This window comes from Nicotiana tabacum, chromosome 22 (genome assembly GCF_000715075.1).
Source record: "Nicotiana tabacum cultivar K326 chromosome 22, ASM71507v2, whole genome shotgun sequence".
Classification (NCBI taxonomy): domain Eukaryota; kingdom Viridiplantae; phylum Streptophyta; class Magnoliopsida; order Solanales; family Solanaceae; genus Nicotiana; species Nicotiana tabacum.
This window is the reverse complement of record NC_134101.1, coordinates 155551060-155623148: the sequence shown is the minus strand read 5'-3', so window position 1 is coordinate 155623148 and position 72089 is coordinate 155551060. Positions and strand designations below refer to the sequence as shown.

The 72089-nt window shown below is 36.8% G+C and overlaps 4 protein-coding genes across 7 annotated transcripts; 2 read left to right on the top strand and 2 right to left on the bottom strand.

The window, feature by feature from the left end:
* Positions 1 to 4793: 4793 nt before the first annotated feature.
* Positions 4794 to 8260, top strand: LOC142176123 (uncharacterized). The gene is made up of 6 exons (XM_075243195.1): positions 4794 to 4975; positions 5060 to 5376; positions 5468 to 5793; positions 5931 to 6109; positions 7157 to 7292; positions 8180 to 8260. Exons 1-6 carry the CDS (start codon positions 4794 to 4796, stop codon positions 8258 to 8260), a joined length of 1221 nt encoding a protein of 406 aa, XP_075099296.1.
* Positions 8261 to 18640: 10380 nt separating this feature from the next.
* LOC107779756 (putative transmembrane GTPase FZO-like, chloroplastic) lies at positions 18641 to 37033 on the bottom strand. Of its 3 annotated transcripts, none has more exons than XR_012705113.1 (11): positions 36349 to 37031; positions 35051 to 35610; positions 34875 to 34943; positions 34307 to 34504; positions 32539 to 32670; positions 30390 to 30476; positions 29828 to 30268; positions 29546 to 29713; positions 21355 to 21585; positions 20240 to 20486; positions 18641 to 19147 (listed from the first exon to the last, which is right to left on the bottom strand). XR_012705113.1 is itself a non-coding variant. In XM_075244346.1 (11 exons), exons 2-11 carry the CDS (start codon positions 35579 to 35581, stop codon positions 18865 to 18867), a joined length of 2256 nt encoding a protein of 751 aa, XP_075100447.1. In that variant the 5' UTR covers positions 35582 to 35610; positions 36331 to 37033; the 3' UTR covers positions 18641 to 18864. The 3 variants fall into 3 exon arrangements, 2 of the variants coding, with proteins under 2 accessions (XP_075100447.1, XP_075100446.1); XM_075244346.1 differs by having other exon boundaries at positions 20240 to 20355; positions 36331 to 37033; XM_075244345.1 differs by having other exon boundaries at positions 20240 to 20355; positions 36349 to 37032.
* A 4820-nt stretch (positions 37034 to 41853) lies between these two features.
* LOC107779757 (chloroplast stem-loop binding protein of 41 kDa a, chloroplastic) lies at positions 41854 to 45124 on the top strand. The gene is made up of 6 exons (XM_016600241.2): positions 41854 to 42338; positions 42893 to 43014; positions 43661 to 43763; positions 43835 to 43973; positions 44334 to 44611; positions 44772 to 45124. Exons 1-6 carry the CDS (start codon positions 41955 to 41957, stop codon positions 44952 to 44954), a joined length of 1209 nt encoding a protein of 402 aa, XP_016455727.1. The 5' UTR covers positions 41854 to 41954; the 3' UTR covers positions 44955 to 45124.
* A 459-nt stretch (positions 45125 to 45583) lies between these two features.
* LOC107779758 (RAN GTPase-activating protein 2) lies at positions 45584 to 50362 on the bottom strand. 2 transcript variants are annotated; one of them, XM_075244388.1, is made up of 3 exons: positions 50088 to 50341; positions 49013 to 49580; positions 45584 to 47421 (listed from the first exon to the last, which is right to left on the bottom strand). In XM_075244388.1, exon 3 carries the CDS (start codon positions 47409 to 47411, stop codon positions 45807 to 45809), a length of 1605 nt encoding a protein of 534 aa, XP_075100489.1. In that variant the 5' UTR covers positions 47412 to 47421; positions 49013 to 49580; positions 50088 to 50341; the 3' UTR covers positions 45584 to 45806. The 2 variants fall into 2 exon arrangements, with proteins under 2 accessions (XP_075100489.1, XP_016455729.1); XM_016600243.2 differs by lacking the exon at positions 49013 to 49580 and having other exon boundaries at positions 50088 to 50362.
* Between the last annotated feature and the right edge of the window lie 21727 nt (positions 50363 to 72089).

Genomic DNA, 72089 nt, shown 5'->3' with positions numbered 1-72089 from the left:
TTACAAGATTGTCATAAGTTTTTACTTGTTTACAGCTATGACAAAAAGATAAAACTTATAACTATATTGATCATATTACAATAGTTTATTTGGTAAAGAATTCTACCAGATTGGCAGAGCTTAACTCAAACTACTTATTTATTTAACTTTACACAAGCTAAGACAACACGATGACTTTAAAGTATATGCATTCTACCAATATAGGCATAATTTCGCTCTGTTATAATCAACTTATTTACATGAATGGCGTGAGAACATAAGCTTATATCCATAGGACATATATGTCATTTGGCAAGCCTAATAAACATGCGAGGGCTATTTTGGCAACCAAGTTAAAACAGGAGATATTCTTTAAAGATCAAGCAAACGCGGGGCCACGCCACGCAAACTTTTGGCTAATAAAGAAATCTACACAATAACTAATATAATTTAACCTATTATAACAGGTTGTCTTTTTTTTTAGGTAACTAATTCAACTTAATAATGTAATTACCTATAATTATCTTTTGAATAACATACTTTTTTTATTATAGTAACACTCTCTACCTTCTTTAGGTAAGAGGTAAGATCTGCATACATTTTACTCTTCTCATACCTCACTAGTGAAATTATACTGAATTTGTTGCAAGAATCAAGATGTCCTTAATTGTCATAAATATTCATAGCATAAGTATCGCTAAAAGCTTATTTAAGTCACCGACCAAATGATGTCCTCTTAGCACTAACTGCAGAATTAAAGATTGCAAACGTGCCCTCTTTGAGCGGTAAAGAGTCCAACACTTGGTTACTTTTTGAATGTCAGCTCACCGTTGGTCAATATAATCTTTTCTTTGAGCTCATTATACAAAATGTAAAAATGTATGGACAGCTTGTGGAAAGCCAACACTATAAAAAACATTGTTTCGTTTGATTTGTTTAAACTTTAACGTAAGAAACTCATTTAGAGAGGTGCAGTAAAGTATTCTGTCCCACTAATGCTTTATCTGATTGGTTCATTAATATTTAATACTCTTAACCAGTAAGAATCAGGCAACCTTGTATTTCCCAATCAGTGTTTTCTTTTTCTTGACCTTTTGTCCGCTACTGTATCTACATGGTCAGCTTGTCTTTTTTCTACCAATTAGCCATGCCATCCTTTCCAGATTTCCACTTTGAAGTGCTTTTTATGCTAATTATGAGTTCGTCACTGTGCTTTAGTATATATTTTAGTTCGAGTAGCACAGAATAACTTGTATAATTAATCTCGACACTTGATGTGCAAAAGGAATAGTATCATCGCAATATATGTTTGATCACAATAAATGTAACACAAAGCAATAAATTGTTCCAATCCTAGCGAACTCGCTAATTATACTTTTTTAGCAATACTTAACAAGATAAAAGGAAGGCCGATATGTGCCGCACTCGTAACAATTAGGGGTGTACATAGGCCGGGTTGGTTCGAATTTTACAATTACCAAATCAAATTAATTATGTCGGGTTATTAAATTTAAAGACCAAACCAAACCAATAAAACTCGGGTTTTTCAATCTCGGTTTTTTGGGTTTTTCGGGGAGGGTTTTCCCGGTAAAGTATTTTCCAAGAAAATAATACAAAATATGAGATGTGTCATGGCATTATCCTAAAATATTCAACAATAAAGACAATAAAATTATGTAATATAAATATTGCTAATTAAAAAGCCATAATAAAAATAAACATAATCTAAAAGTACTAAGTCATGCTAAAATAAATAGATTAATAAGTGAGTATTAACTACATGACTAAACGCTAAAGAAAAATAAAAATAGGTTATGCATTTTTATCTAAATTATTGCAAAACAAAAAATAGATATTAAATACATTCTCGTTCGTAATATTGAATTGAATGTCTTTTGTTAGCATTAGTATTGATTTGATTTTGGTTTGGGCTTTTGTTAGCATTATTTAATTGGGGGATTTGCAGTCGTACCATATTTTTATGTCACCCTTTAACCTATACCCTATTTTTAAAAACTATTGATCTCGCAACCAACTAAAAAAAAATCCGTAATAATATGACCATTATACCCCTTCCAAAACATATAAAAGTTGCATCAAGAATACCCAGATTCAAATTCCAGATCTCCTCCGTATCTCCTCCGTCAGTCCGTCTCTCCTGAGATCGCCTCTCGCAACCAGATTCAAATTCAAATACATTGTAAGTATTCAAATTCATCTCCTGAATTCAAAATAGTTTTTGAATTATATGTTTTCTGATTGATTGATAGAAGTTGTTTGACGAACTTCACTGATATGCTGAATTTGCATTCTAAAGTTGTTTGACGATGAATTCTAACATTCTAATCCGACACATATGCTGAAACAAACTGAAGTTATTTAGTTCATATCTAAAAAATTCAACAAAACGAGCTGGCAAATAACACAACGAAGAAAAAATTATATTAAAATATTATATGAGTGTTTTAATATTTAAAACACCTATGCACAAAAAACTTCGGCATAGGTGCTGAAGTTTTTTTGTTAATATTTAAAAGCTAAAGTTTTCATATTACACTGGGTAAAAAAAAAATAAAACATCAATTAAAATTTCATATTGCACAAAAAACTTCGGCATAGGAGCTGAAGTTTTTTTAGTTAATATTTAAAAACTTCAGCTGGACGAGCTGAAGTTTTCCTCCTACACTGGTTAGAAAATAAAACATAAATTAAAATTTCATATTGCACAAAAAACTTCGGCACAGGTGCTGAAGTTTTTTAGTTAATCTGTAAAAACTTCGGCTAATGGAGCTGAAGTATTCCTCCTGCACTATGTATTTTATTATCATTTTTTGGAAAAACTTCATACCAAAAAAATAAAACATCAATTAAAATTTCATAATGCACAAAAAACTTCGGCATAAGTGCTGAAGTTTTTTAGTTAATATTTAAAAACTTCAGCAGGAGGAGCTGAAGTTTTCCTCCTACACTGGGTAAAAAATAAAAACATAAATTAAAATTTCATATTGCACAAAAAACTTCGACATAGGTGCTTAAGTTTTTTAGTTAATATTTAAAAACTTCAGCAGGAGGAGCTGAAGTTTTCCTCCTACACTATATATTTTATTATCATTTTTTGGAAAAACTTCATACCAAAAAATGCTTATGTTTTCAGGAATATGTAAAACATTTTTCATATAATTTTTTGTATGCTGAAGTTTTTTTAGTTCATCTGCTAAAAATGCTTAATATTTTGTCGTGCAATATGTAATTTTCGGATAAGTTTTTTGTTAATTGTTCTATTATTTTCTAAGTTTAAAAAGAATTTTTAGTTCATGCTTAAAGTTTTCATCAAGCACTGTATATTTTATTATTATATTTTGAAATAACTTCAGCCCAATGTGCTGAAGTTATTTAGTTTATTTCTAAATCTTCAGCATTTAATGAGCTAAAGTTGTTGTCCCTGCATTCATGAATCCCTGTCATACAGCTTTTTCAAAAACACTTCAGCTGATATGCTGAAGTTATTAAGCTTATTTCTAAAAACTTTTGCACTTAATAAGCTGAAGTATTTTGTGCAGCATTCATTAATTATGTCATACATCTTTTTCCAAAAAAATTCAGCAGAAGATGCCTAAGTGATTTAGTTCATTTGTAAAAATTTCAGCACAAACAATCTAAAAATTCTTCTGTTCACTTTCTTAATACTTGCCACTAAACATGAATCTGCAGGATGAGTTCGATTTGCGTTGTTATAACTTTCAATGGGAGTTGGAAAGTGATTTCAAATACTTGGATCATGATACAAAACTTGTTCTACTTAATAAGCACATATCATTTAATACTTTCCTGAAGAAAATTAGTGAAGTTGCAAATATTGATTCAACCAGATATGCACTAAAAGTATGATTTGATATCAAACTAAATACAAGTAAAGGAATGCTTGTAACTTCAGATGAAGAACTCAGTACCTGTATACATTTGCTTACAACTGATTCACCCTACAAGAATTGCCATTTCATAATCGAAAAAATGCAACCTTCAGAATCTGCAACATTCAAACATTCTCTTGCATATGAGATAGATTCAGAACCTTTTGTTGATTATCAACATGAAGTAGGACTGTCAATAATGGAAGTAGACAACGAGCTACAACCTTCTAACATTACAGCTGCTTCAGAATATATAATGTTGCAACAATTACCCCCTCCTTCAATAAATTCAAACCAGTTTGTCGTTGACCAACAAGAAGAAGGACAGCTAATAATGCAAATTGACAAGCAACACACAATCCAATAAACCTTTTTGTTACCTTCTGCAATGATAAGCAACAACGAAGATGAAGTAAACATGGAGCTTATACCGATAACATCAGATAGAATTGAAGAAATTGCTGAAAATTCTTGTGCTTCTCAGAAATCAAGAAAAAGGGTGAGGAGAAAGCTGAAAAAATCTCCACCATGTAAAATACTTAGGCACGATGTGTTGACTGAGGAAGTAAGAGTTGGATTAATTTTTGAGAACAAACAAAACATGACTAAATTTTTCTGCAGCTTGGAGATAAACTAAAAAGTTGAATTCACTGATGTTAGATCATGTTCAAAGAGATACGAGCTGAAATGCATCGTGGACAGATGTGGTTGGAATGTACATGCTACCAGAATAAAAAATTCCACACTATTCAGGGTGATAAAATATCATAACATCCATGAATGCTCGGTTGATGCAAGAAAATCATATCAGAAGCATGCTACATCAAATTTTATAAGTGAACAAATTATAGAACATGTTCAAACAAAAAGATAGAGGTTACACCAGCCTTTGTAGAAAATGAAATGAAAAAGAAAATTGGAATTGACATTGGTTATCACAAGGCACGACGTGCTATTCAAAAAGTTGTTACTTGCATAAGGGGAACACCTGAAGAGAACTATCAGATTCTTCCTTCATACTTATACATGATGGTGTGCAAAAACCCAGGAACGTACACAAGCATAAAAAGAGATGCACAGAATAGGTAACCATCAGCCTGAAGTTTCAAATGTTCCTATTTGAAAAACTTCACACCTTATGATTTGTTTTTTTGTGTTTCACTATACAGATTTGCTTACATGTTCTTTGCTCCTGCGGCATCAGTAGCTGGTTGGTCCTACTGTAGACTCGTTATTGCAGTAGATGCAACGTTTTTAAAGTCCAAATATTGTGGTGTTCTATTTGTTGTTGTATCAAAAGATACAAACAATCAAATCTTTCCTCTATGTTTTGGTGTAGCAGAATCAGAAAACAATGAGGCATACATTTGGTTCTTCGGGGAAATGAGAAAAACAATTCAAGTCCGTCGTGAATTGGTTTTCTTGTTAGATAGAAACCAGTCAATTGCAAATGGGATTAGAAAAGTTTTTCCAGAAGCTCAACATGGTATCTGCCTCTATCATTTTGAGAAAAAATTAAAGCAAAGCCACGGTAATAAATCTTTTTCAAAGTGCTGCAAGGTCATACAAACGTGAAGATTTTAATCAGTTAATGTCCCAACTCAAAAGTATTGACAAGAAAACATACAATTACATAATGGAAGAGCCTCCAGAGAGATGGGCTCGATCGTGGTTCCCACGGCGACGTTATGATATGCTAACAACAAACATGGCAGAATCAATGAATTCCATTTTACTAAAAGGGAGAGAAATGCCTATTTTAAGAATATTAGATTTCATCCAAGAAAGGTTAGGAGAGTGGTTTTACGAACGGAGAAAAAAGGCAAATGAAACTTTTCACAGAGTATCAATATGGGCAGAAGAAGAGATGACTAAGAAGATGGACTTGGCTTGTAAAATATTTGTGAGTATATTTATTAACTTCAGTTTTTTATATCTGTTGCAGTGATTTACTGCTTACATTTAAAAAAAATCATACTTTTTCTTTTTGAAGCAACAATACACTAATATAGTTTGTCTTAATTTTTTATTCCTTCTTAGGTGTTCAACCTTGATTCAATGTTGTTCAGAATAAATAGTGAAGGAATCGAATTCATTGCGGACTTAAAGAAGAGAACTTGTGACTGCCTGGAATTCCAACTTGATGAATTTCCCTCTCCACATGCAATTGCTGCTATTAATAAGAGATATCTGCAGAAATCTGATTACTGCTCAAATTGGTATTCAAAGAAAACATGGTTGAAAACATATGAAGGACATGTGAATACCGTGGGAGATCAAAAATCATGGGATATGCCACAAAATGTACAATCTGAGATCACAAAACCTCCCGATGTAGAGATTTTACAAGGAAGAAGATAAAAGAAGAGGCATATACCTGTGACTAAATCAGTACCATTTAAGTCTACCAAATGCAGTCGATGTAAAAAAGTTGGGCATAATAGAACAACTTGCTTGTGTTCTCCAGCACCTCATCCATATTCAAAGAAACACACTGAAAACTACTCCAACCTTCAATAATCCTTGGTCTGAATTTAGACTTTCATTATTGTATGACATATTTGAAATGTGATTTTTTTCATAGGAATAAAAAAAAGAAGCTCTTGGACTATTTTATATACTGCTAAAGTACAAATCACTCATTTTTGTTGCGCATGCTTATAGGTTTGGTTGCATTTTTAAAAAGTACGCAGTGACTTCTGCGAGAAAAAACCCCAGGTTACAGTATGTGAAATACATATCCTTAACACGAACACATACACATATACGCACACTCACACACACACACATACGCGATAACACACAAAAGAAAGACATGTACAAACAAAATCTTCAGCATCTCTAAGTTGAAGTTATAGAAAATGAACTTAATAACTTCAGCATATTCATTAATGAATAAGCTTAATGAAAAAAAGCACAGCATAAAAACATAAAAAAAGAATTACAAAAACTAAACATAAAAACCAACTAAGAAATATAAAGCAAATACCAACAAATAACAAGGATAATGCAATAGAAAGCTAAGAAAAAAGAGGATGAGAATTACATTGATACAAAAAGAGATGAGAATAACACACAAAGTACAAACAAAAACATCAGCTCTCTGGGCTGAAGTTATAAAAACTTCAGCTCTCTATGCTGAAGTAAACAAAAAAAACACAACATTAAAACATAAAAAAAGGATTACAAACACTAACAATCATCACCACCATCATTATCATCATCACAGTACTCCTCAATTTCTCTAAATATCTCATCATCATCAGTATCGGAGATAACTATAGGGTAGTCGGGAAAAAGACCACTGAATCCAAGGAGATCAATCTTCAACTTGTCGAAATCATCACGCAACTGACTTTGTTCAACGATTACTCTGTCTATAAGAGAAAGAAGAGTCTTCAGGTTGTTTTGCAGCTTGGAATAGTCGTTCCAGCTGGGAAACTGAAAACTATCAAACTACTGCACAACCTTGTCGAACGAGGTTGAATAACCTCCACAACTACGTTCCAAGTTAAGCCTGTTCTAGAATGATTCATTAGCAAAGAATTGTGGCATGTTTCTCTCCCAATCAGCCTTTATTTGATCCCATAAAAGCATAAGATCGGTTTGTTATTATACCACTCACACTTCAAAGTCTCCCACTTCTGCATGATTTCATCAAAATTAGGCTTCCTACTTCCGCTTCCACCAGACATTCTTTCTTTAACTAAAGCTAAAAGACTAAGGATGAATATAAATTTAAAGAAATATGATGGAAGTCTATGAATGACTGAAATTTTCAAGTGAAGAGATTGTTAATATAGACAAAGAATTCACCTAATCAATTTAATATCTATAAATGTAAAAGTAACTTTTCAGGTGTTTTTACTGTTTTACGTTCAAAGAAATTGAATGAAACAAGATAAGTAGGTGGTAAAACAAGTATGTGGTAAATGCAAAAAGAAATGTAACTTCAGCCCTAATAAGCCCACAGTTTTTCTATAGTAAAAAAATTACTTCAGCTTGAAAAATAACTTTTTGGATCATTTACTATATAGTCAAACAAATTTAAATGAAAGATGAAGTAGGTGACAAAAGACAAAAAGTAGATAGTAAATGAAAAAAAGATAAGTATCAACTTAAAAAAATACCAAAACATGCTGAAGTTTTTGTCATAAGCTTTTTCAAAAACTTCAGTCAATTGTGCTGAGGTTATTTAGTTCATTTATAAAACTTCAGCACATAATAAGCTGAAGTTTTTCATCGTGCATTCAATAGTTTTGTTATAAATGCTTTTTCAAAAACTTCAGCTCAATGTGCTGAAGTTTGTTAGTTCATTTCTGAAAACTTCAGCACTTGATGAGCTGAAGTTTTTCTCCTGGACTCGATAGTTTTTGTCATAAAGCTTTTTCAAATAACTTCAGCTCCATGTGTTGAAGTTATTTAGTTCATTTCTAAAACCTTCAGCACTTAATAAGCTGAAGTTTTTGTCCTGGACTCGATATTTTTTGTCGTAAAGATTTTTCAAATAACTTACGCAGAAAAAGCTTAAGTTTTTGTCCTACATTTGACACTTTTGTTGTGACTTTTAACCAAAACTTCAGCTTAATAAGCAGAAGTTATTTACTTCATACTGAAGTTTAGCATATTTGAATCAATCCAAGTATACTAAAAACTAATTAATGCGAATAGAACAAAAATTAAAAAGACATCACATAAATCACACAAAATAATGTATATTCATACAATCCAATTTTGTTTTCGCTTACATCCTAGAAAAAAAAATTAGTTTTTTGTTTAAAAGTTATTCTCTATTCAAAAAAATTGACAGAGTGTCTTCATATTCTCCATAGTCATGTCCTAGTTGCTCTTATTGGGTTTCTTAACAAAATTCCATGAACCTTCACTATATCTTCAACTGATTCACAAAAGCGGCAATACGAGCACCTTTCTTTACCACCTTGTACGGACCTCTGAATTACATTTACCATATTAATGCATTTTCCACATATGTGCATCTGGGAGGACTCACTAAGTGTGAAAAAGGCGTTCATGCAAATTCGTTGCAGCACCATGAGCTATAAGACAGTCACTCTCCATTTCACCAAATTTAATTCCACCAAAGCATTTTCTATCACACACAGATTGACAAAGTTTAGTACTATAATTTTTTTAGCAACTCCCGTCTTCTTTCATAAGAAAAAAAACAAGAAAATATTGGCAAAGACATGCTTACTGGTGTGCAGCTGGGAATTCGTGGGAAGCAAAGATAATGAAGGAGAAGTCCAAAAACTTCATATGTGACAGAGAGTGGCCACATCAAATACTCGAGCCCCAGGACAATTTTACTAAAAGTTAGATTTATCAACTAGTAAGAAGAGCAAATTTTCCAGAAGCTCGAGTGTTTGATCTGGACACTTTCCTTCACATATGAAGTATTTAGACTTTTCCTTCATTATCTTTGCTTCCCATGAACTCCTGCTACACCCAATAAGCATGTCTCTGCCAACATTTTCTTGTTTTTCTTTGAATATAAATTTAAAGAAATATGATAGAAGTCTATGGATGACAATGAAAATTTTCAAGTGAAGAGATCATTAATATAGCCAAAGAGTTGTACCTAATCAATTTAATATCTATAAATGCTGAAGAGATTGTTAACTGCTTTTTGTTCAGAGAAATTGAATGTAACAAGATAAGTAGTTGGCAAAACAAGTAAAAGGAAAATGTTGATAAACTTCAGCTCTTGATAAGCTGAAGTTCTTGTGTTGGATTCAATAGATTTTGTATTTCGAAATGCTGATAAACTTCAGCCCAATGTGCTGAAGTTTTTTAGTGTATTTCTAAAAACTTCAGCTCTTGATAAGCTGAAATTCTTGTGTTGGATTCAATAATTTTTGTATTTCTAAATGCTGATAAACTTCAGCCCAATGTGCTGAAGTTTTTTAGTGTATTTCTAAAAACTTCAGCTCTTGATAAGCTGAAGTTTATGTATTGGATTCAATAGTTTTTGTCGTAAAGCTTTTTCAAAAAACTTCAGCCCAATGTGCTGAAGTTATTTAGTGTATTTCTAAAAACTTCAGCTCTTAATAAGTTGAAGTTTTTGTGTTGGATTCAATAGTTTTTTCGTATAGCTTTTTCAAAAAAACTTCAGCTCAACGTGCTGAAAATTTTTAGTGTATTTCTAAAAACTTCAGCATTTGATAAGCTGAAATTTTTGTCCTTTAGTCGACACTTTTGTTATGACTTTTAACCAAAACTTCAGCTTAAAAAGCAGAAGTCATTTACTTCATGCTTAAGTTTTTTCAACAAAAATGTACTTAAAATTCATAATAAAAGACACAAACATATTTGTATGAACAAAAGTGAAATAAAAAAATACTTAATGTATATTCACAAAATACAAATTATGTGCAACCAATCCTCTAATCAAAAAATTCACACATAGTCTCTTCAAAATCTCCATAATCATGTCCTTGTTGTTCTTCTGGAGTTTCATAGCCGCTATCTTTTTTCCACTTTCCATGAGCTCAAAGATTGGCAGTCAATTCTCTCCTGAAGGTCAATGACTAACTTTGATCGAAATTGAAGACATCTTCTTTATTCAACCCTATATCAATTAACTTAAGAGCAAATACACCACAATCAACACTACAAAAAGAACATGAAAAATAGTTAACACAAGGGCAAAAAATAATAAACATAAGATGCATGGTAAAACATAATGCGAAACACGTACTTGTTAGTCTGCTGCGGTGAGGTCATCCACTTAATTTGAAATTTTTCCACAGGATTATCCCCATAAAATTTATTGTGTGCCCCAAATTCAAAGCATTTGAGACAGTGTGGGATCAACCGGGCATAATTTCTGACATGTTCAGCCGCACGCTCATATGTTACACTGCCCATGGAATCATACACATATATAATTTTATCTTTAAAGTCCAGAATTCCAAAAAAGTAGTGCGTAGATCTCTGGTCTATTATTGGCTTAAGTCGAAATGGAAAGAATACTTTTCTGGCAGATGCCCATGAGATACCACAGGAAAAGTCGAGGCCTTTTACGTAGTTGGCCACCTTTTCATTCGTTGATTCTTCCTCAAACCAACTAAAGTCCGTAAGTGGCTGAATAACTGCTTCTTCTTCTTCTTCTTGAGCCTGTTGTTTGGATATCCTCTTTCACTTTGATTTGCTCTTTTTTTGATTCTCCATTCTCTTTTGCTTCCTTTTTCTAATTTTATCCATCTGTTCTTCTGAAGGATGAATACCAGTCAGCTTAGTCATATACTGATCAAAAATTAAATTTGTTATTGCAAATCTTGATTTTGGATAAGCTGGAAGGTGATAGCAATATTTTTTGCGCAAGTAATATATGCCCACATCCATATGCTGCAAAATGAACAACAACAAATGATAACATGTGAAAAAACTACAAACAGCATGACAAAAACTTAAGCATATTCAGTTTGAAGTGTTAGAAATAATCTAAAAAACTTCAGCATGTTTGATTTAAAAGTTTTGAAAAAAACTAGAGAATGCATGTCAAAAACTTCAGCACGGTTAGGCTGAAGTTTTAGCAAGTAAGCTAAAAAACTTCAGCATTTTAGTATGAATAAAGCTGAAGTTTTCCAAATTACAATACTATAAAAATAAGCTGATGTTTTGGGAAATACAGTTGAAAACCAAGTCAAAAAACAAACTTAATAACTTACTTCATTCGCAAGATCAGAGTTAGGATCCATAAGCTCGATAAAGAATGATTTTCGAATATCAATTCCAGCTAATCTAAATGGATTGGAATCATATTCACTGGCATCCACCTCCAACCACTCTGTAAATCTTTGCATCAATCCACTGTCTTGATTAACATAATGGAAGGCACACCTTCGTATATTCTTTCCTACTTTCCAATCTTGCCCCCTTTCCTTTCGTTTATGAACTACGTAAGGAGATCTCAACCAAATACTCTCCATACGAATCCTTTTCCCTTTTTTCTGGTTTTCCCTTTGCTTGCTCTTCCTGTTGTTCCATCACAGCTAACTGTTGTTGTTCACCAGCAGGGGGAGAAACCACAGCCATAGTGGCAGATACTTGACCAACTCCCTACTATTCACGACGTTCTTGTCTCTCTTCACGAACAACAACAACAGCAGAATTACCTTTTGAATCAGTCCCTTGTGTACTACCAAGTGAAAATGAACATAAATTGAAGTTGGGGATATCACTGGTGTCACACATAGGAGAACTGGAAATCTTCCTTCTCTTAGGATTTGGAAGAAGTTGCGATGCATCAGATGATATCTGCAAAAGTAAGGAAAATATAAACATAAATAAAACTGATACAAAACATACAGTGGGCAAAAAAATAGCTTATAATCGAATTGCAGAAAATAACTACCTGGTCTAAGTGTTGAGACATAGATGGTGTTTGCATTCCAACAGATCCATTTCCTTTACCTTCAGATATGCATGTATCTTCATGCGAAAAAAATAAAAAAAAATATAAATAATACTGACTAAATTTTATAAAATAATACCAACACACTTCACACCTGCCTGTGAGCCAACAGGTGTGAATAAATGTATTTCTCCTTTTTGATATAACTGCATAAACTCACAAAAAAAATTTTGAGCTGCCTCGAGTCTTTCTGAAAAATCATTCAAAAACATAACAAAGAAAATAAAATATGTAAAGTTTCAAACTGTAAAAAATATACTTCGATCAAATGTAATAAATTCATGATCTATAGAATACCTTGATGTTTGTCTTCCGTTGTGGTTTCCCCAGGCTGCATGCCTTTCTCGATATTAGCATTTCCAGCTTCATTCAATTGTGCACCAACGTCGAGGAGCATTGGAGTATTCTGTGGAAGGTTTTTCTCAACTCTACCTTCATTTAATTCAGCATCATCAGAGATTTTTTGAGTTGTGTCAATTGAAGCACAACTAGTTTCAACTTTCACTGCATATTCATAAAGAGGGGGAATAGATCAACTAATTTTTCTATATATATAACATAGTAAAATTTATACCTGTAGTGAAAATTTCACTACAGGACATTATCAAAAAGATCATTTAAAACTTCAATCTCTAAGAAGGTTGAAGTTCGACAGTTACAAAAACAAAAACTTCAACTCTAGCTAGAGCTGAAGTTCGTCAGTTACAAAACAAAAACTTCAGCTGAAGTTTTGTTTCATGTTTTGTGTTTTTTTGTTATATATTTTTATGAACTATTATAAACTTCACACTTTATACTTGTAGTAACAATTTCCTGCGTATCACCACCTAAAATTTCCTTGCAATAGCTAGTGCTCCATAAAACAAATTTCCCTGTCCAATATCGCTTTCCAAAGAACAACTCGATGCATATTTTTCAGTACCAACAACTTGATCATCTGCACCTTGTTGTTGAACATGTTCATCGCATCCACCAGTCATTTCCTTACGTGTAGCATTATCATCTGTGACTTTACGCGATGGATCATGAGTAGCATGTTCTTCAACTTGATTATTTGCACATTGCTTGCTTCCAACATTCTCAGTTGCTAACTGTTCTTCATCATTTCCATTTCTGCTCAATATATCAGCACTGGAACGTTCCTCTTCAACTTGTTTCTGAACATGTTGATCACCTTCAAAAGATGCTTCCTCACGTGTAGCATTTACATCTGCGCTTTATCTGATGCATCATCAACAACATTAATATCTGATGGATGTTCGTAACAGTCGATCACCCTATCATATTCTTGATGGTTACTCAAATTAAAATTGTCATCGTCCATTTCATTTGATTTGTTGACAATCTTAAACAATTGTTCAAACTTCTCATCGAAATATTCCTAGAAAAAAAATTACTAACAATGATTAATTTGAACAACATCAGCAGAAATTAAAAGGCTTCTCTATAAATTAGCTTACCTTCACTTTTACAAAAACGGCATCAACAATAGCAGATCGCTCATCCTTTTTAAACTTATCGAAAACTTCGTTCACGGTCGTGCTTCTTTCTTTTTCTGCATGCCTTTGAACCTCCGTCGTTAACCTCTAGAATAGATACACAACAAAAATTCAGATATAGAAGAAAACTTCAGCTCAAAAACATGTTGTACTTTTACAAAAACAAAACCAAAAAACTTCAGATCAAAACTTACAGAACATATTGTCTCAAGTAATTCATTGTCATCAAAGTTAGATGTAGAATGGGTAGAACGACTCTGGGTACGAGATGATTCACCAATAAAAGGAGTTCGATTCGGTTCTTTTGATCGACTCCGACTACGTGGTGATTCACCAATGACAGGAGTTCGATTCGCTTCTTTTGATCGACTCAGAGTACGTGCTGATTCACCAGTTGAAGGAACTGCATTAACTACCTTTGAACGAATTCGGCTGCATGGTAATTGTCCAATTAAAGGCATTGAATTCAATTCCTCTTCTGTAGGAATTATATCCAATACCCTAAAGTCGCGATATCTCTGTTTAATACAAAAAAGTATATTATTAGGAGAAAAAAACTAATACATCAACATACTAACACAAAGACAAAAAAAAGTAACTTACTTCATGAGTACTGAACATATGATAAAGTTCAAGAAATTTAAGCTCTCCCACACATACATAACGTAACATCCTAGGAACCTGAGGGGTATCATGGTACTCATCCTCTCTTATATACTTCTTCCGAACATTTGGGAAGCGCTCATAGAACCAAGAACATAACGGATATGGAAATCCACCAAGTCTATACTCAGTTGTATGTAATTTGTTCTGCTTGTCCAATGCATGTTTCAGTGAATAAATGAGTTTCTTATAAGCCACATTACCCCAAGGATATTCAGCACAAACCTTATCATCTTGAACAATAGATGCATACTCCTCCATCACAGATGACTCGGTATGTTTCCAAACAAAATAGACTCTACAACAAGAATTTTCATAAGCTTAACAGCATCATCATCACTCTCGCATACGTGTACATGATTCACAGCATTCTTTGGAATTTCATTGCGAGTCATAAAACTTCGAATATCCTTCAAAGTCATACTCTTGGACTTACCAAAATACCGCTTCAGAATATTGCTCTCTCGATTAATTGGTTTTTCAACATAATGTGTTGTGATCCACAAACCACACATAATGTGAAAGTCTTCAAGGGTGAAGGAAACATCATGACCAAAAATCTTGAAACTAATGGAGTCTCGATCATTGGTGAATATTCGAGAAAGACACAGACAATGAACCAACTTCATGTTGCATTGGAAATTCTCCATAGCCATAATGTATCGAAATGTACCATTATTAAGCTTATCCCGTTGTGTAGGAGTCAAGAAAGTTGCAATTAATTTCTTCAAATCATGGTTCCCCTTCCAGTAACCCTTAGAGTTAAGCCAATCTTCAAACTTAAAATATCTTTGCCCTGGTCTTGTAGGTGGAGGAGCAGGGACATAAGGACCTGGGGGTATTATAGGTTGTCTAGGTGCTTTAGGTGCTTTGCCTACTTTAGCTGCATTAGGATCTTTAGGTGCTTTAAGAGCCATCTGTTCAAAAAAAGTAAAAGATACAAAAAATAACATCAGGACATTATCAAAAAGATCAGTTAAAACTTCAATACCTAAGAAGGCTGAAGTTCGATAGTTACAAAGACAAAAACTTCAGCCCTAGAGCTGAAGTTCGACAGTTATAAAATAAAAACTTCAGCTCTAGAGCTGAAGTTCGACAGTTATAAAACAAGAACTTCAGCTCTAGTAACAAACACAAAAACTTCAGCTCCTAAAGCTGAACTTCACTAGTTACAAACACAAAACATTCAGCAAAAAAACATGTTGTAGTTTTTACAAAAAACAAAACACATATTCAAATCCAAAAATAATGCCAAAACATGAAAAAAACTTCAGCTCCTATCTAAGGTATCATTGAACTATTATAAAACAAATAATAGTTCAGCTCCTAAATAGTATCATCTATTTAACTCTCAAAATTTTTAAAAATTTGGACGTCTAATCACAGAAGAATTTATAGAATTTTCATCAACAATATACACTCGTTCAAAAAACCTAAAAACACAATCGTAAAGTAAAACTAATGCACTTATCAAACTAAACGCTAAAAAAATATTTTATCATAAATACATGACTATCAAAACCAAAACCAGAAATTAAATCGTAAAATAAAACCCAGAAAGTTAATGCAATGTACCTGTGATTAAATCGTAATGTGGGAACAACGACGACTAGCAGTTGAAAAATCAAAACAACAACACGAATACCAATGTGATTTCAGAGAAGAACAAATCAAAAAACGCGAATAATGGGAGAGAGAGACAGAGACAGTAGAGGACTAGTGTATACTTGGAGAGAAAGTAGTCTTTTAATAAAGAAGGGCAAAATAGTCTTTTCAAATGGCTTTTAACAAAAAAACGGGTACGGGTGCAAACAGAGAGACAAAGCGGCTACAGGTTAAAAAGGGGCGCCCAAATAGGGCGCCCCGTGCAATTTTTACTATTTAATTTACTAATATTAATGGCTATAAAACTTATTGGAGCATTCAAAAGTTCTAAGTCCAACCTTGAAATAATAAATTAAAAGATAAAATTATGAAAAATTTTAAAAAATATTTATAAATTACATCACAATAAGTATATTTATATATTAAATATATCTAAAATTTCTATATATGTAATGTCGGGTTGGTTTGGTTTCAGTTTGACTTTCTTTAGTTAAAACCAAACCAATTATGGTCGAGTTTTTTTTTCCAACACCAAACCATAGTCGAGTTTTTTTTCTCGGTTTGACTCAGATTATCGGGTTGGTGCGGTTTGTCGGTTTCTTTTATACACCCCTAGTAACAATACAATTAAACTAGTCTAAATTCATAATAATACAGTGTGGAGGAGACTGTTGACCATTGTACTGTTTGGTGACAATCATATGCAATTCCTCATTCTTTTTTTTCTTTTTCTTTTTTAAGTTTAAACAGAAACTCCGTCCCTTAGCTATTTCTTCTCCGCTTGAGTCAAAAAGAGGACCACCAAATGGCATAATCATTAAAGAAAATCACGCCCTCTTATGTTTTTCAATTAAAAGATGTTTCCATTTCAATCATCGTCTTGATTATAAATCTCCTAGTAATCTTATCATAAGAACTTTTCTATTCCACAACTCGCACGAGATATGCAAATATCTGCCTTACTATTTTTATTCTATTCGTGAACAAGAGTAACAATGAAATTCCTAAATATAAAAAATTGCCAAAAATAGACGAGCAAAGGCTTACCAAAATGGTTCTATCTTATAGACGCTTAGTAGTCGTGGTTTCCCTATATATATACACACACACTAATCGTCAAAAAAAAAAAAAAAAAGAAGAAGAAAATCACAGTTGAATGAACCGTGTTTATCATTATGGCTTACTCGGTTTAAGCGTTTCATAAGAGAAAAAGAAAGATGGAACGAAACACAACAAACTATTTTTAAATAGAAAAAGAATGGAAAAGGTTATATTCTTCTCTATTTCCTGCTAACTGCTAAGTAAATCTATTGAGAAGATCACGGGAAAAAAACTATTGAGAAGAAAAAAATACCACCGCCTTGGAGAAGCGCATAAAAAAAAGGCAAAAGTAGCTAAAAATAATGGTGACCCTCCAAATTTTCTTCTTATATACAAACTACGACATTACAACAGCTTAGGCTGCTGGTAAGATTATCTCTCCCTACTCTAAAAAGCTGGGCCAATCTACAACACTACTCACTAATTCGCCACCAATACCAATATCCGTCCTTTTGACCTTTTCCCTTTAGTTTTGATGGTTTTATAAAGAAAATTGTTCCACAAATCATATTGGCCGACCAGGTAAAAGTCCAACCTAGTTGCAGCACCCCGCCTTTTCTCTCAAGCAACACATGCATGAACATTTGGATCTTGATTAAAACTTAAAATAAGACACACTTTTCTAAAGGCCTCATATATAAAGATCAAGGAACCCATTCATGGCTGACGCCTGTCGATACTCCACGGTTTGCCCTTCCTTACCTTTTATCTCTGAGTTTTAATTACATGCACAGCCAACTTAAACCAATTCTACTTCAACCAAAAAAAAAACAATTCTACACCATCAAATCACTTATAAGATTATCATTATAAATCTCCATAATAAGCATTAATTAATAAACTGATAAAACTAGTAACTATTCTGTTATCATTATGCTATAATGCTAGCGGAAACAATCTTTACACCATCAACTTAAATCCTTTCTCTCTTATACGCTTTGTTCACACTAGCTAGTAAGGACTATAATCAATCAAGCCAACGACAATACAGATAATATTAACATTTGGTTAAAAGCTAAAGCTTACCTTTATGAAATAATTTCTAAACGCCAGCTCAACTGGGTGAAATGATTATGAGTGTCTTTGATCATTGTATATTATTTTGATCTCCATCATATTTTCTCCGGAGTTTTATTTGTATATATGGTTTTGAATAAATGTATAGAGTATGTCATTGCTTCCATTTTAGGATAGACGACAGTGATCACAAATGTTATGCTTCTACCAGGTATAGAAATGGTATAAAGACCCTACACCAGGCAAAATATAGTAGTGAATAAAAACCTTCTAGTCCAATAAGCGAGCAACTATATCAGAGTTCTGAAGTTAATCCTAATCAAAGATGATTTTTTTCCTGATGACATGTTTTTTGAAATGGAAAAAAAAACATGTCATCAGGTTATACAAACTGGTCCTGATGACATGTTAAACCAACAGGTCCCTAATATTCTTCAGATATCAACTGCTTATCATGAAATTCTATTCAATTACAGATTATTGCTTCAGTTGAATAAAATCGCTTATACATAACTAATTTTTTGGGAAATGGTAATTGTGCTTTAATTACAATCTTGGCATGCAATAGTGAACGCTATATATAGATATTACAACAGCCTATGTGGAAGAATTATGAGCTCCAAAAAAGAAAAGGAAAGAGTACTCTCGCCTGTTATGAGACATGGAGATTTTGGATATCAATTCGCAATGCTTTCAGTTTCTTCTCAATCTTTGTCAATTCTTCTGCAGTCGCCAAAACTTTATCCAGTCTATGTTGCGCTCTATCTTGATATGGCTTGCCAATGACCTTTACAAAGTCCTCCACAGTCCTTGTTGTCTCCAAGAGATCCTTCTGCATAGCATCTTCAAGTTCACGTGCAAGTCCATCAGCAGTCCTCTTTACTTTATCTACCACCTGCTGCCTCCGGGATGAGAAGTTGGAGACTGCTAATAAACTATTAAAGACAGCTTTAGTTAGGATACTATCCATGACGTAGAAATCAAACAAATGCTGAAAGAAGGAAACAAATTCCTTTCAAATAAAGATAATGTGCAACACTTCTCCAGACATGCAAGAACTCAATGAGAAAATAATTACTCCTAGAAAGATATTCATCAGGGAATAATTAGTTCACACAACCAGTGGAGAAACTAGTAGATACCTCTCTTTTCTTCTCTGTTCTTTTCCTCTCTTTTTTCCCTTTTTCGGAGAGAAAGAAGCTTATAATACCACTTATTACGTTCTGACCGATTCTGAGGAAATCTTACATCTCATTAGCACTTAAGCTTTATCAATGATTCCCCATCTAAACGCCAATCAGACACATACGAGAACGACAATGAAATACTTTCAATTGGAACAAAAGGAACAACTATATATATTTGCTCAGATCCTACAGTATGGCATTATTTTACGCTCAAGTTAGTCCACTCGTTTAACATTGAAATGTCAGGAGACAGGAATCATTAACCTCAACGAGCCAGCAGTTAATGTCCAATTACAACATATTGAAACAAAACGTGAAGCTCTAACTGACTTAAAAAATGGACAGCCCGGTGCACTATGCTCCCGCTATGCACGGGGTCCGGGGAAGGGCCGGTCCACAAGGGTCTATCGTACGCAGCCTTACCCTGCATTTTTGCCCGAGATTGTTTCCACGGCTCGAACCCGTGACTTCCTGGTCGCATGGCAGCAACTTTACCAGTTACGCCAACGCTTCCCTTCCTCTTAAGGGACTTAATGTTAGTTAAATCAACCAAACACAGAATAAGCTCTGATTAGACAACCTAAGATTTTCAATGGGTTATTGATCTTTGTGCCAAACAAAGCACATTACCTCTCAAATAATAGAATGCAAATCAGAGCTATTAATAACATTATGAATTGATTCATCCTAAGAAAGTATGAGTTGTTACCCAACCAATACAAGCAGGGTGACCACAGTCAAGAAGTTTTAGGAAATTCTAATAAATGAAAATAAAGATGCAACACTTAGAGAAAATTAAAGAACATATTAGCAAAATTTAAATTAAAAAATGAGGATTACCCGCCAGCGGAACAAAGGCCAAGAGCAAGGAGATCCTCTAATGTGGTTGGAAGAACAGATGTTAGAAGTGATGCTGATAAACCAGCTGCTCCAAGACCACCAAAAGTACCCAAGAACTGAAAAGGGAATGAGCTCCTCATACATTTGTTTTGAGTAAATCATTTCTTAAATAACACATGTATCCTTCAAAAATACGGACACCTATGCAAGTCATATTGCACACCCCACAAATGGCTTTGCCAAATACCTAGCAAGCAAAAGATGAACTTTTTGTGACTGATTTCCTCTCCTAACTATCTCGAATCTGTCTAGGAAGTGAAAAGAACGTCAAACTCTCTTAGAAGGTATGCAATATTATCTATCACCTAACTGGATATAGAATGGTGAAATGTGGTTTTATTGGGGAATAAAATAGATAGAGGAGCTTAAAATAATAGGGTAGGATTAGTGTCAATCACTGCTTCCCAAAAGAGCATCTGTTTTGGTCTTCCCAATGCACAAGAACCTTCATATTTTTTTGCTATTGTTCAAAAAGTTCTAGTCCAACAACAAATATTAGCATTGAACTAAAAAAACTTCACCTGTATGAGTGAATGTAGAAAAGGCATCTTTCTTTGACACTAAGAAAAGAAATACAACAATATAACAGAATTCTCCCACCCTTGTCTGTGAGGGAGAACAGGAAAGCTCCACAGACCTCTGTCTAAATCTATTACCGTGAATGAAGTATGTCTACACATTTTACCTGATCCTCCACTCCCAAAAAGGAAAGATTCCACATCTTTCAAAGGTTAAAATAAAGAATGAGTAGGCAAAAGAAGCGTCTTGACAGAATGATGGTCACCGAAGCCAATATGCAATAACTTGCGAATCATACCTAATTTTCTAATGACGCCAGAATGCTATTAATATATGATAGAGATTTCTTTTTCTTTTTTTTTTTTTTTTTGGGGGGGGTTGGAGGAGTGGGGCAGGGGAATGAAGCAAAGAAAAGGATAGAGTCTAAAGTCATGCAAAGTGGGATAGCTGACTTTAAACTCATGCAAAATCGGCAATGTGGTCCAAACTCCAGCAGAAGGCATAAACCAGTTCTTAACATTAGCAGAAAAACGTACCACTTCACGAATTTCTCTCTCGAACAATTTTGAAGCAGCTGCAGCACTGAAATCCTCTATCACTCTTCTGCTAACTTCAGATTTTCTCTCCAACACGCCGATTGCGTCGAGCTCAACCTGGTCAGACGGATTAACAAATGAAGTCCATTTTTTCTCAAAAGACTGCTTATAGAATTGTCCTTCCTGGTCCCTCTTTGATTGTAACCACTTAGTGTACTCACCGAGAAGGTTCTGCATCCAAAGATAATTTCATTGAGAATACAAAAATTAGCTCTATTGCAACACAAACCCCTATCAGCAGAAACATACAACAAATCACTAGTCCTGGTTCTAATAAACAATATAATTAACAAATATATACACACAAGTTAAAGCTACAGATATCGAAGAAAATATCTTTCGATGAAATTGTCTGCATTAGGATAAGACTATCATATGGCAGAAGGAAAGGGTGAAGAAAAAGAAGACCACAAAGCTGTGTTCGGTTTTCCTAAAGATGCAGTATCAAGAAGGTTGAAGAATATGATCCAAAATTCGTCTCTTAATTGATAAAATTAATTGATTGTCTTACATTCATCAAGTGAAGTCACAATTCTCATTTTTTTCAATTTTTTTTCCCGAATTGAAGACCAATCTAACTTGTGTTCCTTCCTTTGGTTTCTAATTACATCTAATATAATTATTTTGTTTCGGCAAACCAACTACAATTTCCCAAATAAGTAATCAAGCATAATCATGTTTTATTGGAGAAACCAACCCTTGAAAAACGATAACTTCTCTATGCTATAATTTGACTGGTACAAGGATAATTTCACATGGTTGCTTAGCACTCATCAATTGCTTTACTTTCTAAGCGAGAAGGTGTTAGATAATGAATGTAGGCATAATCTGAATGTAGATATAATCTTATGTAATATACATAGCTAGCATAATTGATAAAATTAATTGATTGTCTTACATTCATCAAGTGAAGTCACAATTCTCATTTTTTTCAATTTTTTTTCCCGAATTGAAGACCAATCTAACTTGTGTTCCTTCCTTTGGTTTCTAATTACATCTAATATAATTATTTTGTTTCGGCAAACCAACTACAATTTCCCAAATAAGTAATCAAGCATAATCAGGTTTTATTGGAGAAACCAACCCTTGAAAAACGATAACTTCTCTATGCTATAATTTGACTTGTACAAGGATAATTTCACATGGTTGCTTAGCACTCATCAATTGCTTTACTTTCTAAGCGAGAAGGTGTTAGATAATGAATGTAGGCATAATCTGAATGTAGACATAATCTTATGTAATATACATAGCTAGCATAATTATAGGGATTCACAACAGATTTATAGGATTTTCTTTTTGATTCTTTCCATAGTTAGGGCTCTATGTACTTGTATATATACTTGTTACTTCTTGAATACAACATAAGAGAGATTTCCCTATTGTCTCTGTACTTTATATGGTATTAGAGCAGGTCTACTGCTCGTCGGAGTTGAGTCGAATTCGCTGTCGGAAATTTTGGCCGGAAGCTAATCTTAGGTCTTTTTGACATTTTCAGTTGACTTGTGGTGGTTCTCTGATCATAGAACCACATTTTGGCAAAGAACAACCTCAGACCAGATCTTATTCTCACTTTGTTTGGTCAGGTTTGAGTTTGGGTTATTGGTTATTCGATTTCTTTAATTCTGTGGTATTTTTCTTGGAGGTTGCCTGTGTGAGAAGCTTGCATCTTTATTTTTGACTCACTGTGGCGATCGATTAGTGACTTGATATTGTCTGTTGGGTCTTTCCTTATCAGAAACTTTGTTGGTCTCTGATTTTGTTTGAGTTGGGGACAAATTCGTCCGGTTCTCTGATTTGGTTGAGTGGATTATTAAAGTTGAATCATGTTCAATAGATTGTTGATTTCGTATCTACCAGGATCTGTTTAGGTATCTTTTAGCTTCGGGGACCTCTGTTAGTTTAATCGGTTTGTTATTGAAAGGGAAAAATGATGGTAAAGAATAATAATGCAACAACTCCTAGTCTAACAATCTTGGTTTCGGATGAGTTTCTAAAATTCCTTTAATATCACAATTTAGTTAAGGAATCTTCTACAGTTACTGTCTTTGCTGGGTCAGATAAAACATGTCTTATCACCTCTTTCAATAAATGCGTGATCGATTCAGGTGCCACAAATCACATGACAGGTAATCCAAATATTTTTTCTAGCTTTTGCTCACATAAGGCACCCTCTCCGGTTACTGTAGCTGATGGATCAACTTGTAGCAGTGTTGGACAGGGTTATTAAAAGTGAGCGCTTCTCTCTTAAAGCGCTGAAGCGAGGCGAGGCGCAAGGTCTGCGCTTTTCTAACCTAAAGCGAGGCATCTGGAAAAAAAGCGAGCGCTTCAGCAAAAAAGCGAGAAGCGAGAGGAAAAAAAGCGAGAAAAGCTCGCTTAAGCGAGGTCTAGTGGTTGCCTAGGGTTTTTTCTAAAAAGATTTGCAAATACACTTATGCACCTTTCTTCCAAAACATTTCTCGCAACTGCTACAAGCCAAAACATCCTATGACATCTCTTCTTCAGTTCTTTTCTTATTATCTCAAGGTAAGTTTCTCATTCTCTTCTACTCTCGACTCCTCTCGTTTCTCATCTTCTCTTTCTCTTCTTCTTTTCTAATTCTTTTCAGTTCTTCTTTTCTCTATTCTACCCTGTTTTCTAGTTATGCTACTGCTTTATTTTTTTCTAGAAACTGTTGTTCACTGGTTCTGCCCTGTTCTACCATTTTTTTTTTTTGTGACTGTTGTAAATTCTATCTCATTATCCAATGACATCAAGCCAAAATAAAGATCCAGCTTGGGCGTATGGAGTTGCAATTGGCAGTAGCACAAAAGTCCAATGTTATTTTAAGAATTGAAACATTTGCTTAATATGTTATTTTTATTGAGTTCTTGGTCATTTATTTATGCCTAATTTAATATTCTTTATTTATGTATTAAATTGCGCTTCACGTGAAAAAAAAAAAGCGCTTCGCTCTCCGCTTCTCGCTTCCAAGACACTGGTGTTGGATCTGGGATTGTTAAACCAACTTCCTCTATTACCCTGTCATATGTATTTAAGTCTACCAAACTTGGCCTTTAACTTGATTTCTATTAGTAAAATTACCAAATACCTTAATTGTTGTGTTGCATTCTTTCTCGATCATTGTTTGTTTCTAGATCTTAAGACGATGCATGTTATTGGTAAAGGATATATATCTGGTGATCTCTACATCCTTGATGAATGGGAGCCACGGTCTGTTGCATGCTCTAGTACCGTGTCTCCTTTTAAAGCACATTGTCGACTTGGACATCCCTCTTTGCCTTTGTTAAAGAAGTTTTGTCCTCAGTTTCAGAATATTTCATCATTAGATTGTGAGTCATGTCGATTTGCAAAACACCATCGCATCTCGTTAAGTCCCAGGGTTAATAAGCGAGCTGAGTCAGCTTCTGAGTTAGTCCATTTTGATGTTTGGGGACCATGTCCGGTTGTTTCTAAAACTGAGCATAAGTATTTTTTCACTTTTATAGATGATTTTTCTCGAATGACTTGGATTTACTTTATGAAGAGCCGCTCTGAAGTGTTTACTCATTTTTCTGCCCTTTGTGCTGAAGTCAAAACTCAATTCAATGCTTCAGTACGTACTGTAAGGAGTGATAACGCTAAAGAATACATGTCAGGGTAATTTTTCTCGAATGACTTGGATTTACTTTATGAAGAGCCGCTCTGAAGTGTTTACTCATTTTTCTGCCTTTTGTGCTGAAGTCAAAACTCAATTCAATGCTTCAGTACGTACTCTAAGGAGTGATAACGCTAAAGAATACATGTTAGAGTTATTTCAGGAGACAACATGGTATATTACATCAGTCTTCATGTGTTGATGCGCCCTCTCAAAATGAAGTTGCTGAGAGGAAGAATAGGCATCTACTTGAGACAGCTCGAGCACTTTTGTTCCAAATGAAGGTTCCTAAACAGTTCTGGGCTGATGCAGTTCTACGGCTTGTTTTCTGATTAATCGCATGCCATCTAGTGTACTCGATGGTAATGTGCCTTATAGTGTTCTTTTTCCGAACAAGTCATTATTTCCGGTGGAACCTAAGGTGTTTGGAAGCACATGTTATGTTCGAGATGTTCGACTATCTCTTACCAAGTTGGATCCCAAGGCTGTGAAGTGTGTTTTCCTGGGCTATTCTCACCTTCAGAAGGGGTATCGATGTTATTCTACTGAGCTTGGCAAATATTTAGTGTCAACTGATGTGGTATTTCCAAAGACTACACCATTCTTCTATGCACCTCCCATTTCTACAAGCAAGGGGGAGGAAGATGAGTGGCTATTATATCAGGTTACCCGTACTTTGACAGAGCAATCAGATAATACTCTTTGATCTCCCATTTCTTCTATTGAGCACCAATTGACTACTACGCCTTCAGTACCTGCTCGAACTGTGTTAGCAAGACCTCCAATTGTTCAAGTTTATTCGCGGAGGCGAGAGACAAATGATACATGTCCCCCACCAGTTCCTGCATCATCTAATCCTCCTTTGCATGATCCTCCAGATAACCTTGACCTTCCTATTGCTCTTCGCAAAGGTACACGTACTTGCAAATCGACATATTCTGTTGCTAACTTTGTTTCCTATGACCACTTATCCTCTACGTCTAGATCTATGATTGTTTCTCTAAACTCCATCTCCGTACCCAAAATAGTGAAGGAGGCTTTGAATCATCCCGAATGGTCTAATGCAATGCTTGAGGAAATACATGCTTTAAAGGATAACCACACATGGGATTTGGTAGATTTACCAAAGGGAAAGAAACAACTGGGATGCAAGTGGGTCTTTACAGTTAAAGTTAATCCAGATGGTTCTGTGGTTAAGGCCAGACTTGTGGCGAAAGGGTATGCTCAAACTTATGGGGTGGATTATTCTGACACCTTCTCCCCGGTTGCCAAACTCACTTCTGTCCGCTTATTTATTTCTCTAGCTGCGTCCGAGAATTGGCCTTTACATCAGCTGGATATCAAGAATGTGTTCCTTCATGGTGATCTTCAGGAGGAAGTGTATATGGAGCAACCACCCAGTTTTGTTGCTAAGCGGGAGCATGGGAAAGTCTGTCATTTGAAGAAGTCCTTGTATGGCTTGAAGCAGAGTCCATGAGCATGGTTTGGCAAGTTGAGTGAGGTAGTTCAGGAGTTTGGGTTGAAAATGAGTAAGTGCGATCACTCAGGCCTCATTAGATTTTTTTTAAGATTAAGACGTCTGAATCTGAATACACATCTGAATATATTAAGATGTGTATTAAGATCTTAATAGAAATAATTAAGACTGTTTGATTTTTAACATCTGAATGTATAAAATTTATCTTCATTTGAAAATTAATAAATATAAAATTCAAATGAAATACTAACTAATCTAAAATTCTATCAATAAAATATATAGTTTTTAAAAATATGATAGTTGGTGGTGGTGATGGCTAACGGGTGAATGCCGACTAGAGGTGGTGGTTGGTGGTATTTTTGGTTGATGATGGTGGTACATGCTAGTAGCTAGTAGTGATTGGTAGTGGTGACGATTATGATTGAGGATGATGGTGGTAGGTGGTGGTAGTAGTTGTGATTGAGGAAGGTGGTGGGTGGGTGGTGGTAGGTTATAATGATGGGAAGTGTCGGCTGTGGTTGTTGATGGTGATGGTGTGGTCAGTTGTGGTAGTTAAGGCGGATGAGTGTTGATTGTGGGGGAGAATGATGGTGGTCGGAGTGGTGGGAATAGTAGGTGGTGATGGTCGATGATGGAGTTTATGATTAAGGATGATGGTGGCATGGTGGTGGTGGAGGTGGCTGGGGGTGGTGGTGTCATGGTGCTAGTTGATAATGGTAGGCGGTGGCGGCAGTTAATAATGAATATGTGATAGCATCTTAATGAAATTAAGTCTCTGTTATAGATCTTAATCTTACAGACCTATTCAGACCCATTAAGTGGTTGTGAAGTAAAAAAAACACACTTAATGATTAAGATCTGAATAATTAAGATTCAGGCTTTAAAAACAAACGCACTTAATATCTTAGATCTGAATGATTAAGATTCAGACCTCCATTAAGTGCAAACAAATGAGGCCTCAGTCTTTTATCGGAAATCAGTAGCTGCCACTATTCTCCTTGTTGTATATGTTGATGATATTGTTATCACAGAAAGTGACTGCGGGGATTTCTTCCCTCAAGTCTTTTCTGCATACTAGGTTTCATACAAAGGACTTGGGTCAGTTGAAATACTTTTTGGGAGTAGAAGTAAATAGAAGCAAGAAGGGAATTCTTGTCTCAAGGAAAGTACATTCTTGACTTGCTTGCAGAAACTGGAAAGTTGGCAGCTAAACCTTGCAGTACTCCAATAGTTCCTAATGTGCATCTTATGAAAGATGATGGTGATCCTTTTGACAATCCAGAGAGATACAGGAGGTTAGTTGGGAAATTAAACTACCTTACTGTGATTCGTCTAGATATTGCTTTAAGTGTTATTAGCTAGTTCATGTCTGCACCAACGGTCAAACATTGGACAGCTTTGGAACAGATTTTGTGTTACTTGAAAGGAGCTCCTGGACTTGGCATATTATATAGCAATCATAATCATACTCGTATTGAGTGTTTTGCAGATGCTGACTGGGCTAGATCGAAAATTGATAGAAGATCTACTACAGGTTATTGTGTCTTTGTTGGAGGAAACCTGGTATCATGGAGGAGTAAGAAGCAAAGTGTTGTATCCCGATTCAGTGCAGAATCCGAGTATAGAGCTATGTCACAGTCTACAAGTGAGATTATGTGGATACATCATCTGTTGACTGAAATTGGGTTAGAGCATCCAATACCAGCAAAACTCTAGTGTGACAATCAAGCTGCCCTCCATATTGCATCAAATCTGGTGTATCATGAAAGAACTAAGCATATTGAGGTTGACTGCCATTTTATTCGTGAGAAGATTCAGGAACACTTGATCTCCATTGGCTACGTGAAGACAGGAGAGCAACCAGTTGATTTGTTCACAAAGGCGTTGAATGGTATTCGAGTTAATTACCTTTGTAACAAGCTGGGCATGATTAATATCTATGCTCCAGCTTGAGGGGGAGTGTTAGATAATGAATGTAGACATAATCTTATGTAATATACATAGCTAGCATAATTATAGGGATTCACAGCAAATTTATAAAATTTCCTTTTTGATTCTTTCCATAGTTAGGGTTTTATGTACTTGTATATATACTTTTTGATTTTGCACCGGGTGTCCGAGTCTCTTCGAGCCCCGACTAATCTCGGGGGTGCACAAGCCCTCGGCAAGGAGTTTCCCGCTAGTGTACCACGGTTAATTCAGGTTTTACCCAGTCCGATGGCCCTCAGAAATTGTTTGCACCCAGTGGGTTTCGAACTTGAGACCTTGAAAGGGAGCAAACCCCAAGGCTCAAGTCAATTGCCACCAGGCCAACCCCTGAGGGTTGTACTTGTATATATACTTGTTACTTCTTGAATACAACATAAGAGAGATTTCGCTATTGTCTCTGTACTTTACAGAAGGCAAGTTTGTAGTGTTGGGCCCATTCAAGACGTTTCTTTTCTTTCACACTCACACAGATAATCACGGTGAATATCAATTGGAGGTCAATTTTTCCAAGTTACGTGCAGAGAAAAATATCTTCTTCATCGAATAACCTGCAAAAATCAAGTTCTGGAAATATCCACCTTCACACGGTGGCAACAGAAGGGAAAATAATAAACTAATGCTGAATATTTCAATCATGCTTCCAACGTACTAATAGCTGAGGAGGATGACCAAGTTAAACTCCAAAAATGTAACTTTGGCTTTTTGATAACTGTTGAATACAAAATTAAGTAAATAAAAGTGTGTCCTCTCTAAATTAAGCTTTTAGATGACCTGGTCACACACTTCAATATCACAGCAGTCAGAGGTCCTGAGTTCGAGTCTCACCACCACCCATTATCAAAAAGAATTTCCACATGCTTGACCCATGAAAAAAAAAATCAAGCCCGCACGTGAAGAGGCATATTGAAGACAAAATTAAGTAAATAAAGCGTGCTTTTAGATGAGATGGTCACATACTACAACAATAACAAAGAAGAAAACAGATAATTGAGTTAACTCTAATTAAGAACAGTAAGGAGTGATGCACTCACTTGTCCTTCAAGAACCGCAGGACCGAGTATGTCATTTTGGACACTAGTGGTGGCTGGCATTTGAGTAGATTTCTCTCCTCTGAATACATATGAAGTGACAAGATCAACATTTGACAATTGTAGTGTTGATTCTACAAGCCGGACGACACGTGCTTGAGTAGAGTTTATCTGCATTTTAGTGCACGTAGCGAATATTAGTACAAAGGTATACAAGGGCATACGCCATGTGTTAGTTAAAAATTATAATAATACGGTGATAGTCACAATGACATCAGCACATACCATAGATAGAACTTGTCTCTTCCACAAAATGCTATCAATTTCCAGCTTCTTTGTGCATTCTTTTACACTATTGACAAGATCCTCAACAAAGAGCAGGTCCTGTTTGGCTTGCTGGCATTCTTGTCTCACAAGTCCTTGACAAGCTGAAACTAGTTGTTCTGCAATGGCAATTGGAGTTCCAAGCTTCAGCTTCATCCTCTCGATTCCAGTACTTGTTGATGCATCCAAGAAGCCATACAAGTACTTCTCAAGTTCATAGAAGCCTTTGGTTTTCCAATGAAAATTATCATTTGAACTTCGATTGCTTTGACTGTGAGCATCATCAAAAGTAGAAAGCTTCGCTTCAAGAGCAAGTCGTGCAGAAACTGGATATAGTGTTACACAATCTGTGTTCAGCAATTTCTGTGTATTTTCTTTGATAAATCCAATGGCCACCTCCAACTACAGCATGAAATAATAATAATACAAGACTAATCAAAATGGCCCAGCTCATATATCCACAGATAATAAGAAATTATTTCCTCACTCAACATTATCACAACAGCAAGAGTTTATGACCAACCTCGCCCTTATTCTGGTATATGTCAGACTTATTCAGCACAAACACGACCTTTTTACTCCACTGCTGAGTGTAACGCAGAAAATTAACCTGATAAGCACCATAAGTGCATGTGAGGTTAACTTTTGGCAAAAGAAGAAGAACCTAAAATCAACATGACAAGAGCATACTGTATACCAAAAGAAAGACATGCAAGAGAGATGACAAAAAGCACATGAAATTGAACTGTCTTTTTTATATCAGCAAGCCCGAGATATTAAACCTTCAGAAGTTATGATCTCATTAAGGCTCCTTCAACACCTAACGGTCCACCTTTATGACTTTTTGGGGGGGGAGGGGGGAGGATAAGAAGGAAAGGATCACCTTTGGACAAAGAATTGTACTTAATCCACCATTTTGCTTCCTTACTTAGCTACCGAAAGATCTTAAGGAGTAATTTCAGAACTATATACTATTACTTTGACGAGTTTGATATTTATGAGACAAAGTGGGTCTCACAAACTTTTATGTTAGTACAATATCAGAGGTAATATGTGGTGAAAGAAAAAGGTCTCCATCCAAGTTAAGTAGACATCAGTTTATGATAATCAAAGCTCAGGAAAGACTATCTCTATGTTTAACATGCAAAAGAAACTCGATCTGTTTGGAAGAGAGTATTACCCAATCTTTAATTTCTAGCACGCAGAAATGTAGCAACAACAGGACATCCAGATGATCCCTCAAAGAACTAGCCAGACTACTGAAAATTCATTTAGCTTCAGTAAAAAATTTCTGTGTTAGAGTTTCCTTAATAGTAAGGACTAATCGGTGCTTGGAGTATGACTGGAGAAAAGAATTCCCAAAGACTACATGCTAATTCATGACTGTCTCATAAAGAATACTACGCAAAAGCTTTATAATTAAAATTACTTTTTAGGGCCTGAAACAGAAAATGACAGTGGCCGGCATAAGCCTCACAGGTTTGAAACAGAAAGTGACAGTGGCCGGCATAAGCCTCACAGGTCTGAAACAGAAATATGACAGTGGCCGGCATTATCACTAAAAGGTGTGAGGTGTGCAACTAACGGTTCCTAGTTATCAGTACTTACTATAAATTCTAGTGATTGGTAAAAGCTAAAAGCAAAAGAGCATCAGGAACATCACATGCTCTTTTACAGTCATTAAATAAAGCAGGTGGCAAGAATTAAACCATAAAAGACAGTACACAAATCCTTATGAATACTACAGCACCTAACACATTTGAAATATAGACTGAGAATCAAATCCGAGATTTTTCAGTGATGGGAGGTATTGTTGTTGCAACGAAGCTCTAGTGACGTCCAAAAGATATACGGTAGACCGGTCCTTAGCTTCCTCAAGCACCAAAACCCTTCCAATAAATGAACAACTTCCTTGTCCTAATCCAATCTAGCTACAACATTTAAGCATGAAATGAAGATTGCTTAAAGGTAGCTGGCCAGTGGTACCACAAAAGAAATACTTCCCGTACTCCTTCGCAACTGGAGGTGCTCTTTCCACCCTCGCCCCAACTATGACACTAAGTGTTGTCAGATCGGCTGAGACAAAAAAGGTTGTCCCTTTGTTTCATAGTGCACCGAAAGCACAATGCTCGTAATAAGTTTATATTTAGGCACTAAGATGCAAAGAGACATGTTCCAATTATCGCCACAGTTTCTTGCCTTACTTTAACGCAAAACGTTTTTTAATTGATAAGCTATTTTCTAGGAGTCTTTTAGTCCAAGATAGTAGAAAATATATAAAACTTTTACTACTTTTTTATATTTGATTTATTATATATAATCTTGGACATATATGACCTCAAATAGAGTGACATGGACAATGAGGATCATATAGCCGATACCTACTTGCTTGGGATTGAGGCGTGGATGTTGTTGTATAAGTTATTTTGACACATAACCTTATCTGACAATTGAAATGGTAAAATTTCACTTGTACTGTAGATTGATTGAGATGAGAGCACAAAATTGGGTAATCTTGTCGTGAAAAATTGAAACCATATGCAATCCCACCTTAAACTCATGAACCCAAATGTCCTCATTCTTGCGGGACACAGGCCTAGGACAGACAAGGTCCCAGATTCTATAACCTTAAAAATGCTGAACTGGTACTCATAAAAGTAACAAAACAGTACCTCACTTTCAGTTAATGGTCGATCAGCAGACATGACAAACAGAAGCAGATCAGCACGAGGCACAAATTCCTCCGTCAGCTTTTGTTGCCTTTGAAGAATCACATTGGTCCCTGGAGTATCAACAATAATCATCTGCCAGAACAGACGAATAAAAAATTAGAGCAGGGAAATTAAGAACCCAAATCAAGTATTGAGGCAGCTTATACGTGTAATCAAATATTAGATTAGCCAAATACAAAAGCAGATAATTTAACTTTCTTTCAAAGAGTTCTCTACGGAATGGTGACCAGGCATGTGGAGAGTTACTCCAACCCATTTGAAGTCCAATTCTAAAGTTCAATCTAGATCACAACTAACCCATATTGGTTACAAAATAGAGCGTTTAAATGCAGTCAGTTTAGGAAGCATCTAATATTTCGCATAAAGAACAAGATTCAGCAAAATATGTGCCGAATACTGGCATCAAAGTAAATGTGCAATAAGCCTTCGAAACTAAAACTAGTAACAATTGGTGTGAAAAGCATATGTGCAATAAATTTTTGAACCTTAAACAAACATTTGCAGATCACAGTATGTAATAAATCGGAGAAAGTGTGCCAACCAAAATCTGCAGGGGGATTTAATGTCATTGATATTCAAGTAAGGAATAAAGCTGCTATCTGCAAGTTGTTATGGAATTTATGCAAGAAAAAGGATAAAGTATGGGTTCAAAGGGTCCAGAGCTGTTACATTGAAGGCAAGAAGAAGATACTGAAGGCAATGAAATATGTTGAAGAGGCTGGCATTAGTATGGATGAATTGCAGGAAACTGAGTCCTTATCTGTTAGTTCCATGTATCAGAAATTAAGAGGCAGCTTCCCTGAAGTCCATTGGAGGAAGTACTGAAATAATTTAGGTTCTCCCAAATGGTTGCTTATCTTAAATGTAGTTGCTCAAGGAAATCTTTATACAAAGGACAGGTTGCATAGATGGGGGGGTAATAGAGGACCGGAAGTATACCTTGTGCAAAGAGGCAAATGAAAGCATAGCTCATTTGTTTTTTGAGTCTGCTTATTCTGCTGGGATCTGGAGTAGTTTACCCAGATGACAAGGGGTATCAAGGAATATTCAGAGTTTGCAGGATGAATTGCTCTGGGCTGCATCACATATGAACGGAAAGAAGCCACTAGCTGAAGTCTGTAGAATGTCCTTAGTTGGATGTATTTTTTATCTATGGCAAGAAAGGAATTGCAGGCAATTTCAAGGGTAGCAGAGGGAACTGAAGGTGCTAACAAAAAAAGTGATTCAAGAGGTGTTTTGTAGGGGACAGCTGAAGCATAAACTGACAGGAAGATTAGATCAATTAAATATTTATCCTTAGCTAGTTGAGTAGCAGATAGGAGTTTTGATGAATACTGGAGCTTGGGGCTTTCAACTCCAGGTTTTCTTTCTTGATTGGGTTTTCTGTAAAGACTGTAAAATTTCTATTTACCAAAAAAAAAATGTAACAAATGATCTTACAAAAGGTTAAAAGTTGCATATTAAACCAACAGAAAACGAAGTATCCAACTTTAAAATGTGTCCCAAATCAGGCCAAGAGAGATAGTCAATAAGTGAGAAACACAAAACGGTAAGTCAATAGTGCCCTGTGATATGCCGGCATTATTGACATATTCATCAACATTATTACTTGCACATACAATTATCCAACATGACCGAGATATCTATTTAAATTCCTTGATGAAATGTTAAATTGGAAGTAGTAGCAATTTCAAACAAGAAAACTCACATCGTTAAGAACTGAAGCCGGCAAGTAGCAAACATACTGACCATCTGGATGCTTTTCACAACGCTGTGACTCATCGACATCCGACTCAGCATAGCGCAAAAAGGTGATCTCATTTGTTGTAGGAACAACGCCATCTTTCAAGTACTTTTTCCCGAGAAGAGCATTGATGAAAGTAGATTTTCCAGAATTGAATTCTCCCTGGTTTATCAAGAAATTAAGAATTCATAAGAAAGAACTGGATGAAGTATTAATAATAATGTTTATGCTGAATATGGTATTTTATATGGTCTTGAGAAAATAGTAATATGAAGAGAGAGACGACAGACAGAAAGAGACAGAGATAAGACTTAAGAGGTAACAAATGCAAGAAGTGGAAAAAAGAAATAGTGCAAAAAAGACGTAAAAAGAAACTTGTATAATCAGAATTTTCGTGTCTACAAGATCTTAGTTTTATGCATAGCTTAACATTTAGACTGGACCAGAGAAGGAAATACTCATTTGAAATTCAGAGCTAATACCCATGCATATCCCTGGAACCAGAATTTGCTGAAGTTCAGCGCACAATTACCACTATAACCAGTAAAAATGGTTCATCAAGTTGAGAAACAGCATCACTGAGAAGTGAGACCTCCTCCATCTGCCATTCCAGTAGTAGCCCAGGTTAGTCTAAACAAGCAAACCACTGACAGAAGAATTCTTATCTGTAGCACAATTCAGCAGCTAAACTTTGACAAAGAAGATCACCATTGGAGCTGCTTTTTCAATAACATGAATGGCCTCGCGCAAAACCAGTTTTTCTTTTTCTAGCAACTGCTGTTCCCTATCATGTAAACTGGTAAAGCCAGCCATCGCTTTCCTACCAGGAAAGCCATTCCCCAAGTCCAAAACATTAAGCTGACTGTTACTTTGAACTTTTTCCTCTGTTTTGTTCTTCAATGCATATGCACTGTAAAACAGTTTGCCAAAATCATCATCACTCACAGACTTCAAATCTTCCATCGAAATAACTACTCCACTAACCCCTGATTCAAGTAAATTTAATGCTTCACTGAACAACTTGCGATCCCCAAGTGAACCAACCATGACAAAAACAGGAATTTTCACATGCTCAAATACTGAGCTCACCAGCTCCTCATGTTGGCTATTGCCACCAACGTCATATATAAGGAAATCAGCTCCTTCAGAATTAGAAGCATCCACTGCAGCAGTAGGTGTTTGTACAATTCTTGCTACCAAAGGAAGAACTACTAACTCCTCAGATTTTGAATCCATCATTGTGTTTCTGGCCACGATAGCAGGAAGATCTGTTACAAAGGAGAATAGGTTATCAACTGCAACGAATTTACATAGCAGGCCACTCACTTTAGAAAACAAATCTTGCATCTAAAAGCTAAACCACAAATCTTGTTAAAGTTTGCATTCAACCAAAGCCAAATGAGTGAACCTAAAACTGAGCGTCAGTGGTGGCTAATTGTAAGTTGGTTAGGATTATTACCATAGTTAGCGAAGTTTGAACTTATTATTCATACACAGTCAGTATCAAGATGAACCACCGTAGACACTAATAATAAACATTTGTTTCATTGAGTATGTAATAATCAACATATTACACCTATCAACATCTCATGACCGGACAGATATATATTATATAGGAACCAGCTTCATATGAATAATCCTATTGCAACTAGTACTCGTAATTTTTTAATAAGTAAAAGTTACTGGTACTAGTGGCTAAGAAAATTACTAGCAACTTTACGTAACAATTATCTGAGATTACAACTTTATGTAACAAAACATACTAACATGAACGTCTTAGGGTATCACTCAATCAATCACCTACACCTCAATCCCAAACTAGTAGTTTTCGCTATAATGGTGAAGTGGCGATAAATTAAGATCATCACCTATTAAGATGGCCAAGTAGTTTTACATTTTGCACATTATTCATTTTAAATTATAAGACAAACCATCATAGCCCAAATTCAACATGTAAGGTGAAGCACATAACACAAAACGGTGAGTACCATGTTACAGAACATAACCTTGATCAGAGAGCAGAACTCCACTGGCACTAATCGCGGCGGCAATATCGACACGTCCATCGATCAACAAGTAAGCCCTGCCTTTAATTACAGATTTCAACAAACACGCAGCCTCGTACAACTTCCCGCCGCTTGCTCCACCGCCACTGAGCACCACAATGTCAACCCGACCCGAAACCGCCCGGTCTATCTCATTAATAACGGTTTCATCTTCCAACACGTCTTCGCAGCTCAGCTTTAGCACTAGGCTGGGCACTTTGATTTCCGGCCGCTTATATCCACCGGGGAAAAGCGTTCTAGGAGTTTGTTCGGGTCGGTTTAGATTGTTTATCACGAGCTTGACATTGTCACCAGGGGAGGAGTAGACGGAGTAGTTATTTCGGCGACGCCGGAAGTGCAAACACTGGCGGCGCATGGGATGGGAAAAGAGAGGGCATGGCGAGGAACGGACGGTGGAGTATGGCGTTTGTAGATATACCATAGAGAATAACGAATTTTTGCGTGCACGAAGCTTTGTTTTTGTAACAGCGACGACGGAATTGACGGCGGAGCACGGCGGTCAAAGAGAAGGAGGGACGACGGAGAGGCCTTATCTTATCTATATTGTGCTGAGAGTAAAGTGTGAACCAGTGGAGCAGCTTCAAGTAAAGCGCCAATTCTAAAACTAAGTGTTATATGAAATATAAGTCAAAGTAGCAATATGGAACAAGGAAATAAAAGCAATTTAGTAAAACATGAACAAGAAATGGAGATAGAGAGAAGGAAGAGATTTTTTTCTTTAATTATGTGTATTTTCCTATCTATTACAAGGCCTTTATATAGGCATGAAAAGTGAATGAAAATATGTCATTGAACATAGAAAATATGTCATTAAGCATTTGATACGAACATCATGGAGAAAGATTAGACATCCACCGTAACATGATATTTATCATAACAGTAACCAACTTCTTTTGCTCAGATTTATAACTAGTATACGTACTTGTTAAAAAATATATTAGCATGATAATATTGCTCTTAATTATTAGCTCATTTGAATTCTATGAAAGTATGGTATATTACTAAATTTACTACATAAATACAGAAATATGGTCAAGAATGCTTAATTTAAAAGGGAGTCATCTCAAACTCAAAAATAATATGGTTTCTAATCGTGCATTTTAGGAACCTTTTTACCAAGTCCTAAACCGTGATGTTGTGGCTTAAAGGCTCGAGTATTGATTCCCGTTTTTCCCATTTTACAAGGGTGGCTTCAATCGATGTCCTTATATTTGATATTTTTGAGAATTCAGATACAGTCTCTTATATTTGAAGAACAATTTATTTGTCTAATTCCTTTAAAACTTTTGATGAGGTTCCATAGTCTGGAAACAAATAATTATGATTTTATGCTCTATCACTTTTTCTATTAAGAAACATAAGTTCATGGTACTGCAAAATCAAAGTCTTATAAACTGAAGTTATCATTTAGTATTATATTGTGGAAAGTGAAATGATCTCACGTCAATCATCCATTCAAAACTACTCTTGCATTGCTCTTCTAGCAGTATCTTCTTCTACTTTCATGTGCCTCTCACATCTTCTCTTCCTATAATCAACTTCTGGCTTTTTCTGCATTAATTCAATTGTCTTTTCTGCTGATATTCTATCACACTTGTGTCCTTTCTGCTTTGTTCTCATCTCCTTGGAAAAATATTTTAATATTTTCAAGTCTTTTGTCTAAGTGATGTATGTGCATCTTTTAGTAGGTTCAAAACTGAAAGTACAACAATAACAAATGGGCTTTAATCCCAAGCATAAGGAACCAAAAGCTTTTAGCTTAATGGAATAAAGAAAAAAATAGGTAAGAAACTTTACTTTCCAATTTATCAATTTCACAAAAGTGCTAGTCTAAAATAACCTCACATCTAGCAACTAAGTAGGCAAAATTGCCAAAAAGCTAAAGCAGAACCATTAAAGGACTTTTCAAATTTACATTTTTCACAGGTGGAGGTATTTCTATAGCAAATTACATAATTAGGACTGTTTGATTGTTCAAGTAAAGTGACATTATGAACTGCTAGATCAGAGATTAGTCAAGACTTCATACCTTCTCTCCGTTGTCATTACCAACAACCCTGATTTCTACACCTACAACGACAACATCAGGAGCAAGAGGAATCTCTTCATAGCTAAAGAATTGTATGGCACCAAAATCGTAGCGAAAGAAGCCAAAATCATGAACCTAGAAAATGAATATCATAGTTGTTTGTAAACAAATAAATAAAGAATATGAAGTTGAAACATTATTTTGAAAGTTTCATCATCCTTAATTTAAACATGAAAAGAGCAACATGCTGAAGCAAAAAGAAAAATATCATTTCAAGCAAACATGGAGTTCTTGGGCATATGCATCATATGAAGTTATCCAATTTGTTTTTCAGTTTCACATGTCACTAGAAGGCTTTCCATTAGTAGCAAGATAATCATATTAGATATCATAAGATATAACAATCATGGCCTTCATTTTCACTTGGAAAAATACTTTTATCTTTTCAACTCTCTTGTCTAAGTGATATATGTGCATCTTTTGGTAAGTTCAAAACCGAAAGTACAACAATAATAAATGTGCTTCAATCCCAAGCATAAGGAACCAAAAGCCTTTAGCTAAATGGAATAAAGAAAAAAAAAAGGTAAGAAACTTTACTCTCCAATATATCAATTTTACAAAAGTACCAGTCTAAAATAACCTCACATCTAGCAACTAAATAGGCAAAACTGCCAAAAAGTTAAAGCAGAACCGTTAAAGCACTATTCCAATTTGTATTTTTCACAAATGGAGGTATTTTTATAGCAAATTGCAGAATTAGGACTATTTGATTGTCCAAGTAAAGTGACATTATGAACCTTTTGATCGGAGATTAGTCAAGACTTCTCATACCAACAATACTCTCTCATAAAATATAACAATCTGACACGAATTTGCTATGTCCATATTCTCAATCTAGAGTTATCCATATTCTCATTCACCAATATGTCATTCCCTTTGTTCTGCTTTGTATTTGAAGACAAACAACTTTCAAATGTTGCTAATCATTTGAATATTCTAGATAAATATAGATAACCATTACATACAAGTTAAGAAATTAGATCATAAAAGACTAAACATTTCTCAAATCTCGTAGTGAAAGGGATTTGGATTATATTCAAAGGGTTTGGAGGAAAAAACTTGTCCAAAACTTGTTATAGGGATGCCAACAGGTGGTGTACAATTCTGATATGATGGAGTTGGCACAACAACATGTCTATTTCTTTTATCACCATCTAGAGCATACATTGCAGCCATTCTAATTGGACTCAATCCAGATTCACCTGAATTCTTTTCAGATGTGCCATGACATATATTTGTGTTAATTGACATATTTGTTCTCATCACATTCCTTTGTTTCCCCATTTCATTGACATTATCTTTTAGAAAGCACCTCTTGCGTCTCGATTGGGAAACTGTTCATGAATATTTTCAATTAAGATAAGCTTGATATATATGAAAATATTTAGTAAAAATTAATACCCGTAGATTTATAGAAACTGGCCATTTGTTATATCAGACAAAGGAGGAAATCTGTTTTCTTTTTCATTAGCATTCCCTTTGCGATTTGTGGGATTAACATTCTCTGTAGAACACATGGAATTTTTGAAAATGAGTTACCGAAAAGGAATAATATAAAATAATTCAACATAGAGTCTACCAAAAAAATATAAAGTCTCATGCTCATTTCATACTTTGTTGGACCAAAAGAATTTCTCGATCGAAATAAGCCACTAACAAAGAAATTGGATCATAGAACGCCTAAACCATCTTTTTCCGAATTCATATTTTTTTATGATTTTGTAAACATTATATTGTTTCTTGTTGATGAGTATCTTCTCGTCTTTAGATTACACGGTAAGCAATCTTGAGAATTGGGAATGTTTTTAGGAAGACAAAGAGATAAGATGGTAAATATGTTATGAAACACGATTTTTTAGGAAGATAGAGATCACACGATATTTTTTATTTTTTAGTATTTTTTGATTATTAAATAATGGAAATTTTACAAAACAAAAGCAATAAATTTGGGAGGATTGATTGTTTCTATGTCGAAAAAATCTAGCTATTACAACTTGAGTTTTTAATAAATTTATTTGCCATGTGTATTTTTAATAGGTTGCCACTTGGCATTCTAATAACTTGTCACTTGGCTAAATGAGATGGCAAACTTTCTTATTTTAATATATATATATATATATATATATATATATATATATATATATATATATATATATATATATATAGATAGATAGATAGATAGATAGATATATGTTTTTGTCCTTTTAAACCGAATCATCATAAAGTTATTTTTTTTCCTGTAAACTGTGATGCTTTTTGATTGAAAATTTAGATATTAATAATTTGATTTGTTTCTTTTTTGTTTTTTTTATTTGATTTGTAGTATTAATAGTAGTGGCAGAAATATAATTGTTCATGATTTAATTGGTAACAAATCAGTATTGAATGGTTTAATAAATTGAAATTCTTGAATATTTCTGGAAGTTCTATAAAACATAATGTTGACAAACATTTTGACTTATTGTACATATTATAATACGGAAAGAGCCATATAAATTGTGTACCATGAAGTAGTAAGTTTTAATGTAACTTATCAAATTAGAGATAATCAAAATAGTAGCAATTTATTTTTATTATTGGTTTGGCATATTTTTTATTTACAAATATTAGTATTAGTACTTATGTGATGAGCTGGCAATATTAAAGTATATTAATTATGTCAAAGTGTGATTTGAATAACATGATTCAAATATGAAATTCTATGTCAGCTTTGACCATCAAATAATTTGAGTAAAAGATAGTATAAGAAGAGAATGTATCGCTTTGTGTTTATATTTCTAACGGTAGAGTTATAAGAAAACTATTTATTGCACAATTAGATAATTTTAAGATGATTTCAATAATTTAAATATTACCAATAATAGTGTTCCTAAACTTTTTCATTTCAATTCTAGCATATTGTAGCACAATATATTGATATAGTGTACTAAAGTTAAGATAAATTTCATTTTTATATTAAAAACACAAAACTAAATAGATTATTTGCCATTGATAAATAAAACTCATACTCCATTTTGCACTTTATTAGGAAGATTTGCATGCATATTAGGGATTTAACTTCAATCAATGAGTTTTTTTTTTTTTTTTTTGGTTGAGAAAATGAAAAAATTACTTGAAAATTCTACTAGATTTTGGGACCAAGTTGGTTGCCTCTTTACATATATTAAGGACTTTATCTGTGAAGGGGTATATATGAAGGACCAAAATAAAACAACCCCATACATTAAGGAATATTTGATCATTTTCTCTCGTATCTTCTATATCCTATTTTTCTTTTATCTGCTTTGAGAAATAATTTTTTTAAAAAATCCCAAAGAAAAATCATAATTCCCACTTCCCCTTTTCCTTGTCATAGTAACCAAACATAGCGCCCAGATCAACTGATCACTTATCTGAGTATGAATATAAATTGCTGGCCCTCGTAAGTTTAAGTCCACAATCCTCAAATTCTCCTCCAATGGCTACTCTTGTTTCTTCATCCTCTCTTCTCCATTCTTCTTCTTCTTCAACTTCATTAATCTCCCCTTCTGTTTCACGCTTCTCTCTTAAATTTTCTTCTTCTTCTTCTTCTCTCTCTTCTTCTCTTTCCATTTCCCCATCTTTCCTTGCATATCCAACAACTAATTCAAGGCGGTTTTCTACCTTCCAGTACTTCACTGTACAGGCTAGTGCAGCTGAGAAGAAGAAGGTGCTTATTGTTAATACAAACAGCGGTGGTCATGCAGTCATTGGGTTCTACTTTGCTAAAGAATTGCTGGGTTCTGGTCATGATGTTACCATTCTTACCGTTGGAGAAGAGAGCTCTGATAAGATGAAGAAAACTCCTTTCAACAGATTCTCGGTTAAGAATTACCGGGAGATTCAATCCCTCCTACCCATTTTTATACAATGTTAATTGATTGAACAAGAGTAGAGTTATAAAATAATCTATGTGACGCTCTTTACTCTGTTTCAAAAAAAACCACTCCCACTAACTATTTATCCTTAATAAAATGCTTTTATATTTATAGAAATGTCATGTCAAGTTTAAGTCCACAAGTGGGTACTTTTGGTATGTGCCAAAGGTCTTGATTTCTTTTTTAACCTCCTGTTCGGTCAAACACTATCATATCAAACAAAACGGAGGGATTATTATGTTAGTACTACTAATGGAAGAAAATATTGAAGCAATGGTTGAAAGTTTTGTTTGATAGAGAAACTATCTAATCAAAAAAAAATTGAGTTCTTGAAATTGTATATAAGTGGAATGGTGTGAAACATTTTAAAATAGGAAGTGTCATATAAATAGGGACGGAGTGAGTGATTTTGAACTTCAAACATTGAATTGACAGTTTCTGGGAGAGTTTAGAATCGGATGTTGGATCTAATGTTATCTATAAATCGCCTAATTTTCAGGAAATTACCGGTGCTGGTGGTCGAACAATATGGGGTGATCCCGCAGATGTTGGGAAGATTTTAGAGGGGGAAGTATTTGATGCTGTTTTGGACAACAACGGCAAAGACTTGGATGCTGTGAGGTTTGTTTTTTTTCCTTGTTCTAACACTAAATTAGAGTTTTAGTTAAGCAATTTCTTCTTAAAGCTTCAGGTAGTGGATAATGCTTATGGAATCAACTAATCAGATTAGAAGCTGTTGATCACATAATCTTTTCTTGTTTTCTGCAGTGATACTGTAATAGGATTAATAGACTATTTGCTAAATAACAAGAAATAGAGGACATCGTCTAGCTTAGTTAGGTGGGGTTGTTTATATACATATTTAGGTTAATAATGCTTTCTTTTCTGGAAGTATGATTGCAGTTTCATGATTACAAAAGTTTCTAATGGGATTAGATCCCTTAAGCAGCTTTGCGGTTGATGCTAGCTCATCTTTGGGCTACAGTATTTTTGCAATTGCTAGTGAATTTGAATGTATAAATTAAGTTAGGAGGATTGGGAAGTTACGCGATTTGCAGAAATCGAAGAGCTTATACTACCTTTGATTGATATTGGATTGACTGGTGCGTTCTTTCCAAATCAATGAGCTTTCAGCAGTAATGCACTCTTCATAAGTACCATCAGTATTTTACCCACTTTGGTTATATAATGGTGATTAGAGCTTCAGATATGTAGCATCTCAACATAATTAGTTAATCAAAGTTTTCTTAATAAATTTCTTCTATAGGCCTGTGGCTGACTGGGCCAAGAGTTCGGGTGCCAAACAATTTTTGTTTATCAGCAGCGCTGGAATCTACAAGTCAACTGATGAGCCTCCTCATGTTGAAGGGGTAGGATTAATGTTTTGCTGTCGCCTGTATAAACAGAATTTGCTTTGTCAAGTAAACTTTCGACCTTACAGGATGCTGTGAAAGCTGATGCTGGCCATGTGGGAGTCGAGAAATACATCTCCGAGATATTTGATAGTTGGGCAAGCTTCCGTCCGCAGTATATGATTGGCTCTGGCAATAACAAGGATTGTGAGGAATGGTTCTTTGATCGTACGTAAACAAGCTTGCATAATATAACCAGTACTAGTTTTTGTTAGTACTTAGACAATGACTGGTGTTTCTGTTGTTAGTTTTTAGATCACTTTAGTAATAACTTATGACATAATTGAAGTGATAGATGGAGAATTTAAATGTTGTGAATTCTGAAATGTGTCGGGTTTGACCCCGTAACACTGGATTCTGCCGAACTCGCTAACCATTGTTGAATCCGCACTGCATAATTGGATAACCATTTAGAAACACTAGTGACATGTGAAGGTTACCTCAGATTCAAATAGCATAATTTTGATTGCAGCCAGTTTTTGAGTTCTACTAAAGGTCCGTATCTCTTTTCTTAATCGTATCATACAGGTATTGTTCGTGGACGACCAGTTCCAATACCTGGATCTGGAATGCAGCTAACCAACATAGCACATGTCAGGGACTTATCATCCATGCTTACCGCGGCTGTCCAGAATCCTGCTGCTGCTAGTGGTCACATCTTCAACTGTGTTAGTGACCGTGCTGTGACATTGGATGGAATGGCCAAATTATGCGCTAAAGCTGCTGGACTCTCTGTTGAGATTGTGCATTATGACCCCAAGGCAGTGGGAGTTGATGCTAAAAAAGCTTTTCCTTTCCGCAATATGGTATGTATCCGTACTGCTCTTGTCATTGTAAGGTGGAAAATGCACTGAATGCTTCACTTTGCAGATTTTCATAATTTATTTTCAATTGATAGACCTATCCATGTTCTGGACCTCTTGGTTTCTGTATCAGTTCTTTATCTCCACTGGTGTTTCTTTGCAGCATTTCTATTCTGAGCCTAGAGCTGCCAAGGAGATTCTGGGATGGAGTGCTACGACTAACCTACCAGAAGATTTGAAGGAGCGATTTGATGAGTACGTGAAGATTGGCAGAGATAAGAAAGAAATGAAGTTTGAACTAGACGATAAGATACTAGAAGCTCTAAAAGTACCAGTTGCTGCTTGATTAGCCGCATCCCACATATTTTTGCATTCTTCAACTTTTTGAATTTGTGCTATTTATAGAGAAGGTGCATGTCTCTCAATATTCCCTACAAGTTCTCTAAATGTTGTAAGGAATTGATCAAGTTCAAGAATCGAGATATATGATATATCGTTCAGCGCGTTATGTGTAAAGTTTGTATGTTGAATGGTAATCTTGGCCCAAGGGTTGCAGCTTTACACTTGCTCGGTTGCTCCCTTTCTGCACCCTTTAGTCCCATTCATAAATTTGAACATTTAACTTAGGGCTATATTAACTATTTGTCTCGCTATTACTGATAATACTTGAGCCTAAATTCTACATTTTGGTTCTATCATCACTGGCACTAAATAGACCAGGCATATCTGCAGACCATCTCATTTAAACATGATTAAGTTACTCACCCATGCTCCGCCAGATCAATTTTTGTTTATGGCATTTAAGTTGGTTATCAGGTAAGCGAAATACTTGATCAGTTGATCCAGGAAAAAATGGACTATGAGAAAGGGAAAAGCTTATAGTATAAACTTTGTTTGGCATGTTGTAGGATGTATTTGGGAAAATATTTTGAAATCTCATAGGTTATACTAACAACGCAAGCAACAAATGAAATCTAATAAAGTCAAAACAAATATTAAAGAACAATTCTCAGCCTCCATAAACGCAGGTTGGACAGAAGAGTTTGAAACTGATACCAATGACAAGAAACGATATTGAAATCTAACCTACATTATGATAGTACTAAAAGCTAGAATAGCTTATTAAGTACAATCTAGCAATTTATGACCTGGTATAACGGGAATTTAGACTAGGCCATGATTGTGTTTCTTTAAAAGCTTATTCTTCCTGCTTGATATCAAGACCCTTGAGCCTTGTCTCCAACTCGTATTCATTATCTGCTTCTTCATCAGCCTCTTCATCATAATCTTCTCCTTCAGGATCATTTTCATCCAAAGGCCCAAGAACATTAAGTGAATTCTTAAAAATATCTTTAACCTCATCAATTCCTTCATCAGATATGAAGTTGCCATTGATGCTCAGCACCTTAAACCCAGGTTTGCTCACAACAGCTTGTGCCAAGCACCTGGCACCAGCTCTTCTTATTGCATTGGTACTCATATCCAGTTCAGTTAATTGACCGTGACCATCCTCCAATGCCTTCGCAATTAAGATAGCGCCCTCGTCTTTCAACTCATTCTCTGCTAACCTTAACTTGGTAAGAAATTGTTTTGCAGCTATACAGGCCGCCATAACAGGAGCAGCTTTAGCTGTGATATCATTTCCATCCATCTCCAGAACCTCAAGGGATGGAGCAGATCCCTTGAGGGCATTAGCAAGAGCAATGGACCCTTCATCCTCCAAATTCAGATAGCTAAGGTAGATTTCAGTTAAATCGGAAAAGATTGATAGTACTTTGCTCAAGGCAATTCCAGCTTCCACACCAAACATGTTGTCACGCAAATCAAGTTTCTTTAAATTCCTACATTCTCCAAGAGCTTGTGAAAGAGCAACCCCACCTTCAGATCCTACCCTTGTAGATGAACACCGGAAATCCTCCAATGCAGGAGAATGCTTCACAAGTTCAGAAATAGCAAGTGCACCCTCATCTCCTGTCATGTTATTGTGAAAATGAAGGATACGAAGTTTATCGGTTGAAGGAATTAGCTCACAGACTGCTTGTGCTGCTTCCTCGGAAATGCCGTCATTCATCAAATAGAGCTCCTCCAAGTTCCGTTGTGACTTCAAAAGTGCCCCAAAAGCCCTTACGCCCTTTTCACCTAAAGCATTGTTAGAAAGATTGAGATACCTCAAGTCACAGGCACCCAAAGCAGAAGAAAAGATTTCCATGACTTCCAGTGCTTCTACCTCTGGTCTACCCGCTATGAAATCTGAAAGGTCCACTTCTGTCAATTGATCTTTAAGAGAGGACAAAATGGGTCCTGCAATTTCAGCAGCATCCACACCAAAGCTTCTATTGCTGAAACATATCCTTTTATAATTATTCCCCGGTTCACTTAGTGGTTTCAATAACTCATCAGCCTCTTCCACATTGATGAAATCCCGTCTACCTTTCGATAAATCAAAAATAGTAGTTTCATCAGATGGTTTAACCTTCTCAGGTATTACATCTTCTGCAGATTCCTTTGTCTGAGGGCCTCTTTTAATAACTTCTAACATAAGCCTACTAGATTCCTTAGCATAAAGTTGCACCGCAGAACTTCCATCTCCATCTGGCTCCTTGTCAATATGTTGATTAGCAGACGCAAAAGCCACAGCTTCTATTTGTTTGGCATCCTCCTCAGCTTCTTCTTTACTCAAAAGGCCATATTTCCTAGATAGGATGGATGGAGTAATAAGATTCTTGGTCATTTTCTCCACAAGCATAAGTCTGGTACTTAGGCTTGGGGGCCACAGCTTTATAGAGCATCCTGCAGAATCCATCTTCAATAGCCTGGAAAAACAGCTGCAGTCAGAAGATTATTCTGTACAACAAAAAAAAGAATAAGGAAATGATCCACTACATATGACATTTAAAATTTTGCAAATTATTCCTCATGGGCGCCCTCTAAATTTTTTTTCTAAGCTTTTGCAACACTAATACTGAAAGATGGAAATAAGGCAGCTAAGACCAAGGGAAACAATAACAAATGTGCTTGGTTCATGTTTATGCTTTCAGCGTGTCTATGATTGACATCAGTAGATAAGCACATCAACAATTGATCATGTGCAATTATGAGTCCCCTCAGACTTTGGTACCATATGTTGCCAAGAAACGAAAAGAAAAGTGCCTAGAAAGTCAACTATCTTGCATTCAGGAAAGCTGTCTGAAAAATGCTAAAAACATTTCCTACAAGAAAACCCCCCTCTAGATAAAATCCTGCAAAATGTGTACAGAACTTGAAGAAAAATGTTTCCTTGTTATTTTAAACTTTCCTTTTCCCTTCAACAGACACATGGAATATCTAAATAAGTGAAAAAGATAATGGCAAAGCATTTGTGCTATCACAAAAAGATCAAATCAAAGATGTCATTTACTATAATGACTACAACAACAATAACAACCCAGTATAATCCCACAAGTGGGGTCTGGGGAGGGTAGTGTGTACTCAGACCTTATCCCTACCCTAGGGTAGAGAGGCTGTTTCCAATAGACCCTCGACATCCTTCCCTCCAAGAACTCCCCACCTTGCTCTAATTTCAACCCTTTTCAATAAAGGTTCAAGCATTGATAAGATTGACTTAGAGGTACTTCTTTCATAAGAAACAATAATTATAAACAGGGCTAACAAATGGGCTACAAAGCATTATCAGCAACACGATGCTATTTTCGACACTGTTGTGTTCCATACTTTGGGTTTCAACCAAGATTTGCTATTTTCTACACACAATTTGCTATTTTCTGGTCAATTGATGCAACACAATTAATTTTATCTCACTGGACAAACAGAATAAGCATTTGTCTGATAAATGCAAGACCTTTTTAAAAGGGTAATTAGTCATATCGCAGGAGTAAGGTTGGTGCATATTGACATTCAGGTCATGGTCATAAGTTGGAAAAACATCCACCACAGGTACAATTACATATAAGCATTCTAGCCCCTCGTGCAATAAGGAAATCTTTTTTTTCCCAATAACATCTCACCTGTATACCAAATACCGTGTGTTTAAGAAAAATAGCAAATCATATATTTGAGCCACAAAAGAAAGTGACTGTTCTGTTTGAAAGTATTAGTTCAAACTCCATCATGAGCTATTCGCGTTGAATTCAGACTTTTAACAGTTATATATCTCTTGTCAGTTAAGCAAACCCATAGTCTTTTCATTAGAAAACTAGGAGCTCTATTTATACCTAAAAATATTACTGTTTCTCTTTTGTTAAAGGGCAAAAAGGCTCAAAAAGGAGGTGAACAAATTTATCCAAATTAGCTGACATCTCACCGCCACATAAAAAGGAAAAGCATTTATGATAAGCTACTATCCGTGATTAAACTTCTCGTAGTTTTTTCTTAACCTTGTCAATAAAATATCATGCAAAAACTTACTATGCTCGAGGCATATCTCAAAGCTTCTGAGTTTGTAACTTTGTATCATTTGCTTTTTCCCCTTGCATCAAGCAATAACTCAAATAGAATTCTGAGTGCAAACAAGAAACAGATTTCTTCACATTTGCATTTATAAGTGGGACACTTTCCAGAATAGTCAGAGCGGTACAAAGAGTCTCCACATTTTGATTCTCCCTCCCTCCCTCTTCAAGTAAAGAATTGATCTCGGAAACATCAGACATTTTCTATTCATTTTCCTGGTATTGTTAGAGACGAGGTGCTCAATATTTTGTTATTTCAAAAGCCATCAAGAACTAAGAATGGTCTCCTTTCAAATCTCTGGGGCATTTCAAAGTCACACCTTTCTGCAGATCACCAGGAGAAGATTGGAAAGACAAGGGTTCCGTCAAAGCTACTGATGGTCTTATAGTACAAGTACAACCACCTAAGTCATGACTTGGAGTTTACATTTCTAGTTGTATCATATTTCCCCTTTACGTACAAATAAAGTCCACGAACATAGTTATCCTGGTAGGGCATCAATAAGTGTGCATTTTTTGTTCAATATCTGTATATGCATATACTAAACAGAATGAGAAATGGCTGAACAAAGCGGAACAAAATAAATGATTCACATAGTCGACCCCAACTATTTTAAACTGAGGCATAACTGGTTGATTTATATACAAATAAACTCCGCCCAAATGGTTAGTGCTCTCTATTTTTGTACAAAGTACAAACCTAAGCCACATTTTGATTCATTGTACAAAATCTGTGTCTCATTACTCATCAAAAGGAACCACTTATTAAGAAATACTGGCTTAACGGAGCAGAAAAAATCATTCAAATGATGAAAAGCGAGAAATGCAACCATAATTGAACAAATGGCCAAATGAGGTAATACAAACAAAATAAAAAATAAAATAAAAGAGTTAAACCGAGAGTCCTCATTCCGCAATCGAAAATCAACAGGGATAAAAGATGGAAAATACTAAATCAGATCGAGAAACACCAAATAGAGATCTTAACATAAACGAATGTAAAGAGAGACAAGATATTGAGTAAAGGAACGTACTGGTTGGAACAAACCCTAGAAGTGGCGAAGCGGGATAAGAGAGAGATCCAGAAAAAAACCCTAGAAAAGAGGAGAGAGAGAGAGAAATAGGAAGAGTTGGAGTAAAGATAAAGGGATAATACTATTTGAAAAAATTAGTTTGTGGTGGCAATCATGATGATAGTGGTGTGCTGTGCGCAGAAGAAATTGCCCTGAAATTTTTAGAGGAATGAATTTGGAGGGAAAGCTCACCTCCTTTTTTTAAGTCGCCTTTTTTCACGATTCGAAAATGTTCAATAGTGACTACGAGGTTATTGACAGTAACTATTTTTCGAAAAGTTAGGTTATTGTCTGGTGTTTAGTTGTTTTAATCAAATGGAGAAAAATGATTTCATAGCTTTTGAAAGGAGATCTTTTTTTCCATAATTTAACTCAGTTTTTAAAATTCAAGTTATTATTTTAATTAACACTGAGTCATTATTCGTCAATTTTTTAATAATGTCGAGTTTCTTCGGAGCACCATTTAATTTGCTAATATTATTATCAATATTAACGTAATAAATACTTCTTTGTAAAATATTCTTTACCCTTCAATTAAACAATAAATATATTTTTTAGAGTAATTAAACTATTTTTCAGAACAAAAAGTATTTTTCAGGAATTATTCCTCGTCAAACATTTTGCAAAAACATATACACTTCTTTCTATTATCAATAACTGCCACTTTGAAATCGGTTAACGAAAGATTTGTCACTTGGAATTCGGTTTTAAAACTGTCACTTTTTTTTAACTGTCACTTAAACCAATTTTTTGGGGTCAACAAAACCGATTTATCTCCTTTTGAGATCCGGAAAAGAAAAAGTAAAAATTGAACGGGGCGCCCTATTTGGTCACCCACATTTAATTTATACTTATTTTTTAAAAAAGGTTTAACTTATACCTATTTTTTAAACAACTTCAGCCCCCTTTCTCCTCCTCATTCTCCTCCTTCATTTTCTTCTTCTTCTACTTCTTCTTTCTTCTGCTGTTGTTGATGTTGCTATGAAACTTCAGTTCATGGGATGATTGTCATAAGTATGTTTATCAAATTATTTAAAAACAAATTATAAATAATTACGTAAGTTAGTAGACAATAATTTATGAATATTTTCACGTACGGGAAGTTTAAGGTCACACTTAGTGATTCTTTTCATGATAATTCTGTTCTTTTCACGTTTATTGTTTCCAAAATTTATGATTTAGATATTGTTGGCAATCTGATTATTTATCTAGTATGTTAGAAAGTTTTTTTAAAAACTTCAGCTTATATAGTGCCGAAGTTTTTACCAATGAACTAAATAACTTCAGCATCTTCTGCTGAACTTTTTGAAAAAACTAATCCAGGAAGAAAAAATTTCAGCTTATTTAGTGCTGAAGTTTTTATAAATGGACTAAATAATTTCAGCATCTATGTTGAAATTTTTGAAAAAGCTTTACGACAAAACTATTGAATCCATGATAAAAACTTCAGCTTATCAAGTGCTGAAGTTTTTATAAATGAACTAAATAACTTCAGCACCTTCTGCTGAAGTTTTTGAAAAAGTTTAATGACAAAACTAATGAATTCAAGATAAAAAAACTTCAGCTTATTTAGTACAATTACAAATAAAAACTTCAGCAAATAGAGAACAAAACTTCAGCTACTATGCTTAAGTTCAGCAATTACAAACAAAAACTTCAGCACATATGGTTCAGCAATTTTTGCTACTTCAGGCCCGTCTACTAGAATGCTGAAGTTTTGCGTAATTGTTTTTGCTACTTCCGCCCCGTATGCTGAAGTTACGCGAAAAAATGGGTACGTTTGCATTTTTTTTTTGCAAAGCGGGCACAAGTTAAAACGTGACCCAAAAAACGGGTATAGATGCAAATACTCCAAAGAAAAAAAGGTTTCTCGCAATCTTACATCTATAGACATGAAGTTATGAACCTTATTCATTCACTTTGAGATTCGACTTCCAAGATAACTTCCTTAGCTTGTACAACAACAACAACAATCTAGTAAAATTCCACAAGTAGGGTCTGGGAGGGTAGTGTGTACGCAGACCTTAACCCCTACCCCGAAGGGGTAGAGAGGCTATTTTCGAAAGACCTTTGGCTCAAGATAATAAAAAGACAAAGGGAGAGAATATTGGATTCACCACAGAGATCATAGGAAAAATAGGAACATAAAATGCAGGGAAAAAAATATAAAGCAAAAACGATGGCTAGTAAATGGATTCTACATCGAAAATAGAAAATAGTAAGACACGACATTACCCCTAGCTATCTTAGATAAAACCCTACCGGACTAGGCTCACAAAGGAAAATAGTAATGTTTGAACCAGCCGAGAATCGAACCCGGGTCTGTACCATGACAGGATACTATTCTACCCCTAGACCACTGGTACACTCAACTTCCTTAGCTTGTAATTTATACAATTTCCATTATTGTTTTATAACGTTATTTATATTGTTTTTAGGCAAAATACATAAGTTAGCCCCTAAACTGTAACGACCCGGCCGGTCGTTTAATGAGTCACTGCTCTGTTTCCCCCATTTCTGCTTCTTATTGTCTTGTTCAGCTGTATTATGTGTTATCGGGTTGGTTGATTCGGATTCGCATAGGTTTTGGAAATGAATGAGACACTTAGTCTCTTTTGATTAAGCTTAAGTTGGAAAAGTCAACCGATTGTTGACTTATGTAAAAAAGGGCTCGGATGTGAGTTCCGATGGTTCAGATAGCTTCGGGAGGTGATTTGGGACTTAGGAGCGTGATCGGAATGTGTTTTTGAGGTCCAGAGTAGATTTAGACTTGAATTGGCGAATTTGAAATTTTGGCGTTTTCCGGTTGATAAGGGAGATTTTGATATAGGGGTCGGAATAGAATTTCGGAAGTTGGAATAGGTCCGTCGTGTTATTTGTGACGTGTGGACAAAATTTAAAGTCATTCGGACGAGTTTTGATAGACTTTTTGATCGAAAGAGGAATTCGAAAGTTTTTAGAGTTCTTAGGCTTGAATCTGTGGTTGATTCGATGTTTCGGTGTTGTTTTAGGTGTTTCGAAGATTGGTATAAGTTTGGATAGTGGAATATTGTCACGACCCCAAACCAGACCCGGTCATGATGGCGCCTCTCGTGAAGACAAGTCCAACCGACACAATTCCCAAATCCATTTCAATAATTTTAATAGATCAATCTAGACCCTTTTAATTAATCAGATATTGCATAATATAAATTCAAATAAATAGTGCGCAAACAGATACAGCCCGACATCGGGGTGTCACAAGTCACGAGCATCTACTAAGGTCTAAAATACAACGAAAATTTTGGAAATACTAAATACAGTCTAATGACATCAAGAGGGAGTAAAGCAGTGTTGCGGACGCCGGGCAGCTACCTCGCTAAACTCCAATGACTCTGCCTCTGCTCAACCAATACTCGATACCGCGTGCAAAAATACCTGAATCTGCACACAAGGTGCAGGGAGTAAAGTGAGTACTCCAACTCAGTGAGTAATAATCATAACTAAAGACTGAGTGATAGGAAATCACGAAAAATACATTAACGTGTTGTATAGAAGTAGTACAAAACTAGTAAGAAAACAATGAAGCTATGAAATCTCTTAAAGCATCTTAGCTCAGTTTAAACTTCTTTAAAAGAATGACTTTTTCAACAGTTAAGCAATTGAATGCAAAGCAATTAGAGCAAATAAGCACAGAAAATCCGCCCCTCGGGCACAACTACACAATTAAAGGGGTATAAGGGATTTTTTCCAATTAAAGGACAATCGAAACGAGATTAATTATTTAAAATTCAGAGTCGCCACTTGGGATAATTTATGGTGTCCCAAGTCACCGGTTTAAAATCCCGAATCGAGGAAAGTTGACTCTATTTACGGTGTGCGAACACAGAAATCCGGGTAAAAAATTCTGTTAACCCGGGAGAAGGTGTTAGGCATTCCCGAGTTCCGTGGTTCTAGCACGGTCGCTTTGATCATACTTGGCTTATTAAAATTGTTTAATTACTCGTTTTAGAACCTATGCGCATTTAACTTTTACCGCTTTTTAATTAAAAAAATTATCTTGAAATGGGTTACGCGTACGTGTACCCATTTGTTTGGCGCATCAAAAATCATGTCACGCGAACGTGTCCACAATCAATAACGCTTTATTAATGTTAAGAAAGTTTAGTCAAAGTTGTGCGAACGCTACTCCGATTTTATTTTTAAAATCGTAATTATGTCACGTGAACGTGTACACAATCACGGTTATAGACTAAGTAGCGCCTAAAACATTTCTACGAATATTTATTTTTTGAAATCGTACTCGTGTCACGCGAACGTGTACACGATTAATAACATTTTATGATTTAAAGAAATGACAGAAAAGCTGGATGCATATCATTAACAGTATGATGCAACAACAGTACGATAGTATTAACTTCCTTTACTCGTTTTGCAAATTCGCCGACAACATGCTCCCTATGACTTCAGTCGACCATTTGTTTTTTAACAGAATCTATCAACATTTAGGATTTACAAAGCAAGAAAAGTTATCACTACAGTAGTACTTCATGAAACTTTGGAGCTTTTTCAAATTATATTAAACTAACAATGAACAATGAAAATTCAAGCCTTAATTATTCACGGAACTGACTTCCCTAACTACTAATACTAAAGATAACTAAATTATTTTGAGAAAAACTAGCCAAGGGCAGGAAATCAAAGAATCTGCCAACAAACTCTTTAAGGCACAATTTCACCTATGTAGATTTAACTCTAAATCTTGATTTCACTTAACTACAACTACCACAAATTTGGGGAAAATATGATAGGAACTACAAATTAATTTTAACCATTAAAACCATCCTAATATAGATTGAACAAAAACATACCAACAATAACAAAAAAAAACCGCAACCAAATACTGCTAGGGAATGAGCAAAGAAACGATATATTAAATCCAAGATTCAGATTAAAATAGAATTACACATTACATAATGCATGAAATTAAGCTAAGATAGCAAGAGAGGGGAAATAAACCTCAAGTAAACCTGAAATTTGATTGATTTACAGTTTGAAAATGCTAAGCGACGGAACGATCAGGAGCCGGAACCGGAAAAACTCGAGCGCCGGAACGGGCAGTGCCAAAACGTCTTCGTCGCTTAGATCTCGTAACGTTAAATCTTCCAATCTTCTGATTTCTTTTCCTCCGAAGCTTTCCTCAGTGATTTAAAATGATCCAAGACTTAACCAAGTAGTATGATTGGCGCTAATTTCCCCAAAATTCTCATTGAATAATGATGTCTCCAGATTTTTATGCAAATGGTACCTTTGTTGTCATCTCTAATAGTGTCGTCGGCTGGTTGTGCTAAGTGTATTTTAAGACTAGTTTTGGTTATATAGAAGGGTTTTTAGGTTAAGGGAGCATGCGTCTAGGAATTATGGGTTTAAGAATTATGGACTAGGTCCAAAATTAGGCCTAAAAATAGGTGGCTCGAGCCCAAGTTTTATTCTTTCCTTGCGAACAAGATTAAAATATGATCTCATTTATTAATTAGTCATATTTAAATAAAATAACTATTAAAATGAGACTGAATACTAAAACAAAACTTTTTTTTTCAAGATTAAAGATGACTACAAAACATTAATGAACCTATTTTTGTAATTTTCGTTTTCTTGTAATAAAATAAAGTAAAAGAGTCAAAATTACTTAAAATATCTATATTATGCCTAAATTAAATATTTACGCGCTAAAATATGAAAAATCTTGGGGATGGTCAAAAATCACATGTCTACAGCTGCCCCTCTTTGACTGGAAAGACGTAGTATTTTCAGACAAAGAACGACTAGACAGGTTTTTTGACCCGACCCTTAGTTAGAGAGACTAAAACTAAGAGAAAAGGGGAATGTGACCGAGCCCTGGTATCTGAGTTGCCTACATATCCTTGGCTATAAAGGAATCATGCCATGTGTAGTTCAGAGGTGAGTGAGATGATGGAGCATACCGAGGTGGAGAGCCGATCGAGGTGCCGTTCCGTCGAGATTCCGGTCTGTGGTCCTGTTATTACATCAAAAATCAAAACATGAAAAAGACTAGATAAGCCTGTCAACTAAGAGTTACAAGATTCATATCTATAAGTCTTCTGAAGCTTGATCTTGAGTCTTGAATGGTTCTTCATGCAGACTTTGGATTTGAACCTTGACGCTTGCTAGTTGCAGGTGTTAGCTCGTTCTTCTTCAGCTTTTCGGATCAAAATCGGGCATGCAGTGCTTGTGACCTCGGCCATGTCTTGAGCAGCCCACATCTTTCATCAACTTCTGCATCTGGATTAACTTCTTGCCTTTTTTTTCCTTTCTTTATTGTGACTAACTTCTATTGATCACCTCGGAATGTTGACTCGCATTCTTGCCGCGAGCTTCTTTCGTTGCTGACTTGAGTTGCATTCTGAAGTGAATTCTCTTATTCTCCAGGTAGGCTCCTGATTGCTGAACAGTTGCATTGCTTTTCCCTGAAACTGCTTTCCCTTGAAACTTGAACTGTCTTCCCTTGTTCTCCAGGTGGGCTCCTGATTGCTGAAGCTTGAATGTATTATCTTGTTCTCTAGGTGGGCGCCTGATTGCTAAAACTTGAATGTATTCCTTTGTTCTTCAGGTGGGCGCCTGATTTCAACAAAAATAGACAAAAACACAGAAAATTTCTGCCCCAGTTTGGCACGTTACCAAATATCAGTAAGAACTTGAAAATTGAAACTTGAACTATACTCCCTTGTTTTCCAGGTGGGCGCCTGATTGCTGAATTTGAATGTATTCCCTTGTTCTCCAGGTGAGCGCCTGATTGCTGAACTTGAAAAATGTATTCCCTTATTTTCCAGGTGGGCGCCTGATTGCTGAAACTTGAAAAATGTATTCCCTTGTTTTCCAGGTGGGTGCCTGATTGCTAAAACTTGAAATATATTCCCTTGTTCTTCAGGTGGGCGCCTGATTACCAAAACTTGAAATGTATTCCCTTGTTATCCAGGTGGGCGCCTGATTACCAAAACATGAAATGTATTCCCTTGTTCTTTAGGTGGGCGCCTGATTGCTGAACTTGAAATGTATTCCCTTATTCTCCAGATGGGCGCCTGATTGCTGAACCTGAAACGTATTCCCTTGTTCTCCAGGTGGGCGCATGATTTCTACATAATAAACAAAGAAAACTTCTATCCGAGTTTGACATATTACCAAATATCACTAAGAACTTGAAACCTGAAACTTGGACTATACTCCCTTGTTCTCCAGGTGGGTGCCTGATTACTGAACCTTGAAATGTATTCCCTTGTTCTCTAAGTGGGTGCCTGATTACTGAATCTTGAAATGTATTCCCTTGTTCTCCAGGTGGGCGCCTGATTGCTGAACTTGAAATATATTCCCTTGTTCTTCAGGTGAGCGCCTGATTGCTGAAACTTGAAAATGTATTCCCTTGTTCTCCAGGTAGGCGCCTGATTGCTGAAACTTGAAATGTATTCCCTTGTTCTTCAGGTGGGCGCCTGATTGCTGAACTTGAAATGTATTCCCTTGTTTTTCAAGTGGGCGCCTGATTACTGAACTTGAAATGTATTCCCTTGTTCTTCAGGTGGGCACCTGATTTCCACAAAATAGACAAAAACAAAGAAACTTCTGCCCCAGTTTGGCAATTGGGCACATATGTGAGTGTTAAACTGAATCATGTTACCACATACTACTAAGAATTTGAAAGTTAGGTCCCATTATCCAGGGGGGTCCTGACAACTCCTAGTTAAATGATGGCTTTAAAAATCTAAATTATATCTTCTGAAGGTGTGACTCCTGCTACATCTTGTTATCTAAGAAAGTCTTAAACTACATCCCATTATCCAGGAGGGTCCTGAAAATAAAAAACCAAGTCTTATCTTAAGAGTGACTATTCTTTTCGGCCGAATTATACTGCCCTACAACAGAACTTGTGGTACATCTTGTTATCTAATGGAAATCTTAAAGTTAGGTCCCATTAATCAGGAGGGCCCTGAAAACTCCTACTTGAATCCTATCTCAAACATGCAAACTTCGAAATCATCTTACATTCCTTGGGGTACATTTATGCTAGATTTTACTACTCATGATTGTTTTGAATTTTAAGTTAGGTCCCATTTTTCAGGAGGGTCCTGAGAATTTCAAATTAAATCCCATTATCCAGGCGGGTCCTGAAAATTTCAAATATCAAACTTGTCTGGTGCTTACCTTTCCCCTGCGGCGGATTTCCCCGGAACAACCGAAATTTTCTGCCCCTATTTCAATCAAAGAAAATCTTGTCAATTTAAAATGTGATGGTTAGTTGACGACATTCTTTGCTGAAGACCTCTCCGCTGCCATGCTTTGTTTTGATTGGCTTCCTTTGCACTGGCTAAGAACCGCTTGACTTTCTGACTGACTTTCAAACCCCCATGACTTTGGATGACCCGGGTGTTCTATGCCCGAACCGTTGTTTCACACCTCTGACCCCTTTAACTGAACCTCTGCATCTCCCATGAAATTACTAAATCATTCTGCCGATGGAACTTTTGTTGGCACTTTATCCCACTGTACACCATGCCATCTTCGGTATACTCTGGCCACACTGTGCTTTGCAATTTTTTGAAGCTGGTAGTGAGCTTTGAAATTCCTTCTTATTTGCTTAAACAGAACTGACATTGGGAACATCTTAGAGAAATAAACCCAAAAGAAATGAAATGCAATGACTTTCAGAGTTAAGGATAAGAAAATCCAAAACTGGAAGACTATCTGAAGAGGAAAAAGAAAAGAGACTTATCTGAGTGGAGCAGCTGGCACCAATGATCATGACATGCATTTCGGATTAATCGGCCCAATCTGTCCGACCAATCAACTTTCAGTTGCCATACTTTGTTGCCCCGGAGTTTCCATAACCTGATTTCTTCCCCAAAACCTTGACCTTGTTCAGCCTGCGGTGCCCTGAAGGGTTTTCTCCAACAAGCCTTTCTCATTTGTTCATCTCTCAACTCACTTTCGCCTTAAGGTGCCCGTGAGGGTTTTCACCAATAAGACTCTCTCATTTTAATTTCTCTCAGCTCCCGTCGCCTTATGGTACCCGTGAGGGTTTTCACCAATAAGACTCTCTCATTTTTAATATTTTCTACTTGGACCAGAGTGTTGCCCTTGATATGAATCACCTCCACTTGCTTGACTTGGCACCTCTTGAAGACTGATCGGAAGGTCTTTCTTTGGACCATAACGTGGGCTTTTGGATAGAGTTAGAAAGAAAGGATATCAAAGGCTCAAAACAATTCGAATGAGTTCAAAATTACAACTGTCGGAATCAGATTTCTGACAACAACCACAACTTCTGCTCCAGTTTCTTGTTTGGGGACTTTTGGATTTTTATTTCGATGAGACCGAACCGTGAGGCTGCCTACGTATTCTTAAAAGGAATCAGATCGAACGTAGTTCATGTAAACCTTTGTTTTTGTTTTTCCTTTTTGTTTTGTTTTCTCTTCCTTTCCTTTTCTTTTTCTCTCTTTTCTTCATTTTCTTTTTTTTCTTTACTCTTTTCCATTTTTCCTTCTCTTTTTCTCTTTTTTTTTTCTCTTTTCTCTCCCTTTTCTGTACCGCATTTCTAAACTCTGCTTCTGATTCTAAAAAAGGGATATGAAAGAAAATAAATAAGGCTCAAAGGGGTGACAAGGGATAAAATGTTTAGATAGCAGAACAAAATGTCTTTGTCATTTCAATATTCAAAACATGCCAAATACAAACAAGTACAATCAAACAAAGAAATCATACATAGTATCTCTTGACTGCATCAGAATTGATAGCCATTTCTACACATTTGCCTTCTACATCTGTCAAATACAATGCACCATTGGACAACACTCTAGTTACAATGAACGCCCCCTGCCAATTTGGGGCGAACTTTCGTTTTACTTCAGCTTGATGAGGCAAGACACGTTTCAATACTAACTGACCCACTTCAAACTTCCGTGGACGCACCTTCTTATTATATGCTCTTGCCATTCTCTGTTGATACAATTGGCCATGACACACTGCTGCCAGTCTCTTCTTATCGATCAAACTTAATTGCTCCAGGCGGGTTTTGGCCCACTCATCATCATCAATTTCAGCCTCGGCGACAATTCAGAGGGATGTGATTTCAATTTTTGCGGGTATTACCGCCTCAGTGCCATATACCATCAAATAAGGAGTTGCCCCTACTGAAGTACGAACAGTAGTGCGATAACCCAACAATGCAAAAGGCAGCTTCTCATGCCATTGCCTGGACCCTTCCACCACTTTCCGAAGTATCTTCTTTGTGTTTTTGTTGGCTGCCTCGACTGCTCCATCCGCCTTGGGGCGATATGGGGTGGAATTGCGATGTGTAATCTTGAACTGTTGACACACCTCTTTCATCAGATGACTATTGAGATTAGCATCATTGTCTGTAATGATCGCCTTTGGTATCCCAAATCGGCAAATGATATTTGAGTGCACGAAATCAACCACCGCCTTCTTGGTTACAGACTTGAATGTTTTAGCCTCTACCCACTTGGTGAAATAGTCTATGGCCACCAGAATGAACCTGTGCCCGTTTGATGCTAATGGCTCAATTGGCCCAATGACATCCATGCCCCAAGCGACAAAGGGCCATGGTGCGGACATTGTATGCAATTCAGATGGCGGAGAATGAATCAAGTCTCCGTGTACTTGGGATTGATGACATTTGCGCACAAAACTGATGCAATCTCGCTCCATGGTGAGCCAATAATAACCTGCTTGAAGAATCTTCTTTGCCTGAACATACCCACTCATATGCGATCCACAGACTCCAGAATGTACTTCGGTCATAATAGCCATAGCCTGCCTAGCGTCTATGCATCTCAGTAGCCCAAGATCTGGAGTCCTTTTGTACAAAACCCCTCCACTGAAGAAAAACTCGCTTGCCAACCGCCTAATTATTCTCTTTTGATCACCTGTGGCTTGTAGTGGATACACCCCTATCCTAATGTATTCCTTGATATCATGAAACCAAGGCTCCCCATCGAGCTCTTCTTCCACCACATTACAATAAGTATGCTGATCGTGGATCTGAATCTACAAAGGATCCATATAAGCCTTACCGGGATGGTGCAACATTGACGCTAGAGTAGCCAAAGCATCGCCGACCTCATTGTGAATCCTTGGAATATGACTGAAATCTATTGATTGGAACCATTGACAAAGATCCTGCAAGCACTGTCGGTACGGTATAAGTTTTAAATCTCGTGTTTTCCATTCTCCCTGAATCTGGTGCACTAGAAGGTCCGTGTCACCCAAGACCAAGACTTCCTAGACACCCATATCGACAGCCATCCTCAAACCCAGAATGCATGCCTCGTACTCAGCCATGTTGTTAGTACAATAGAACCGAAGCTGAGCCGTAACAAAGTAGTGATGCCCTGTTTCAGAAACAAGTACTGCTCCTATCCCAACGCCTTTCATGTTAGCAGCCCCATCAAAAAAAAGTTTCCATCCTGGATTTGCAATCTGTTTCAATTCATCAATGTGCATTACCTCTTCATTAGGGAAATAGGTCTTCAAAGGTTTGTATTCTTCATCCACAGGATTCTCAACCAAATGGTCGGCCAATGCTTGTGCTTTCATCGCAGTCCAAGTCACGTAGACAATGTCAAATTCTGTGAGCAAAATCTGCCACTTTGCGAGCCTCTCTGTAGGCATAGGCTTCTGAAAGATATACTTTAACGGATCCAAACAAGAGATGAGGTAAGTAGTGTAAGATGACAAATAGTGCTTCAACTTCTATGCCACCCAAGTGAGGGCGCAACACGTCCTCTCAAGATGAGTGTACTTAACCTCATAAGATGTGAACTTCTTGCTGAGATAATAGATGGCCTGCTCCTTCCTACCGATAACGTCATGCTGACCCAACACACAACCAAATGAATTGTCCAAGACCGTCAAATACGGAATTAAAGGTTTCTCTGGTTCTGGCGGGACCAACATAGGTGGGTTTGACAAGTACCCCTTTATCTTATCAAATACTTCCTGACATTCATCTGTCCACTTGACCGCAACATTTTTCTTTAACAATTTGAAGATAGGCTCACAAGTTGTCGTGAGCTGAGCAATAAACTTGCTGATGTAATTCAATCTCCCCAACAGACTTATTACCTTAGTTTTGTTCTTTGGAGTGGCAATTCCTGGATACCTTTGATCTTTGACGGGTCTAATTCAATACCTCGGCGGCTGACTATGAATCCCAACAACTTTCCAGACGGAACACCAAACGTTCATTTTGCGGGATTGAGCTTGAGATTGTACCTGCGAAGCCTTTGGAAGAACTTTCTCATATCTCTGACATGGTTAAACTGCTTTCTAGACTTTACAATCACATCATCCACATAAACCTCGATCTCCCTGTGTATCATGTCGTGGAATATGGTCGTCATTGCCCTCATGTAGGTTGCCCCAGTATTTTTCAAACCAAATGGCATGACCTGATAGCAGTACGTTCCCCATGGCATGATGAATGCCGTCTTTTCTGCGTCCTCCTCATCCATTAAGATTTGGTGGTAGCCCGCATAACAATCCACAAAAGAACCAATCTCATGTTTGGCACAATTATCGATCAATATATGGATGTTCGACAATGGGAAGTTATCCTTGGGACTCGCCTTGTTGAGATCTCGGTAATCAACACACACCCTGGTCTTGCCATCCTTCTTCGGCATAGGAACAACATTGGCTAACCAGGTGGGATACCGGGTGACCGGAATGACCTTGGCCTCAAAATGTTTGGTGACCTCTTCCTTAATCTTCACACTCATATCAGTTTTAAATTTCCTTAGCTTCTGCTTGACAGGGGGAATGCCGGGTTAGTGGGCAATTTATGAACCACCAAATCAGTGCTTAAACCTGGCATGTCATCGTATGACCATGAAAAAATATCTTTGTACTCAAGTAATGCTTTAATTATATCTTCCTTGAGTTGAGGTTCAAGATAGACACTTATCTTAGTTTCTCTAATATTATCTGGGTTCCCTAAATTGATTGCTTCTGTGTCACTCAGGTTAGACCTGGGTTTTTCTTCAAAATGACTTAGTTCTTTGTTAATCTCTTCAAAGGTCTCATCCTCATCATATTCCGATTCATCATCACACTCTATTTCCTGAATTACTATTTCAGAATTAAATTGACTTTTAAGACTGGGCCGGAGATTCCTCATACATGTCATATCATTGAAGCCAATATAAAAAGAACTATACAAGGAAGAAAAGAAAAAACAAAATAAAATTATCAGGAAGGAGAAAAAGGGAAATTGCATTTCTTTGAAATTAAAGATAACAAGGTTTATACATCCAAACGGACGGAACATAGAATCTGAATTACAACCCTGGAATAATCAGATAAACTGAAAGAAAATCAAAGCAAACTACCAAAACTCCTTCCTGGTAGGGAGAGGAGTAGCTTCCCAATTGTTAAGCTTTGCACTGGGCCCCACAAACTGCACATCCGCTTTACTTGAACCCTCTCCAGCTTCCAACATGTTCACATCGGCGAATAACCTCTCGAATTTTTCAATCAAATCTCCATCCACATTAACCACTGAACTGGGAACCGTCGTTACTGGGCACTTTCTGGTACCAGGCATGACAAATGATCTGGAAAGACGTGGGACCGGCTTTGGAAGGGCCCATGCCTTTTGTTTCATTTTTCTGGCTCTCCTTACGTCTGCGACTGTGGGCTTGAAACCCAAACCAAATGTATCCAGGTTTTTAGGAAGAGAAATCGGTTGTATGATACCTTGTAGAGATGCACCCAAACCCTTGCCCGGTACAAAACCATTTTTCAACATTTCAACGGCTACCATGACTGATGCAGCAACTACCCTTGGAGTTGGCACGCACTTCCCTTCAGGAATTTTCTCTATCGATACCGTGTCAAAAACCTGATAAACCCATGTCTCCTTGTCGTCTTCAAACTCTATGAACGGAACAATGGCATCACTAGGAACACACATATTATCTTCGCCATGCACAACAATTTCCTGTCTATCCCATTCAAACTTAATCATTTGATGCAGAGTGGACGGTACTGCTTTGGCAGCATGAATCCAGGGTCGACCTAACAGCAGATTGTAAGAAACAGCCACATCGAGCACCTGGAATTCCATAGTAAATTCAACTGGCCCTATTGTAAGCTCGAGCACTATGTCCCCGACTGAATCTTTCCCTCCACCGTCGAATCCCCGAACGCAAATACTGTTCTTGTAAATTCTTTCATCATCCACCTTCAACTTGTTCAGAGTGGAAAGAAGGCAAATATTTGCACTGGAACCATTGTCAACCAGTACCCGAGTAACCACAGAATTTTCACATTTCACCGTCAGATAGAGGGCTCTATTGTGCTCAGTACCCTCCACGGGCAACTCACCGTCAGAAAAAATGACTCTATTTACCTCAAATATCTTGTTAGCTATCTTTTCCAAGTGGTTTACTGAGATTTTGTCAGGAACGTGGGCCTCATTCAAGATCTTCATCAAAGCCTGACGGTGCTCGTCTGAATGGATCAATAATGACAATAATGAAATCTGAGCCGGTGTTTTCCTCAACTTCTCCACAATGGAATAGTCCTGCACTTTCATCTTTCTCAAGAACTCCTCTGCTTCTTCCTCGGTCACCGCTTTCTTCGCCAATACTGGGCTATCTTTAGAGGTCTTAGCTTTTCTCAACTCTTCGGGGGCAAAGCATCTCCCCGATCGAGTCAAACCGTGGGTCTCACAAATTTCTTCTTTAACCTCTTTCCCCATGTAAGTCACTGTCACTCATTCATAATTCCACGGGATTGCCTTGCTGTTGACTATTGGTAATTAAGTTACCGGCTTGATAATATTAGGATCTATGCGGGCACCCTCCACAATTACCACAGGCTTGTTCGCCACTCCTGGCACAACCACTTTTGCTCTTTCAGGTTTCCCTGCAACGTCACTTGAGGAACCCTTCTTGACCATCACAGATGGTTCACTATTTGCCCCATTCAACTTGATAGCAGACTTCTCACTTGTTGACCTTTCGAACGGCCTGGCTTCGCTAGATCGAATCATCATGACAGTTTGCGAAGGCTTCTTAGGCTCCCCTTCCTTATACACTATCTCAATCATATTCGTCTCTGATGAGCTGGCAATGGGTTCTAGTTGATATTAGGTGCCTCCGGCGCCTGGACCTCAATCCGATGAGTATCAATGAGCTCTTGAATAGCTGTTTTCAATTGCCAGCACTTCTCCGTGTCGTGCCCCGGAGCACCAGAACAATATTCACAACTCACAGGACGATCAAGTTTCCTCGGGGGAGGATTTGGCAATTTTGGCTTGATCGGACTCAGCATACCCAATTGTCTTAACCTGTGGAACAAACTGGTATAGGATTCTCCCAATGGAGTGAAAGTCTTCTTCTTCTGTAACCTCTCATTCTTGGTGTCCTGATTGGGCCTGAAACCTGTTCCAGGGGGATTTTGATAGGCTCTCAGGGGTGGATAAGTATTTTGCGGGGCTGGGTAGGGATTATGTGGAATTGGCGCATGCCATTGCGCATGGGCAGGAGGTTGAGGGTATGTTTGTTCATGATGGACGAAAAAATGGGGATCTGGTGGTAGGTAATAGTGTTGCGATGGGCTATATGGAGTGTGGGGGTAAGTTTGGTGATAGGGTCGAGGCTGGTTGTAGTAACGTGAAGGGCCCCTAGATCCGACCCAAGCTCCTGACTCAACCGTCGCAACGTCCTTTTTCTTCTTTTTCCCAAGTACACCTCCAATACCGTTTTGAATGGCCTGGGTGGTCGCTTTGATTGCTGAATAACTCATGATCTTGTTGGACTTGAGTCCCTCCTCAACCATGCCTCCCATTTTTACAACCTCATTAAAGGACTTGCCCACTGTTGACACCAAGTGACCAAAATAAGTGGGCTACAAAGCCTATAAGAAATAATCAACCATCCCACTTTCTTTCATCGGAGGGTCAACCCTCGCTGCTTGTTCCCTCCAACGGAATCCATATTCCCTGAAACTCTCACCGGACTTTTTCTCAATCTTTGTCAATGACAGACGGTCTGGGATAATTTCAAGATTGTACTGAAAATGGCAGGCGAAGGCTTGGGCCAAATCGTCCCACGTGCCACCTGCTGTGATCTTGTCTAGTATACCATTCCAATGCTGATCCACTCAGACTTTGGCTGAAATATGCCATCAATAATTCATCTCTTCGCTTGCCCCTCTCTTCTTGCTACAAAATCCTCTTAAGTGTGCTACTGGGTCACCATGCCCGTCGTACAGATCAAACTTGGGCATCTTGAACCCTGCTGGTAACTGAACATCTGGAAACAGACATAAATCGCTATAGGCCACACTTACTTGACCTCCCAGCCCCCTCATATCTCTGAGCGATTGTTCTAAATTTTTGACCTTTCTGATCATCTCCTTATGCTCAGGATTTTTGGGTGGCTTCTCGGTCTCCGTCGGGAGATCAAGATGAGGGGTGTAAGAATATGGTTCCGGAACTTTGAAGGTGGGTTCAGGGGGATAATACTGGTTGTCGTGAGTTTGGAACAGAAGTTCACTGGAAGATCGGTGTAATGCAGTAGGTAGAGGTGCCACAAAAACGAGAGTGACTGGTGGAGGAGGATATGGGACTTGTTTGGGTGGTGGAGCTTGGGAAGTATGGGAAGTGGTGCCCTAGCATTGTTGGTAGAGGGGAAAGGCTGGAGATGAGTTCACAGTGGGAGGCTCCTGAGGTTGGGCCGATGGTGGGATATAAGCTGGGTTGGCGGGATAAACCGGTGGTGGATGACCCTTTGCCCAGGCCTGGTACATTTCAGCCATTTGCTGCTTTAACTTATACATCTATTCCTTCATCGCATTAACATCCAATTCTTCCGCCTCGTTTGACGGATCAACAATACTTGTCTCCGGTTATTGGTTGGCCATGTTCAGCTTGTCTTTTGATCGGGTGTTGTAGGAGTGAGTTGCCAGAATGCCAATCAACTAACCACCTGCCTGGACTCAATATATCAACAACAACCTTGTTAGTGATTAGGGCTTTAACAGATTGGTAACCGCACATTTTGGGGAATGAATGCACCTAAGTAGTTAACCATTTCTATTATGCATTTGATCGGCTGCTTGCGTCATCCCGACTTTTCCTCATTTGCAATTTCTCTTTTTCCCCTTTTTCTCTCTTTTCATTCTGGCCTTTGCCTTTTCTTTGTTTTATCCTCTCATTTCTCTCTTGTTTTGCCATTGTTTCTTTCTCTTGGTTTTCTTATTTTTCTCTCTTTTCTTTTCTTTTTCTCTCTCGTTTTTCCTCTCTCTTTTTCTTTTTTTTTCTTTTTTTTTCTCTGTTGGTTATGGTCGAATCCTATGAAGATTGCCTACGTATCATGACCCTGCATGAATCAGACCGAGCGTAGTTCTGGGAGATAAGTGGGAAAGTAAATAATAAAACATTTTGGGATTTTCAATTTTCATAAAAAGCAAACGCTTTGATTACAAAGACTCAAAACTAACAGACTCCAAAAGAAACTAACAGACTCTGATGCAAAGACGAAATACAAACTCCAAAACAAGTTATCAACAAAAGACAGACAGACTCGAAAACAAATGACAGACTCCAGAAGAAAATACAAACTCAAATGAAAATCACGAATACATTAGTGCCTCCAACCCTGCCCTGGGAACACCAACCGGTCTTGCAGCGGGCCTACTTGCCATGTCATCTTGGAGCTGATAGAGTTCTTCCATTATCTGACGGACGTAGATTATTACAGTGGCGAAAAACATGGACCTCATCATGTCCTCACATGCACTGCACTTCATGGTAATGTAGTCAGCAATCCTTCGAACTCTCTCTCTCATAATACCCTTCTCTTGCAACAGCCGGCCAATCTGATGGGATCTAGCCTCTAAGACCTGAGTGGCAGCGTGGTTTTGTTCTTGCAAGTGCCACAAGTCCTCTTCCAACCGTGCCATTAAGGCGTAACAATGTTCTCTTTCAGCCCTTAAATTTTTGGCTTGTTTAGCCATTTCACCCTTGAGGTTGCCAATTGCCTTTTCCCAACCTGTGACCCCTCTTTCATATCCGTCTTTCATCTGTTGAACGAAAGCTGCACGCCTTTCGGCACTTTTGGCCAAATTTGCTTGTGATTTTGCTAGTTCAAACTCAGCTTTCTGCAGGTCATCTTCATAGTCACGTACCTTTTGAGTAAGGTTATAAATGAGCCTTTCATCTTTCCTGCTTCGGCCTGGGTTCTCGACTTCAATTTTCAACAGTCAAACCTGGGCTCTGAGAGCTTTATTTTCTCGCACCAATCTTCTCCTCTCACCCTCGGCCTCTTGTGCCTGTAAATCATTGTTGAAGGTGACATTTCTCAACTCTTCTCGTAGATCATGAATGGTGGCCTTATATTCCTTTTCCTTCTCCCCCAGGCTAACCTCTCCTGAATTTTATCATCAAAGGCTTGAACATGAGGCCTTTTGGCGGGCCTCTCGGGCTCTGGCTCATTATTTACACAAGGCATTTTCTCAAACCAAGCAACATAGTTTGGATCTACTTCCCCCTTGGCGATGTCTGGTACTTGGGTGCCATTTTTTAGGTACCGGCAGCTTTTCCAATTCTGTTGAACTACAGCCTCGGGCAATGCAGCTTCTGGATGTAACTCTATGGCGTGGGCACTTAGATCTTCATCTTCGGGCACAATCTGATACCTTCCCAATTGCCCCAAGACCCTCTGCGGTACATATGACTGAATACTCCTTACACCCATTAACCTCAGGTAGCCCTTGGTAGCAATCATATATATGGCTTCTATCCTCGGGAGCCATCCTATAGTCCACTCAACCTGACCTGCGTTAAGAACTTTCAAGTGGGAGACCCATGCTTCAAACCCTTCTGGTGCGTTGTAATCCTTTACCCTCTCCTCGTAGTTGGTGATGAAATTACCCGGGCTCGAACCATAACTCATGAATTTGGGGTGATGGCGAAGGTGCTCGATCAACCACATTTGCAGAAGGATGCTGCAACCTTCAAAGAACTAAGCCCCTGCTTTGCATAAAGTCAATGCTCGATAAATATCCGCCAGCACCAACGGGGCAAGTGTATGATCTTTCCTGGTAGTGAGGATTTGTGAAATTCTAGCCATACGAATGTCCACCGTCCCTTTCTCATTTGGGAAAACCATGATCCCCAAGAATGCCACAATAAATGCGAACCGACGATGAATTTGCCAAAGGCCCTTATCTTGTTTGTTGCTCAGACCCTTTACATGCGTTTCAAAACTAGCAGAGTGCCCAAACCTGAAGTATAAGAAATGGAAAGCACAACACCCGTTGCTCACACGCTCTTTATTCGTCTATTTACTAATATTCAGGAGGTCAAAGAACTTATGCACCGATGGAGCCCTTGGAAATATAAGTTGTTGCTTCCTCAAATCCCGTCCAAATTCAATGTACCCGGCCATTTCCTCCAAAGTAGGGGTGATCTCAAAATCCGAGAAACGAAAGACATTGTGGACAGGATCCCAGAAAGTTACCAAAGCCTTGATTAGATCTTCCCGGTGTTTGATCTCAAAAATGTTTATAAGAGCACCCAATTGCTTTTTCACCCATTTCTGACCATTTCGTCTAGATCATTTCACCACATACGCAAGTGCAACTGAGCCTGTTCTCTGACCACTTCTGGCGAATCCTGGATGGGATTCATTTGTTCCTGTGGAAGGTTAAGGTTAGGGTTGACTCTAATGGACCCTTTTGTAAACATGTTTTTGAAGATAAAAAAAAAATCAAAGGACCATGATTTCTTCCCCTATATGCCAATTTTAGCCAAGTGATTGTTTTTGCAAATGTGGTCCCTTCCCAATTTCACATGAATTTTGAGGCCGAGGAGGATTATTTTATGACCCTGCACAAACTTGTCCGTTCTTTTACGAAAATAGCCTTTCGACAATTGAAAAATACTCTAAGGCTATCTCGGCAAGAACAGTTTAAGACATTGCTAAAGCTGGATCGGCTTATTTTGACCAAAATCCAAACTATATTCACTTGACCACTGACTCTCTTTTCTTTTTTTTTTCTTTTTCTTTTTTCAAAAATAAGGCCGAACCTTATGTGGGTTGACTACGTATCCCACGTCCAGTAAGAATTAGACCTGCGTGGTCAGTTTTGACACATTTGGAAGAACACAGTGTTTGACTCTTTTGAAATAACTTTTTTTTCGAAATTTTTTGGCAGAGTTTCGTTTTTCAAATACAGGGGTTTTCTTTAGAACCGGGCTTTATTTCCTTCCCTACATCACTCTTGATTTTTTTTTTGCTTTATTTTCCTTAGTCGGTCATCATGCAAGCCAAAACAAATAAATGTCCACATAGCACATAGAATGCATCAAGATGATCTATTATTTTGGGCACACCCGTCCTAGACGGACCCAATCCCTGTGTTGAGTCCCCTAAGCCAAATGCACATGATACAAACAAACGTTCCTACTAGGGATCCGACATGAAGCTGTGTTATTCTAGGTTTAAATCCTGGGGTTTTGGTCTAGACTTGGGGTACTCGAGCGGTCAACTGGGGCCGAAGAGGGGGCAACGTACCGAGAGCACTAAAGTCTACCCGACCTTGTCGCTTGCCCAACCTCGTTCTATTTGGTATAATTTCTACAGAAAAAGCGGGCCACGCGAACGTGTGCACCATTTTCAGAAGACTCAGAGGGGTGGCGTAAGAAGATAGCTATATATAATTCAAATAATATCAAAGCAGTAAATAGACGACAATTAGCACAAAAGGTTCACAAAATACAGTAATATCAACAATAAATAAAGCCAAGAAAAATCATATCAACAAGCTCGAATTTTTGAACCCTGAACCAGAGATTTTGGGTTCGATTCCCCAGCAGAGTCGCCAGAGCTGTCACACATCCTTTTTACCTACACCCCCAGAAGGGGTATAAGAGAGTTTTTCCAATTAAAGGACAATCGAAACAGGATTAATTATTTAAAATTCAGAGTCGCCACTTGGGATAATTTATGGTGTCCCAAGTCACCGGTTTAAAATCCCGAATCGAGGAAAGTTGACTCTATTTACGGTCTGCGAACACAGAAATCCGGGTAAGAAATTCTGTTAACCCAGGAGAAGGTGTTAGGCATTCCCGAGTTCCGTGGTTCTAGCACGGTCGCTTTGATCATAATTGGCTTATTAAAATTGTTTAATTACTCGTTTTGGAATCTATGTGCATTTAACTTTTACCGCTTTTTAATTAAAAAAATTATCTTGAAACGGGTCACGCGTACGTGTACCCACTTGTTTGGCGCATCAAAAATCATGTCACGCGAACATGTCCACAATCAATAACGCTTTATTAATATTAAGAAAGTTTAGTCAAAGTTGCGCGAACGCATACTCCGATTTTGTTTTCAAAATCGTAATTATATCACGCGAACGTGTACATAATCACGGTTATAGACTAAGTAGCGCTTAAAGCATTTCTACGAATATTTATTTTTTGAAATCTTACTCGTGTCACGCGAATGTGTAGACGATTAATAACATTTTATGATTTAAAGAAATGACAGAAAAGCTGGATGCATATCATAACAGTATGATGCAACAACAGTACGATAGTATTAACTTCCTTTACTCGTTTTGCAAATTCGCCGACAACATGCTCCCTATGACTTCAGTCGACCATTTGTTTTTAACAGAATCTATCAACATTTAGGATTTACAAAGCAAGAAAAGTTATCACTACAGTAGTACTTCATGAAACTTTGGAGCTTTTTCAAATTATATTAAACTAACAATGAACAATGAAAATTCAAGCCTTAATTATTCACGGAACTGACTTCCCTAACTACTAATACTGAAGATAACTAAATTATTTTGAGAAAAACTAGCCAAGAGCAGGAAATCAAAGAATCTGCCAACAGCACAATTTCACCTATGTAGATATAACTCTAAATCTTG

What these genes read in the sequence shown, in the direction of transcription:
- LOC107779756 (XM_075244345.1), bottom strand. Translation starts at nt 36,829, where the DNA reads ATGGTATATCTACAAACGCCATACTCCACCGTCCGTTCCTCGCCATGC. An exon ending in AGTTCTGCTCTCTGATCAAG is followed by an intron (nt 35,611 to 36,348) that starts GTTATGTTCTGT and finishes CCTTTGTAACAG; the next exon opens with ATCTTCCTGCTATCGTGGCC. An exon ending in GGCCTTTGTTCCGCTGGCGG is followed by an intron (nt 19,148 to 20,239) that starts GTAATCCTCATT and finishes TGTCTTTAATAG; the next exon opens with TTTATTAGCAGTCTCCAACT.
- LOC107779758 (XM_016600243.2), bottom strand. Translation starts at nt 47,411, where the DNA reads ATGGATTCTGCAGGATGCTCTATAAAGCTGTGGCCCCCAAGCCTAAGT.
- LOC142176123 (XM_075243195.1), top strand. Translation starts at nt 4,794, where the DNA reads ATGAAAAAGAAAATTGGAATTGACATTGGTTATCACAAGGCACGACGT. An exon ending in AAAAGAGATGCACAGAATAG is followed by an intron (nt 4,976 to 5,059) that starts GTAACCATCAGC and finishes TTCACTATACAG; the next exon opens with ATTTGCTTACATGTTCTTTG. An exon ending in AGAGAAAGAAGAGTCTTCAG is followed by an intron (nt 7,293 to 8,179) that starts GTTGTTTTGCAG and finishes CAAAAACTTCAG; the next exon opens with CTCAATGTGCTGAAGTTTGT.
- LOC107779757 (XM_016600241.2), top strand. Translation starts at nt 41,955, where the DNA reads ATGGCTACTCTTGTTTCTTCATCCTCTCTTCTCCATTCTTCTTCTTCT. An exon ending in AAAGACTTGGATGCTGTGAG is followed by an intron (nt 43,015 to 43,660) that starts GTTTGTTTTTTT and finishes TTTCTTCTATAG; the next exon opens with GCCTGTGGCTGACTGGGCCA. An exon ending in AGCCTCCTCATGTTGAAGGG is followed by an intron (nt 43,764 to 43,834) that starts GTAGGATTAATG and finishes TCGACCTTACAG; the next exon opens with GATGCTGTGAAAGCTGATGC.